At 28.5% G+C, this 72,089-nt stretch overlaps 2 protein-coding genes across 3 annotated transcripts; one reads left to right on the top strand and one right to left on the bottom strand.

The window, feature by feature from the left end:
• Positions 1-35,573: 35,573 nt before the first annotated feature.
• Positions 35,574-60,331, top strand: LOC136985803 (multidrug resistance-associated protein 1-like). The gene is made up of 29 exons (XM_067283162.1): positions 35,574-35,695; positions 39,218-39,355; positions 39,454-39,576; positions 39,724-39,785; positions 41,676-41,807; positions 42,282-42,458; positions 42,542-42,716; positions 43,273-43,527; positions 46,834-46,899; positions 47,021-47,158; positions 48,693-48,839; positions 48,911-48,995; positions 49,059-49,252; positions 52,814-52,990; positions 53,445-53,612; positions 53,819-54,000; positions 54,090-54,255; positions 54,772-54,867; positions 54,938-55,058; positions 55,137-55,281; positions 55,400-55,565; positions 55,927-56,126; positions 56,221-56,347; positions 57,093-57,194; positions 57,557-57,703; positions 57,776-57,934; positions 59,652-59,818; positions 59,887-60,081; positions 60,164-60,331. The coding sequence occupies exons 1-29, from the start codon at positions 35,624-35,626 to the stop codon at positions 60,273-60,275; spliced, it is 4,194 nt and encodes a 1,397-aa protein (XP_067139263.1). The 5' UTR covers positions 35,574-35,623; the 3' UTR covers positions 60,276-60,331.
• A 1,697-nt stretch (positions 60,332-62,028) lies between these two features.
• LOC136985807 (uncharacterized) lies at positions 62,029-70,588 on the bottom strand. 2 transcript variants are annotated; one of them, XM_067283166.1, is made up of 6 exons: positions 70,570-70,588; positions 67,913-67,998; positions 67,531-67,754; positions 66,912-67,077; positions 62,989-63,117; positions 62,029-62,909 (listed from the first exon to the last, which is right to left on the bottom strand). In XM_067283166.1, exons 2-6 carry the CDS (start codon positions 67,983-67,985, stop codon positions 62,776-62,778), a joined length of 726 nt encoding a protein of 241 aa, XP_067139267.1. In that variant the 5' UTR covers positions 67,986-67,998; positions 70,570-70,588; the 3' UTR covers positions 62,029-62,775. The 2 variants fall into 2 exon arrangements, with proteins under 2 accessions (XP_067139267.1, XP_067139266.1); XM_067283165.1 differs by lacking the exon at positions 70,570-70,588 and having other exon boundaries at positions 67,913-68,083.
• Between the last annotated feature and the right edge of the window lie 1,501 nt (positions 70,589-72,089).

Raw genomic sequence — 72,089 nt, 5'->3', positions numbered from 1 at the left:
AATGGAAGATTCGAATTTGAAGTAACAGAGTAACGCGTAACAACTTGGAAAATATTTACCCGGTTTTGGTTAATGTTTATCCGTAACGAATATATTTTATAAAATAAAAGAAAAAAGTATATGTATATATTCTAATTTAAGTGGAATAATAACAATTTCTTGTTAAGAAGGGAGCACTTTTTAAATTTTAAAAGTCGAGCGAAAATTATCGATATCGATAAAATTATAGTAATTTTCGTGCATTGTCATTACGTTTCAAAACGTACGGCGTATTTATTTTTTACTTCAAACTGGTTCGGTTAAGATTAATAGCCAGCAACAGTCGGTGAATGGTGGGAAAAAAGTGTGACCCAACGACGCCCGATCCATGCATCTGTCATTCACTCCATAGCGTCACAGCACGTGATTCATTCGGCGGTATGCCGTTGCTAGGATACGGGACAAGGGGAGAGACATACCAGTCACGCCGCACTTGGCACGAGGTCACAATCCACACGTACGGTTCTCTCTTCTAGTGGCGCCATCTAGTGGTTCGTCGCTTCGACACAATTGATTGTTTCACCGCTCCACAAACAATAAGAACCCGTACACAGCCTCGTGTTTCTTAAGTTTTCAGACAGATGCTTGTTTTCTACTTCTTTTCGGTGTTCTCTTTTTAATTTTAAGGATTAACCGAACACTACTCGAATCCCTAGTACGGCAAGAGCACTCACTCTCTTACAATTCATGTATCCTATTAGAGAAAAACAATAGGGATTCGTTATCGACCCAATGATAACTAATAGTTCTAAATCATCCGTTCGTTATGCCGTAGTGAAATATACTCCAATTCATTGTTGGTTTACTATTCTTCTTCGTTCTATTTTCCCAGTTTCTTTTGTTAACAAATTTTTTATTTTCATGCGTAACTGTTCTTCCTCTAAACTGAATATGTCGTCTTTAAAATAAGAAAATCTTAAAATATTTTGGAGGAAGTACGCAAAATTTAATAAGCGACGTACGGTTCGTGTACTTTTTGAAGTTTTATAGGCCACCGAGTTCAAAAACAGGCATCAAAAACTGATTTGCGGGTCAGGGGATGGGTTTGTATGTCTAAACCGATACTAAAATTCTCATTCCAGTTATTTACAGTTCATTTATTTTATTTTTTATCAATAATTTATGAGAATGGGAGTTCAATCTAATCACTAAATTTTCCATCCGGCAACGTAAATCTATTTTAATTTTAAAAATTGAGAGCTGGTTCTACATATTTTTCGGTTATTCTGATTTCGAGTAGAGATAAAAATCGCGCTTTATATTTAATTTCTCTTAACGTTACGACGCGTAATCTTTTAAAATTAAGTTCCGGATCCGTACGCATTGTCTATAAACTTGTTTCTATACAGAAAAAGCGTATCTTTCGACCAGAATTATTATTCTAGAATATCAAATACAATAGAATAATACACGTCATCATTATATAGTCCAAATAGACCATTAAGTTAATGACTGAAAGGAGTCGAATTGTTATCGTCGGCCGTAAATGGAAGTTTCGAATTCGATACGATTATTGTTTTTGGGTCGCCTACGTCCCAAACTGTACGACATTTAAACGAGTCATTACGTAGAACAATCGTCGCTTATTATTTCTCCAAACGTCATATTTTCCAATGGTTTTTTTTATGCATGATTCTTTGTTCGACGCGATATTCTCTTAGATAAAGACCTCTATTTTTCCGGGCCATTAAAGCTGGTGAAAGCGAGCGCGATAAAAGGTCGTCCATATTTTTCCGTCTATTGCACGCGAAGATGCGACGGGGTCAATATCACGTGCGCTAGATCCACCCGTCCGTTTCTTCCTTCCTCCGAACACGAGGATTAGAACAAAACGCATCATACAAATCGATATAAATATTATAATTAAGCCGTCGGCTGAAGGATAAAACGTCATTCGAGTATCTCCTTAGATCGAATATTCTTCAGAATTCAAGAAAGTTTTGGAGATTAGAAAATTCCAACTTTGGTTTATCTTCTACACAAATTAAATGGCGGATAAACCGAACTTTTAAGAAATATTTGAAAATTAAAGTACGAATGTAATTAATTTTAGCCACGTAAATAGTTGTAATACTTCATAAAATATCCAATCTTAATTACTAAAAGTATAGAGTTATTATCTATTTGTGCAATTTATTGTGAAATGAAAAGTACATATAGGCCTACATAATTTTATTAAAATAGCCGAACACATCTAATCAGTAATATTTAAGATGCAAATTTTTAAACACACAAAAAACTTTTGAACAAAAGAATACAAATCATACATGAAGTTCTATTCAACCCATTAATAGACTGTTACTTCTGTAGTAGTGTGAAAAGGATCGGCCTAAAGAAAAGACCCGAAAATGTTATAATTTTTGTAAATAGTCTTAATTAAACTTCAAAAGAATATACTTAATAAATACATCAAAACAATGATAATTAACAGGCTTGATAATTAATTAAGTAGAATTGATTGAAGCAGGGGAAAAAATCTCTTAATTTGCTTGTGTAGTAGTTGTATTAAAAAGAATCGAGGTTCTTTCGGTATTCCAATTATTTACATTACCTGATAAAAAGTAACTTGTTTTCTTTACGTCAGTATATTTTATTTCTTCAACAAAAATGTTTGTGTTCAACGCACTGTTTATTACTCGTGTATATCAGTTTTTAACTGGATGCAGACTGGACTCAGCCCGTTTTACTTACAAATAAACACAAATGTAAGTTTATGCGAAGACAGATTTGTATGTATAAAAAAGGTATTTAAACGTTATTTTATCAACTAGACTCGAAATTAGAAAGATGTTTTAACATAATCAATAACGTAAATTACGGAAAAACATGAAATTGTTTTGATATTTTATCAAACGAACAGCATAAATGTTGTATGTTATATCTACGTTATATGATTTAAACATTAATAGATTCAAACTTTAAAAAAAGTCCGAAGAATGTGTATACAAATCCTGCCAACTTTTTGTAATCGGATCCACGAAAATCTCCCGTTACCGATTAACGAAATATTTATTGTTTGGGGACTTTGTTCTTGGCAAACATCTTCGTAACTCTATCTGCAAGGATCTCTAATAACAGTGTCATCTCCTATCTAACATATTAGTTGACTTTAAGACTATGTTCTTACCGATTTTGGCCAATTTTAGTTTAATGTAATAAGAGAATCTCTCTTGATTTTCGCGTCTTTTTTAGATGAGAATCTGATTATTTGTATTACACTGTGAATGAGACATTCCGGAAGTGCGTTAACAGGAGAAAAAATGCGATTTTCTTCTTAAATAAAATAAAGAAAAATGAATCCCGTTTTACAAATAAATAAAGCCTAAATTATTAATTTGTTTTATAAAGAAATATTGGAATTGGAATTATTAAGAGTTTTTTTTCAATTCCTACAAATGACAATAATTTGTAAGCACGTAAGACGGAAAACATAAATGTAAGGAATTTTTACTGATTATTTAGTAAAAAAGGTATTATTTTACTAAATAAATATAATCTATAAAAGATTCCATACGTTTTTTTTCCGGGAGATTTCTTCTCTCGAGAAACGAGAAAACATCGCTAAATAGAAACACACACTAAATAAATCGCTTGATTTTGAATATTGCAAGCGTTTACAGGTAAGATTTTTTTTTATATAATAAATATCACAAGTGTCTTGTTTACACGTAAAAATCGTGTAACATGCCCAGTGAGAAATGAAAGTGAGAAATAAAGGTTCAATCTGTTGTGTTAATTATTCCAGAGCGTATTCGTTACTTTTAAAATTATTATTTTAAAAATTATAAATATAAAAACTTAAATTATTTAAATGAAGATGCAATAAAAAGGAAGAGAAAAGAGGAAAAAAAACTTCCTTCGCGACAATATTATCGCGAAGAAAAGGTGTTTGCGATAACTGTCGTGGCCCATCAATTAATGTTCAAAATCCAATTTAAGAAGTGGTAATTCGCTTGCTATTTTTAGGCTATTTCATTTCTTTCGGCATAAAGATTATTTTTATAAATATTTTGATATATTAAACGGAAAGTAAACAGTAAAATAGATTTGTTGACGATATAACCAATATTTGCATTTTCATATTCATCATTAAAAAAAAAATCAAATAAACTATTCAAATACTTATTGTTTTCTAAAATTGAATCGAATATAAAAACGCAAATAATAAAAAGGACAAAAATACGTAGTATTTACAAAAATATGAAAAAATAAAAAATATATCCTTATCAATAAAAAGAAAAGGAATAAAAAAGATATAACAAGGGTTTAATGCCATTAAATCCTTGTTATCTCTTGTTTTCTCCTTTTCCTGTGTATGTTTTAGTATAGGCCTATTTGTTTACATGATATTCGATCATAACTGCATATAAAACAATGGATCTTGTATAAGTTGAAGAAATCAACGTCATATTCCGACAAAAAGGGTACGAGAATCAGATTCATACATTATCTTATATTTTTCCTTTTGATATAGGATTAAAATAAAATAAATTGTTAAAACATTCCGGAAATTAGTCTCGAATTCCTCCGTCAGAATCCGATACATCGCAACCGTAAAAGATGTTTCTCTGTGACAATATAAATAAGTTTATTCCTTATACCAATCGATTAACTCGTATAAAAGTTTGCCAAACAATTTCAAAATTAGTGTTTTGGTGCTTGTTTTGAGATTAGAAGGAATTGGTGCTTGCAATGCTCAATCAACTATCGCAAGTCTTCACATTAAAAAGCTGTTATAATTCGCTAAAATTTCGAGTCCTTCAAAAATTCTCTCTCCTTATAGTCCCAACCAATTCTTATTATACTCTACAAAAAGAGTTATTAAAAAATTCGAGGATAAAATTATCCTCTGGCTAAACTAAAGCTCATTTCTATGAAAAAAAAAAAAAAAAAAAAAAAAAAAAAAGAGAGAGAGAAAAGAAAGAGAAAGTAATAAGTAAAACAAGGAATTTTTAAAAATCTTTCTAACTAAAATTGACCCTCGAAAAAAGAACAAAACTTGACAAATCGAGTTTGTTTTTTTTTTATTGAATTTTATACCCGAAAAAAAGCACTTTTTCAGTCGAAATTGGTTATTTCTTGAGAAAATTTAACTCTGCTACGCGATAATATGTTTTGTTACAGGATTTGGACCGTATAACTGATCCTAACATCGTTTACTGAATACTTCCCCCTATTTACCAACTTTCGCCCATTATTTAGCACCTCAAATTAAAAATATACGATTTAATTTAATGTATAAATTAAAAAATACTCTTTTTAATTTAATTATTAACTACAAAACAATCGATTTTTTGTAGAAAAATCGAAGTAAATTTGTTATTTTTAAAACAGAAAAGTGAGACTTGTAACGTGCATCATTTTTCAGATACATCTATGTGATATATAAGCAAAACAGTCTATTCTCTTGTTGAATTTATAATTGTTAAAGAGTTGTTGAAACAAGATACGATCTGAGACCTTTAACTTAATATCCATTTATTATATCTCTCCGGCTTTTAGTTCCTTTGTCGAGTGCTGTAACAAAACAATTTCTTCGCATAACAGGCGTAAATTTATAATAAAAAATTTAAGTTTAGATTATATAAATTTACATTAACAGCAAACGTTAAATGAAAAAATATTTAAAAATTGTATAATAAAATTACAAAGGAACTGAACTGGTTTTATTATTTCACACAATATTTGAAACATTGATGTTTGTGATGATTTAATTTTATCCTTTAGTCAAATAATTATACAGGCTCTCTGCTAGAAGCATTCTTATTTTAGTATATCCATAGAAACAAATGAGTTTCAAAGAATTCCATGATTAACCACTGATTTATATGTAGAAGGATATGTATTTAGCACATAAGGATTCACTACTACCATTAAAAAAAAAGCAGGTATTGAATCCTTTCTCGTCTCAAAGAACAGAGGCAGTTTAGCAAAAGGTCGTAGTTTTACACCCTATTTTTTTTTAGACTTGATATTTTCCATCGATCTAAAATAGGCTTAATTTAACCATATTCCTAAATTATACTAAAATTATAAAGCGAATTTTAAAGTCAATTAACGAGCTGCAAATCAATTAAATTTTTAAAAATTTGAATAAATATTTAATGAAGTCGTGATTAATCACGACTTTATTAAATATTACACACTAATTATTAAAATATTACACATTAATTATTAAAAACTACGCACATTTTTCGTGAATATTTAAATCTAAATAACGATAGTCCAACATACGCATTGAATAAATATTGCACTTTAACAATAGATGTGCACACCAAAAATCATTTCTAATGGGATTATTTAATCAAAATCGATTTTTCCGTCGTAAATTATTATATAATTTACAAAGTTAAAATTGATTGAAGTTTCGAATCATTTGTTTGTTAATTGCAACATATTTAATAATTATTTAAAACTTTCTAAAACTGAAAATAAATAGAACATACGAAGAATTTAGAATTTAAATAACGATTAAAAAAACTTTATTAGTCATTTAACATTAACTATCATTAACAATTTTAAAATTAAATATAGAATATATTCATGATTAACATCTCATTATAACAGTATACAAAGAGGGCGAAGTTAAACCATACATTTGTATGACTCTTACTATCATGTTGTTAATGATTACAACAATCAATCTAAAACCATCGCATTATAAATGTAAAAATTAGAAAAATAATAGTGTTATTTACTGAAATAATATAATTAGTTAGCTTTGTGATTTGATACGTTTCATTTAAGTTATCCTTCATTTTGCATTTGTTAGTTGTTTTTGAGGGCATCTTAGAGAATTATTACCCTACTCTTAAAATTTTAAAATATTTTCATTAATAGGATACCATACGACAGGAATAAAAAAACTAATTTCATTTGAAGTGTCACATTTTTTTCCCCCCTTTCATGTTCCGCATTCTTGTCTTAAAGGTCACAATTTATCTCCATATATTTCATCCATTTTAATCGTCACACTTCTTTATTTCTTATTGGATAACTTTTAGATATTCTGTAATTTTAATTTATGAATATTTAACTTAAAATATAGGCCTACATAATAAGATGCCCTCGATTAAAGTATAGATATTTATCGCGTAATAAATAATACAACTTGACATAACTGGGCCTAACTTCTTTTTTCTTATATTACCATTTTCTAATCTGTAGATCTACTTATTGAGAAATTTTCTCGAACGATAAAAATTAGAATTTTAACTATTTATTTCTCCGTTTTTATTACTCGAGAAATTTACAGAAAATTATTTTATGTAGGCCTAATTTAGTTTTCCTTTCCTTATGTCTCTGCATTTATATCTCTTCCTGCAATACACGCCTGCGATTGATAGATACGACATTAACGGAATTTTAATAACGCTTTAGAAATTAATTATCTTGAAATAAATTAACTTCAACTTTTTAATATCGCGAGATTATGCAAATTTGAAAATTATTTTATAGTTTGATAGTAGTTCGTTAATTTAAATTTTATAATTAGGGCCTATAAGGAAAGAAATGTTTCATAAATGCGAATAGTTACAATACGTATGCAGTGAAGAAAATTTATTTTTGGAGTTAAATTTTAAATAAAATATTAAAAAGTTATCGAAGTGAAGCGCTGGTTATAATTTGAATCTGGAGAAATTCAATGTTTTTACTTTGACTTCTTGGAAAAAATATTATGCATAGATGAGTTTAAATGCTCTATTGATAATACAGTTGCGTATGTCTTTCCGTACAGCTACAAATTTTAAGTGAAAAATTTGTAAATAAAAAACTTAACATTGCAATGGTGAATATACATCTATCATGTTTTTTGTCTTCCACGTATAAAAGCGTTTTAACCAAAATGGAGAGATGCAACAGTTATATCGCCTCATCTTTTTCTCTGTACGAGCGTACTACTGTGTTTTTTTAAAGTAAAAAGTATAATTTACTTCGTATAAAAATTACATAACGATAAAATAAGTAGTTTTAAACAAACTATTGACGTTTTATTCTATATTTTTAAATTGCTATAAAAAAACTACACTTTTTTTTCAATGAATAGTCAAATTATTTGAATTTAATTATTTCTGTGTAAAAACTCCGGATCCCACCGCTCTGAGGAATTCGGGATCGAATCCGAACAGGTCGAAAATAGCCAGGAATTTTTCGAACCAAGATAGGGCCTAAATGATTTTTTTAAACAGAATATTTCAACGAAATCACTTCTTTATTTATACATGCTTATTATGGAAAATTAAATGCTACGTGAAAAAAAATTAATTATAAATTTTAATAAATTATTATAAAATATTTAATAATAATTCATTTCATTAAGTCTTCTGAACTAAAACTTCTCGTAAAACACCAATTATTTTTGTTATTTCAGATTTAAAAAAAAAGTTTAATTACGTAATTAAAATAAGTCTATGCCTATTTAATCTTTAATGAATAGGATCTTCAGGATAAGATCTTAATAAGATACTTTCTCTTTTTTCCTCCCCACAATGAAAAAAGGTGGTAATTTGTACGTATAAAAAGTCGTCATCATCATTTTACTAGAAGACAAAATTTAAAAAATTAATTGAAATGAGAATATTTTTTTCTTTTTTTAAAGAAAATAACAACTTGGGAGCGTTAATTATTCTACTTAAACAGGTATTACGTCAAAGTGTGATGTCATCTCACATACCACGCATAATTTCTTTGACAAATTTCCAATGATTATTTTGAATTGGGCCACCTAATCCCTCTATTTATAAAACCCGATTAGAATTTACAAAAATCGATAAAATTTGCATTCATTAATATCCCGTAATTTTTGTAGCTTATGGTTTAAATGTTATTCAGTTTCTCTTCTTAATAACCTTCGCCGTTCCTAATGGCGATTACATCATTCCACGAACCGTAATAAATAAAGGCTCATTCGTTTCTGGGGAAACATCTGGCGTAATAAATCTCTATCGTACTTTCACAGATCAAGATAAAAATTTTCTCCGATGATTAAATCTATCGGCTTCATTCTATTCCCTCCACGATACCATTGGCATTAACCTAAACATAAAAACGATGAAGAAAATATGGATACAACTTTATTTTGTTTTATATTCCGACTTGCGACTTAGGCCATTGGATAATTCAACATTATTCAATAGAATTTGCCCTTACCAGTTTACCTTTAACGTGTAAAATAACGAATTAATTTTTAATTCCAATACTCCTGTTTAAAAATAAGCGATAAAGTTTTTTATGTGGAATTCATAAGATACATTTTAAATTAGGATTAAAATTATCCAAGTACAAATTAATTTACTATTTTCTATGTTTCGTGCTAGCACACTTTTCTTATAGACGGACTTATCACTTAATTTACTATATTTGTACGTATACCGACCAGCTAGAATATTATTATTATACACTCAAAAAGCGAAATCTTTATGTTTCGCTGAAATTTATTAGAAAAATGTATGCAAATTAATAAATACCGAATAAGTTATATTTAACCGTGTTTTCGTTAACTATTCTTTTAATTCTTGATGAACAAACAACACCCGAAGCACGAGTCAGGCTGTTTAAACTATTCGTTCATCCAAATGAATGATAATTCGTTGTAAGCTATAGTATTATAAGTTATTTACAGTTTGAATCACAAGAATTTCACGGTGTATAATACTAATTCCAATAATTTTTATCTTTTAAGAAAATAAATATTTTGAATACATTAAATTAATAAAAGTTTAATATGGATAATTCAAAACACTAATTTTTAAGGTAAATACTTTTAGCTTTGCGTGGTTCGTATTTCTGTCTCAAATTATACAAAAATATCATCGTAAATATCCACGTTTACAGAGCAATTGGAACCCGCAATTTGTCTAAAAGGAAACTTCTTAAATTGCTATTCTTTAGGAAACTAGCACAAGTTTTATAGTAGTAATTATGCAAGTTGTATTATAAATAACTCTTTAAACTCTCTCAAACGTACTTAAGCTGTAATAAACTGTTTAATGCAAATAACATAATTTGTAAGAGAGTTTAGATTTATAACTTTTTGCTTAATCTATGCGAAAAATCGGAAAAATCCACTGCATTCGATTATAGAATTGCTCATTAAATGAACTATCTTTACAGAATGATTAAGTAAAATTTATGGAAAAAAATAAACTCTTCTTTCTTTGGTCTCAATTAAAAACAATTTAATATCTAAATAACAATTAATATCTAAAAGATTATTCGTAGTGTCGTACATTTATATGACACTGCTTATCACCTTTCTAACGATGCACTGTACAGTACAGTACTGTAGGCTATACATTGTATAAAGATAGAGTAAAGTATATAAACAAATTGTGTATTTTTAAATAAAAAATATATTCTTAATTTCGGTAATCTTGCACGACGAAGAGTTTACTTTTTTTAAAAAAAAATGATTCCGTATTCTATTCAAAAAATTCGTAAAAGTGCACGAATTTATTAGGAAAGATACATAGGTTACAGACGTCTACACTTCAAAATTCGGCCGTACGACTAGACATTGTACTCTAGAAAAATATGATGATGGATGGAGCAGAATATTGATTATGATAAATAGTCTTTCCACAAAAGAATTGCCGGTTTCATCGCATGATATATCTTTTTCAATCGAAATGTTTCGGTCTAACTCAATGAAAACGGCATTAAAATATACGACGCGAAAAAAGTAGTACTCCTATCGTCTCAAATTTTGTATAATACACGTTAAAAATAAAAAGAAAAATAATTTTAAAACAAAAAAGATCTTATATAGAATGTTCTTTAATCTGATTTTATGTAAAAAAGCTGCATTATAAGTTAATTTATGATATATAATTTTTAGATTTTTATTAAGATAAAATAGAGATGCCAACTGGAAATTTTTCTTCGCATAAAACGTTTTTTCATGCCTTAAGTATAATCTTGTTTTACAATATACACATATAACGTCAAGAAATATAAGTAACAGTTAACATTAATTTATCACGAGGGATTGAGTCACGTTAGGGCCATAATAATGACCCGGGAGTCCAGACCAGACTTGTCATTACAGATGGTTCCAGATGTATCCGGCTCTCGTCTCTTCATCTTTTGATTTATATTTTCTAAACACGAATCTAGACAAATACTTTATTAACCGACGGTCTGGGAATTTTCCTCGTTTCGTATTCCGGTCGTATATTTTAACCATATTTTCAATCGAGATTCGATATTTTTATAATAATAAAATTTTAAATTTTAAAATATTTTTCACGTATTAATTCTTTTACCAGCAGTTTTATTATATGGAATAGAAATTCACCATTTCAACAAAAGTTCTACTTGGAGTGACTTTATAGATCTGTCACGAATTTACGACATGACAAATCTACGAGATTCTCGGTCGAGAAATTAATTCTAGTGGACTTTCATCTTCTACATAATTGATTCGATTACAGGAGACGGCGAAAGGGTCGTCTTTGAGCGATAAATTATAGCGAACTTTTACATCTCCGCAATTAGGCTCAAATTGCTTTGTTGTAAACACAGCATTGGAGGAGATAAACCAGAATTATCGATCGATCGACGAATAACAAGCTTACATTCCGATCGTAAAGCACTAATTTGTTCAAAAATATCTTTTTTAAAAATATATTTTATTTAAATTTATTTTCCTAACAAAATTTATAGGTATTTTTGAAGGAAAAGTATCTTAAATTCGAGAATTTAACGTTATTAAACGCATCCTAACTTAGATATTTGAAATTGTCTTAAATAATAATAAAGGAAATTAAATATTGTTAGGAGACAAAATTTTTAATATTTTCAGACTTCATTTAAATAATTCGATTGCGTAGAGGCTGTGCAATTTACCCAAAGTATTATTCGGGGAGGAGGTGGGAACCGCGCAACTGAAGAGAACAGGAGTGAGGACGGTTCCAGGAGCGGTAAAGTTACCCTTAGGCACGTGACATAACACGGTCACGGCCATTGAAGAGAACCCGCAACGAATGTGAGTTCCCCATTTCTATTTGTCCTTCGACCCCGTCACGATGTTCATTATACCGCTAAATGCCGTCCTTCATTGGAGAATGAAACACGTTGTCGTTCACTTCATACGTGCATCTTTCTTGTCTCTTCTAAAATAAAGCATATTTCTTATTGGTTAAACCTATTTCTATTTAGAAATTATTCGAATTTACGCCATTCTGTACAGTTTACAGAATGTCTATCATCATAAACTTCAGTTTTATCGGAGTCACATTTGAACTGGAATTAGATTAAAGCACGCACTTGAAGCTCAAAAAAACTGATTGTTTTATTAGTTTCATTTAAGTTCGATAAAGCATTTAAGACGTTTCAATGTTGAGATTTGAATTTTAAATACAATATCCTTTAGGATCATTCGTATCTCGAGAATTAGTCAACAGATGATAAGAATTAGGCCTACTTGTTTGACAGAGGTAGTTTTTATATTAATTAGTCACTTACAGATCCGGTACTTATACATTAATTTCCAATCATACGGCCTTCGTTTGTAGGCATAGGGTCTAACAGAATGTTATTATTTTAACGACAGCATTCCCCATCCAATTAACTATATGTTTTTCTCTTTTGCAACGATCTCTTTTGCTTTTGTGGGGCTATATTGATCGATTATAGAGTTATGTAGCCTAAATTAAAATTTTCATTTGTTTGTTTATAACATTTACGATATTTTATAGCTTAAAACCATAGAAAATTTTCGCCGAACGATTCTTAAGATGTTAGTGTCGTTCACGATCTCGTAAAAATTGTTATCGAGACATATACTTAACAAAAAGGCAACGGCGTGGTGTGGAGATCTGCGGTCTTTCACTAAAGTTTTACGTCTTGTTTAAGGGTTTCTGCTAGACTTATTTTGTGCAGATCATTGTCATAGTGATGGCTGAATAATGCCGGTCGATTTTTTGAAGCAGTCTATCGTTGTATTACGGGGCACTTCTCCTCTTCCCTTCCATATCTCCATACAGTTGGATTGACTGCATATATAATCTGAAAAATAAATTGACTGGTTAAAAAATTCTTCGAGGGTCCGTTACACAGATTAGGCTGAATGAGATTCACAAAAGACGGGGTGAAGAATCATTTCCTTCTCTCGAATGTGGTAAAAACTTGAGTTACAGAGATTTGTTCGCTTATCGTTTGATAATTCAAACTATTGTTAAAGCTATACAATGTTGATTCTCTGTTGCATAACTCGACCCAATTAACTTTATTGTATGAAGAGTTAAGCATAATTTATGGGCAAAAGTTGTCATGTTTTTATTATTAATTCTGGATTATCTGTAAAATATGAATATAAAAGAAGCAAGACACGTTTTAAAAGTAATTTTTAACTATTTCTTATTATCTAGCCCTTTCTGTCTGTTTATAGTTACTAAAAACAAATAATAAAACGAGAAACTTAGTTAATAAACAAACAAAACAACTCAGTTTAATAGTAGAAAAATAAATATTCGACTACTCATTATAGGTATGATCGATAGAAGAATTTTAAATTTGTCACAAGAACAATTGGAAAAAATTATTTTAAATTTAATTTTGACTTTTCTGATTATTCATTCACTTGTTGAATATTTTACATTCACGACGATTCATTTATTTTTAACATTTCGCATCATCCATGCTCTGTTATTGTTTCGGTAAGTGCTTTGGGTTCTAGTTACAAAATAATTTAGCTTCGGAGTTCGGCACTTACGGAAGAGATCGTGCCAAGTTTCTAGATAAATTATCATTTGGAATGAAGCCGAATGGAATCTTAAATTCGATAATTTCCACGGAACGAACAACAACAAACGTTAACACGTGCAAGGCAAAGTGATAGGACGAGGACTTGTCCGCGATAAATCTGGCGACATCGTTACAGATAGTCACGATAAAAGTCACACTCCAGACGGCACGCGCTATCTATACATCCTACTGACTGACCCTCGATATTCTCACCCTTCGTAGAAACATTTGTGCTCCTCGCAATAAATATAGGCTTATAACAATCCTAAACTACACATTGTATCACCCGTTTATTGAAATTGTTATCGGGATCTCAAATTCTTATAAAATAATATCCTCGATTTATTTAGATATCAGCTTGAAATCTAACGTCTTCTGTCCTAAATTTAAATTGCCTTACATTTTTATGTAGAGTATTTTTAGGGTTTAAGTGAGAAGAAAGAGTGACTGACATCTTTATTTTTCAATATGATTAAATGTAATTAGAAAGGCTTGGGATAAATATCTTATAGCCTTAATTGTAGACTTATTTTAAAAATTAAGGCTTACTTTTTCTACCTTAAATCTCGATATAAACCTAGGATAAACGTATAAATACAGTCGAGATTATCTATAGAAAATGAACCACTATAAACAATTGGATTTTTTGTCACTCTCAAAGGATTCAAAATTATGACTCAGTTAACCGTAAAGAACTATTTCGAGCGATAAAATGACTGAAATGTAAAATTCATTTGGAAAAAATGAACGTTAGGCATACTTTTATGTACAGGAATAATTTAATTTTCGTTATTATTTTGTAAAATAAAGAAATTTTTGAAAAAATGGTCTAATTAAAGACGTTGATCGACGACAGTTTAGCGAAGTTCCTAATTATAGAAGCGCAGGAAAATAGAAAGTTCAAATATCTTTAAAACCGAAATTATATCGGCAATATCGGGAATTTTTTAAAAATATTCCAGACAATATCTAAATTAAAAAATATATAAACAAACTTCAAACGTAAGTTAAATAGCTAATTAAAGAATAACGACAAAAATGTAGACACTGGAAAGACGAAGAAAATAAGTTTTGAATAAAGGCAGTGACAATGCCGCATCTCACTTGAAAGTGCATCACCTTCGCTATCAAAAGTAAATGGATTCTCTTCCAGAGAATAAAATTAAATTTACTTTTTTCTCATCTCGTGTTACGTTAATTCTTAATGAAAATGTATAAAAACTCATTTTTCATTTATTCGAACGAATGCAAGTTTGGATCTCTCTCTCTCGTAACGAAAATAATATAAAGAGAGATTTTTAAACTCAATTTATTTAATAAAATCGGGGAAAATTATTTTTGTGAATTTTTCATTAAATTTTATCTTTTCCTATTTATAAATTTAAGGATATTTTCGAAATACGAAGGCAATTTGTTCTGATTCTTGTTACATTTAAAATATGACCTTGCAGCGAGGAAAACTGTTATTGTTTCGCATTAGTTACAGGCTAATCTACATCTATGTAAATTATATAAAATTGAATTTTTGCCTGTCTGTCCGTCCGTTTGTTCGAGTATCACATAAGAAAGGCTGAACAGATTTGTACTGTACATATATTCAAGATAGTCCTGGAAAGGATATAGACTACTTTCGAATTCACATCCGTCCGCGTATCACGCGAGAAGGACCGAATTCTTCTCAGGTTATAGAATGTATTTAGAGTAAATTTCGATTCAAAATTGTTTCGGTCAGATTTATTATAAGTACGGTACATATTGTTTGTCCATATTTTTATACGAGTATATTAACTTTACCTAATACAGTGACACTCACGAATAGCGGATGTCTCTACTTAACGGACATTTTTACAATGTTCAGACCCTTCAAACAGGACATCTATTACATTTACCTCTAAATATCGGACAGACTACTCGGTTCCCATGGTGTTCGCTATTTGGAGGTTATATATCATTTTCCCAAGCGAAGACGGGTTCTCGGCTAGTAAATAAATGATTAAGTTTAAAGACTCCTTTAAGAGTTTCAAGATTATTCAAGTTTAGCGATTTACAATAAAATTAAATCTTTCAACTTAGAAAGATTAATAAATAATGTTCGTTTTAAAATCGAAAAAATGTGTTTTAATTTAAAAAATTACAAGAAATCCTTTAAAAAATTTCCATAATAAATTAAAAGAAGAAAACACAAGGATGTTTCATCTTTTATCATCCTTTTCACACCTCAAGAACAGTGTTACGGCGGAATCGACCTTATATTGTAGGCTCTTATCCGCCTCAATATATAAATTATAATTAAATTGTAATTTTTAAAAAATTACATGATTTATCGTCCTGGATATTTACTGGTTTTTAAACTAGTTTTGTTAGCGTTTCAATTATTTAAATAAAAATTTTTAATAAGTCGACTGATGTTATGTAGTGTTTATAAAATTTAAGTCGGTATATAATACTATAAGTGATGATTTTATGTAAAATCTCATGATCTTATTTTCTGAGATTGTTGTTGTTTAAAAATCTCCCTGCAAGTTCTCTCTTCATAGTTTACCTCATTTAAACATTTCGCTGTAACAAAATATAATTTTCTCCCTTATAATTTTATTTAAATACACATAATAAAAATATATAAAATAAGAAACACAAAAAATAAAATCAAATAAAGCTAATATTAATTAACAAAAGGCAGAATTTGCCTTCGAAGATGAATGCATTTCATTATTATGTTAATTATAACAATACAATTTATGCAATTTCGTCCGATTAGAATTTCGATTTGTACGTTTCCGGAAATACACACACTATAAATCTATCGTAACAAATCATTTCCACAATATTACAATTGAACACACAGATATAAGTCTACAGGACTTGCCAGCAAAGTCGTGGCAACTACTCTCTCACCTTCATTTTTTTTTTACTTAAAATTATAAAAAATATATAAATCATTGGATGAAGTAAACAAAATTTCAAAAAATAATTACTAGAGAAGACTTTTTTTATAATTTAAAATGCAAAAACTAAGATTTTACTATTGAATTCTATTATGTATAGAGTGAAAATCATCTCCAAATTTTATTTATCATATTGTAACTTGCAGCTATTTTTTCATTTTTTTTGACTAATTAATTAACATTATCTAAATGAAAACATTAATTTATATAAAGGTGATTAAAATAGATTATTTTTGTTTTCCCAAAATTTATTTTTAATTATAGGCTCGTGTCCTAAAGTATCGATTAAACCTGGACTAAATCTATTCTTAACAATAATCTAGTTTCAATGGCTTATTTCTCATCCTAAAGCGGACTGCTTCGATTTTTTTTAGCACATGGGATGATCGGAAGTGTCATTTCACAGTATGCCTCGGAGCATTCCTACTCATCCGATAGCATCTAATGCATTTTCATTTGCTCCGCCCCAAAATGGTCTCTCTTCTAGCTTGTGATGTTTCTCCTGTCTTTATGTATTGTGTTTTCAATTTTTTACACGCTTCATTTAATATTATAGACTGTCAAAAGATAACGAATCGGCGCAACCTGTTTCTCGAAAAATATCATCCTCATTACGAATACTGCATAAAACTCGCTTGGCTAATTCATTTTACCAACGTATCTTATAAATATACCTGTATAAAGGGAGGGGGCCTCAATTTGGTACACCAAATTTGTCAATTCTTGGGGAAAAAATTGGAATTGGTATAATACTCGGCGGGCCTTACTAGGGCCCCTACCTTATTTAAAATTAAAATCAATCGTTGACATTCGACGAGCTAACGACAGAATCTGCTATTATCCTCTTTACCGGGGGGTAACAAGCTACAGAATGCTCAGGAGCGACCAAACTAAATTGCGTTTAGGCTATTGTGGTGTGTCTGCCACCAGCGGAATGCAATTTGTAACCTCGACAAAGAGATAATTGTTCATTGTAAATTCTCTATTCCGAATCGATGTCGATTATTTATTAAGTTTGACAGTATCTTTCCTTATTTATATCTAATTGTAATTAATTTTAAATTATGCGAGTTTTTCCGAAAATTATAAGAAACGTCTGGAGACATTTAAAATAGTTCGGAAGAGGAAATTAAGAGGCGAGGTAATTAATAGAGAGAATTTTGTAAACGGAATAAGAGTTAAAAATTCAAGTTAGTGACAATAAGAGAGAAATTTTTCGATTTGCGAGTTAATTAATTTTGTTGTTAAATTAGAATTTTACGCGGCTAAACACGCTTCGTCTTGGTCGCAGGACACAAATATCGGATTAATTAAATTATTTGTTCTATAAAAATTCGGAAGAATGCGTTATTCTCTTACGTTTTCAAGATTCTTCTTCATTATGAATTTATATCTTCGTATGTATCGAGCGTAGTTTAAGGAATTGGACTTAAAACATCGCAGACTTTCCGAATTTAAAATTTTCAATTAAATAATCACTGAAATTCCTTTGATGATTATAATAACTGTTAACTTTTTTTTTAATCAACACATGGTCGTGAACTCGAATAATTTCAACGGCCATACGTTTCGGAAGGAGGATGGCGTATTGATTTCTGTACCATAAATTAAAACAACAATGAGTTGCGGAATTAGATGCTATCTATCGCAATTATTACGACATAAAAACTCGCAGCCAGAACGAGGAGGTCTTCGGAGTACAATAGTTCCCGTACAGTGTCACGTGACTCGCCCATTGTGTGATTGATACGGCTGCCAGTCACGTCCTAGATCCCCTCTCGACAATAGCGTCATCCATCAATATCATCTGCAGCAATTCGTTATCGCCATCTATGGGGAAATAATACTACTAAACAGTCATTCGACGACGAATTCCGTTTTAAATTCTCACCTTTATTATATCTACTATATAAAACTGAAAACTAGGCAGACTGTCACGGTATGCCAAAAACCGGCACTAGGGGCGCCCCTAGCTATTATTTAAATTAACAATAAATTCAGTTTTTTGAGTTTTTAATTGCGTTTTAGTAGGGCATGCCATGAGAAATTCAGTATATTATTATTATTATTAGTAATATGAATTTATTATTTATACCACGGAATGACACTGCTGCTGCTAGAACGCCTACTAGGGTGGGGGGGTCCCGGGCTACTAGTTTAAATATATATTCCGAACGAAACATTATTATTTTAACCGAAAGAGGTTTCTGTAGAATCTCAGTTCTAGAATTTGCTAGAAGATTCGTTCTTCTTACATCCGAAGTAGAATATTCCATTCTATTCACCTCGGAGGGTTGGCGGGTGTTCCGAGTTCTCCCAACTTTTCTCGTTGTATAATTTTATCATTTTTAAATATAATTAATGGCAGATAAACGAGTCGACGTTTTTTTTTCAGTCGCGTAACATTCATCTTCGGTTTGAGCCAAAGAAATTTATTTGTATAAATGAATTTCTAAGTTTTACTAGATGAATTCATACGAAGAATGGAAGTCGGCTTTGAATAGTACATCTTCAACTAGACGAGACTTTACAACAACTTCTTCTGGACCACCTGCATCGAATCCATTCATTCATTATCCGGATTGTGCAATTTTGAGTTCTTTTTTTTCCCTAAGATTACGCGCGATTTTTCGTGCTAAAAAGTAGCGAGAAGAAATTTCTATGGAAAGAAATTTAGTTTACGGAATTCTATAAAAAAAGTGTCTCGTTGGACACTAAATGAGTAAATTTTGGGTTAATTACATTATTTGCTGGCGTATAAGACTCACTTTTTTATCCGAAAAATACCGTCTGTGAATGGGGTGAGTCTTATACGCCGACAAATACGATACGTATAGGCTATTATTAAACTATTCAGAAACATTTTAATGGTTAAATTGTAAAATAAAATTTTTATTTTTTATTTATTTAATTTTAGCTAATTACTGCCGTCGAATATATTTTTACCATGGTTTTTATCTAGGCTACTTTGTTTGCAAAGTATTTTCCAGGCATTTTTTAAACATTTTTTTCTAAAATAACGCTGTTCTTTGCGTTATGAAATGATGCAAACGAGTTCGAATTTAGTAAAATAGCCGAATGGCTGATACGTAACCAAATTTAACACAATGACAAGCTAACTTCCGTGGTAGCGTTAAGGGAATCCATTAAGAGGACGTGGTGGAGAGCGTGCATCGATAGTATAGTTAGTGAACATGTCATAAGCATATATTCAACTGGTTTTCTATCATTCGTAATACAGCAATTCATTCGTCTAGCTGTTTGTTTGATTAGAAAACAATCTGCAGCTCACTGCTAACTTTACGCACAACGAAATAGTTAAGTATCATAAGTATTACGGTCTCATAAGGAAATTTGTTTAATGAGAATTTTTTCTAATTATATATTAAAATAATATGTTTTCTATACAAATTACTACTTTATATTTCTTATTCTTGATGATTCGCAAGATTGAAGTAAATATCACTTATATAAATTATGCTTTTAGAAACATCTTTCGTAATGAAAGATACCAAAATTATTTAAGGTTTACGATAATGATAATTGTCTAATTTAAAAAAGTAACAGCTGCAGCGAGAGAGAAAATTTTTTAAATAATGAAAGCAATGTATTTTAATTATTATCGTCAAAACCTTAAGTAGTTACTACAAAACTCAACCTTTTCCTGGGAAGACTCACTTGAACTGTAAAAGACTAGTCTGGGAGGGAATGATAAAAAAACACCTCAATATTTCATTATTTTTTAGATAACAACGAACATAAATCAACGTAGAATTTGCAACGAATTTTTCAAAAGTCAGCCCTCAAAATCGAGGATAAATTTTGTAGATCCAATATTGAGATATCCTTTAGTTAATCGATGCACAGTGATGTTCAGTAATTTGGTTTTATATATTTTATTTTCGAAAAAAGTCTGTTCGCAAAGATACCTAGAAACAAAACTAGAATATACTCCCGATAAAATCTTTTTAAAAATTTTAAAATTCGATACTGGCAGTTTAAATGTTGACGATAAAACATTTGAATGAAAAGAAATTACTGCGGATAAATACTTCGGAGGACCTTAGTAGGAGATCCATGGTCTACTGCGTTACATGTTACGAATGAATAGTAAATATTCGTTGATAATTTCAACAACTAATATACCTAGAACAAAATTTATCAGCAAGTAGCACATTTTTCTATAAGCATTAGGATTATAGTTAAAATTTAAAAAAATATATTTTGATAGCTTAATTTAACTCTTGTAACCTTCTAACTTAATCTCTTACTTAATGAAAAAAAAAATTATCATCAGTGAACGGATCTGCCGTGATAAAACCAGGCATTTTTTCACCAAAAAGATTGTAAAATATATTCTATGATTCTCAAACGCTTCCGTCTGCTGTTCTTTATCCGTGATATAAGAGAGAACAGGCAAGACGTCTTTGTTACTTTGTTCACGAGCACAAGTATCACCCCTGTTTGTCAAATATCCCGCAGTTCTGCCAAGACTTTTGAGAGTTATTTGAGAGAGAGAGGTATCTAGAGTTGAAATATCTAGACACCTTATGATTACAATGTAGAAATATACATTCAAAAGTAGTAACAAATCTCTTAATATAAAAGTAACTCAATTAACTTATATTTTTCGTTATTTAAACGCTTTTATTTAACTAACTTTATATTATGTCTTTAAATCTTGCAACTCAAATTTCATTCACTTTTAATTAAGTTAGAAGGCCGAAACTTTGAGGACGTACCGAAGTCCGATGACAATTCACTTTAACGATGTCTTAAAGGGTGGCCCACCCTCACCATTCTCCTCACCCAGAAGCCCGATAAACAAACGTATAAATTAAATCATAATGTGCTCATTTAAATGCACTACAGTGATGTATAGGGTAGGATTGAGAGCACCTTCACCCCAGTCTCGAAAAATATGACCAGCAAAGGCATTAAAAAATATTCTTTTCTTTTTACTATATTAAAAATTATATCTTTTATAGAATGAGACTGGAATAAACAATTTAATTTCACATTTAATCGTCTTTTAAATTAAGCTAAACTAACTCATTTATACCTAATTAAAACGTAAAAAATTGCAATTACACACGTTCAAATTAAAAAAATGAATAAAATATGAATATTTTAGACAAATATTTTTGAAAACTTTTCGTAATCTCTAAATAAATATTTTACAATTTGGCTTAGAGGATTTCATTATCTAACTGAATTAATAATTAATGCCTTTAATTTATTATTAAAACCATTTTATTTTACAAGAATTAGACAATACGAAATGTATTAAATTAATTAAACCGAAAATAGTTTTAATATTTTAAAACTTCTCATAGGCTAAATTATTTGTTAAAGTTTAATTATAATATTTGGAGAAGAAATGATTTAAAATGGAAATATAAAGAAAAGTGCCAATTATTAAAACAAAAAATTCGATAAATATTCAAAATGTTATTTCTTAATTTCAGAATTTGAAACTATATTTTCAATCAAACATCTTTCAATATTAAATGAAATAGGAAGTTTGTTTTATTAATAGATAAATCATTTCGGCGAATCTGATTGATGCGTAGGAAGATAAATTATGAAAATTTCCTCTTATTTTGTGTTTTGACTCTTTGCATTTGACAAGCAAATGTCGCGGTAATTTAATATTTATTGCATTATCTTTAAAATTGTATTTAGCCACTAAATAAATTAATTAAAATTTGTTATTTAAGCACAATTTTTATGCTAAAAACTTACCTTGACATTATCTAATTAATGACTTTCTGACATTACTTATTTAATTTGGTACTCGTTTAAACTGGTTCTATAATGCTGGTCCTCTAATTTATTATTATTTTTTTCTTAACAAGAAACCTAATTTAAATTAGTTTCGAAAAAATATAAACTTCATCTTTCTTAGAAATCAACGACAGACATACTGGATCAAGAGAAATTTGCATATTAATTACATAAAATTTTATTCTTTATTAAATTAATATTGTATAATTTTTACATTGCTAAATGAATTTAAATATATTAAAATTAAAATATAAATAATTTTTTAAGTAAAATTACTGTGTATGATTTATATTCCGTACGATAATCGAATTTATGAAATATCGTTGGCGAAATCGGTTGCGAATTAATAAAATTATATGAAATATTTTTGAAACAAGTTAAAAATATATTTACTTAAAACGGTGTAAACAACTTATAAATAAATAAATAACTGATTATTATTTTCATTTTTATTTAAGTAAGAACCAAGAAGAATTCTTTGATGTAAAGGAATATCAAATCTTTTTTTTTTTTTTTTTTTATTCGTATTTCTACGAAATATTTTTCAGTTAAATTTTAAAATATGATATATTTTTGTTTTGTGACATGCCATAACACGACATAAAAGAAAAATGCTTACTAATTTAGTCTTTAACGAAACGATTTATAGTCATTACGATGACCAAGTTTAAAATTGCACACGCGGTTACGTAAAACTTTCTTGAAATTAACGTCATTTTTTTATCAACACTTGCAATATCCGTTAAAGATTTTTGTAAAAATAAACGCGAAAAAATGAAAGATGTATAATGTTCCTTTATTAATAATAAATAGAGATTTTATTAATTTTTTTTTATTAATTAAAAAATAACATTAATTTATAGTGAGAGAACCATTTAAGCCCTTAAGTTTTCTTTGAGTTGAGGCCATCGCCAGGATGAGATGGGAAAATTCTCCATCTTCCCATCCTGGCGATGGCCCTGCCTGTATATAAGATATAGGCCTATAATAACTTAACGTTTTTTAAAATACTTTTTCGTCATTCTGAAAAGAAATAAATAAAAAAATTTTTATATTGGTATAATCATTTTATAAGATAGTTTTAGATTAAAAGTCATTCGATTACTTAAATACTTTAGTTATTTTTTAATTTATTAAAATATTGGCTAATTTCTTCTTTTACAATGAGAAAATCTTAATAAAATCATTTCTAATTTTTACAAGTAAATCTTGTCATTTCTTCTACCTCAAGACATCATTTTATTAAAAGCAAACGATGACATTTACGAGTTTAAGAAATGGTTCTCATCAAAATTCATGTAATTCTGTAATTTATTATTCAATTACGGATTTTGTTTTTAATTTTTCTAATTCCAAAGATGATAAAGTTTACATCGCGTAAGATATTGATGTAGTATGGAAGTGATGTAGGCCTATATATATACGAAGTAGGGTTTCTCAAACGGGATCCCGGGATCCCGGTTGCTTTTTTAACCCGGGAAATTTTTCTTATCACGGGAAATCCCTCAAATTTCTTAAAAATTCACTTTTTTTCTTATTTTGTGTTAAGGTTGAGGAAATTTTGCAAATAGAAAGTATATAATTAACTCATAAACTCAGAATAAATCTGTATTTATTAATTTTAAACCTACTTATTAGTTTTTTTTAATTTTTGCTCGTTATGGCACGTCACAAATAATCAATAATCAATACGTAGCTTATTTGTGGCAGGACTCTCAAAATTCTTTACCAGTAATATCTGGAATAAGTGTGCTTACGCTGTCTTAATTTTTAACCATGCCCAGTAGCTTCGATAACTCCGTAACGCCAAGTTGTGCAAATTGGACGAGGATACAAACGAGTACGAAGTCTGCAAGTATGAAGTTTCTCTTCGTAACCTGATTATTAAAGACAAACGACTGCCGAATTATTGAGTTATGGTGTTTCTATTAAAGCAGTCGAGGTAGACAAATTAAGAATACTAGAGGACAAAAGAAGTACTACAATCTCGAAAACGAACTAGAAATCTTTCAGGATACAGATGAAAACACATAATATTTGTCTTCTCTTAAATGCATTAAACACGATTCCAATCACATCAATTGAATCGGAAAAGGCATTCTCGGTAGCAAGACTTTTCATTACTAAAATAAGAATTAGATTGAGTGATCGGAGTGATTGAGTGATTACAATACTTTGTATTATATTTTATTTAAAAAAACAAAAATTACCTTCTAAGTTAGAAGTTTGATCTGTTCCTTTTTTTTTTAATTTTAACTCGATTCAAAGGCATTTTTGTTGTTGTTGTAGCAGTTTCCAGCAAACTTTAATAAATTTTTTCTATTTGTGAAAATTTCTACGTAATTCAAAGATAATTTTTAATAGGTCTATATATCTTACATAGCATTATTAATATGATTTTGGAGATTGCGGAACGTATTAAATTACTTTAAAAAACGAAAAATAATTATATCATTTGATTTCATGATATTTTGTATATCTTAAAAATAATTAATTTTGTCCCGGGATTTCCCGGGATCCCCGGAAACAGTTCACTTTTATCCCGGAATCCCGGGACAAGCAAAAGACCGGGAAATGAGAAAACTTAATACGAAGTATCACTGACAACAGTATGAGATTCTACGTATGTGTTTAATAGAGATAAATGCCCAATAACGCGTTTATTACTCCATTAAAACGAAGATATAAACCCAATGCTTGTAAATTTATAAAAATGTTTCTAGTTTTATGGATCGTAGCATTTAACATTTAGTAACGTCGATATTTTAAAAATATTTTTTATTCTATATTTTTCTTGTGGATTCTTTCGAATTTCTTAACATCAATATTTTAAAAAAACATAATTTTTAAGTTTGATCCGAATAGGTATTTACAAAATATAAAATTAAAAAAAATCCAGTTATGTTTAATGGAAAGATTATTCCTGAAGCAATAATTTTTTTTAACATATAATAAGTTTTTTTTAAAAAAATATTGTTTATTTATTTTAGAGTAAATCAAAAATAAAAATGACATTTTATTCCGCGAATATGTTGACGCTTTGAAGTATTTTAATCTTCATGTTCTTTGTCATAAAGAAAAGCAAAATTACAATAAAAGTTTCGAGATTTTAATATAGATGAAACAAAAATAATCGAATTAATTCGGTTTAATGTCTTCATTTCTATAATTTTATCTATTGACATAATCGAAATATTCGACTTTTATATCTCTTTCAAATCGTATAAAGTACATTGAGATAAATAATTACCATTTCTACTTCTGATGAATGAAAATAATGAAATCTTGTATGCAAACTATAGTTGCTCTTCTGTTGTCTTCACCCGGCTCTCGTTTCTCCTGTATTTATTGATATAAAAACATAGCTTTGAATAATCTAGAACTATTTATCAAATTTAGATGTTTTCACCATCCAAATTTGATAAACGAGCTTATTTTATTGAAAAAGAATAAAATGATTAAGATGCGACATTAACATTGACAGATAAATCATTAAAATAATTATATGAGAACTGGATAGAGATAAAAAATGTCTTAAATATTCTTTATTCAGAATGTATTTTCATTCTTTATAAATTTTAATTAAAGAAATAAACTTTGGATAAACCATTTAATTTAAAGTTGCAGAGATAACTTTAAATTTAATGGTCTAACTGTTTCTTCTACACCAATTAATCAGCCTCGAGTACATCAAATAAGAAAAATAATGATGTATTTATTGTTCTTTCTTACCTAAGAATTAGCTGTACTTTCTGTTCACTCGTTTAAACAAAGAAGAGACTAGAGTTTTATTAAAAATCAAAGAACAATTTTTATTAAAGTATAAAATAATCCGTCATACAGTGACATTCTAATTTCGTTTCTTAGCAACTACAAAGATACTTAATGTGAAACACCGATATTCTATTTTCTTAATCGAGTGACTCTAGGACATTTATTTTTCTAATATTTTTTCATCATTTTTGCTTCTGTTATTTGTCAAAACGTTATTTAAAAATAAAAAATAATTATAATTGAAAATAATATTACAGTAGAGCATCGATTGTCCGACCCCCGATTAACCGACTTATCGGTTAACCGATCGCGTTCTAGTCGGCAAATTCAAATGTCCGCTAGTGATGTGGCGCTACAATATTTGGTTATGTCTTCGCTACTTTAATTATTTTTGTTAAATTTTTGCATGTTTTAGCTGGCAGCACTGGCTCGACCATGAAAGGGAGGCTAGTATTTAACCAGACCTAATACACTGTACTAATAATGTATTTTTTCATACTTTTCGGTTATCCGACTTTTCAGTTATCCGACCAACCCCAGTACCCAATTGTGTCGGATAATCGATGCTCTACTGTATATCAAAATGTGTTTGTAGACATAAATTACCTTATCATAAGTAAGAAATGATAATTGATTATACATGAAAAACTAAGAATGCAAGCAAAGCATTTCGTCCATACATAAAATACGAATTATTACTTTTTTTTATCTAAGAAATTTAAGTGAATTAATATTTATAAATTTTATATAATTGTTTTTAATTTATATTTTAAAACATTTAACTTTCTCAAAACGTTTTCGTACTGTTTTGTGTTGCATAAAAAATTCTTAAATATGTAAGCGTATTTTCATCTATCTTCCTTAATTACGTATTTTCTTGTTGCCATACTCTTCACATTCTTTGGCTTTTGAATTTATGAATTTATTAGATTGTTCTTCGATTTTTATTTTTAAAACATTCGAATTCTTCGCGTTGATCCTGGAAAATTAAGATCCATTTTCTTATTCAAATTTCCGACAGATTGAAAGTTAATATCTTGTCAAAAGTAAACTTATTCAAAAATTTATTAAATATCAATTTACCGTTAATAATCCTTTAAAATATCACAAAATATGTTGTGAAAAATTAACGTAATTTTTAATTTCGTATCCACTTTTTTTCGAGACATCTTACGCTTTCAATTTGTTTATCATTAATACCTGAATTTTAACATGGAGGGAAAATATTTTTTTACGTACTTTTCCAAGATTTTTTGATGTTTATTCCCGACTTCACGGTTTCTTTAAGTTAAAATATAAATAGAAGAACGAATTTTATTCATAAAAGAAGAAAACACGGCCAATGCTCTTGTACATAACTGCTCTTTAACGGGTTCTAAAATGCCTCAGAATTTTTTTTTTAATCTGCCAGATCATATTATTATGGCAATCAATTTAAGTTTTTATTGTATTTATCCGTAAAACTGTCAGATTGTACTTCAAATTTTTTTGGTTATTGTATCTTAGCTCTTCAGCCTACAATTATAAAACCGGTTTTTATATTTTTGATGAAGGATTAAGAAATCCGCTATTAACCTTATTAATGTAGTGGTTAATTATCTTACGCATTAATTAACCGCTAATTTTATTTAATTTTTTCCTAAACATAAATTTTATTAAGATTTTACAATTAAAGGCCAACTTTTTTTTTTTTACTTTGATTGCTTAAATTATATTTGAACAAAGTAAAAACATTCAAAGCACTTATCGCTTTAAATGATATACCTATCTTCATAATAGGATAAATAATTGTTTGCTTGTTTTCTTTTAGGGATTTTAAATTATTTTCGAATAAAAGTTTTGTTTCTAAAAATAAAAATTGTTTGTAAATGTAAATAAGTCATATGCTTATGTAACATTGTTGTTTCTAAATCTCGTTACACGCAATTTATCGCTGTGTAATATAAGAAACAAGAAAGAATCTATTGTGTTAGAAGTATGAATACTTTTAAAAAATTATATTTTTAGAAATATTTTTCATGCAATTTTAGGCATAAAATAAAAGAAATGTAATCAAAACTTATTGCATTCAAAATATTTTAACTAAAAGATCGTATGCAATTGGGTATTGAGACAACAGAAAGTGTAGTCTCGATTCACGCAACACAAACAGGCGGGCCTCGTTCAAGACTATGAACAGGTATCGACTGTACTGTACATACACGTACACTCCTCTTCGAAGACGAGTCTACGTCTACATCCGGAAGTGGAGCCGAATGGACGAATCTGCCTCGCTCTTATCCTTCTCATTTCCTGTTAGCGTGTCGGATAACTTGAGTAAAATTAGAACCGATAACGGCCGCTAGAGTGCGTTTGCCGGTCACGTGGTTAATTGTATAGAAGACCATAATACGAGCAGATCGTTATAAATGAAAGTGGCAGAATTTTGTAGTACCGAGTTCTGGGTGAGTATTTAATCATAAATTACACTAATTTTAATGTAGTGTGTCGTCACGTAGCGTTTCTAGAATAACAATTACGTTACAGCCGATCGTTTCCGAATATATTAAGTCTCGTAGTCGACTCGTCCTCGGTATTATCAATGGATTTATTAGATCGATACTGGCGTCTGGTCGAGGGGTTGACGTTAGAAGCATTCTGAGACGTCGATGGCAGCACTCGCTGGTCGATACCAAAGCCGCAGTCCAGCAAGTCGTAACGCCGAGTGGCTGTTACTCATTGCTGATGCAATCTCTGAAACCTCCGGGCTAAAGAAGGAAGAATCAACTGGATAATGTATAGTTCCTTTCAAATTTATGCACAAACAACAAAACCCATTGCATCTATTTAATACTCGGGACTTAAAATATATATTACGAATTCCCTGTATTCTTTTTTCTAATACAAAACGCGTCGAACCACGTTCGAAGGTTCAAACTCGTTGGAGATCGCTTCTTAGAACAAATAATTGCATGAACTTCTTAAGAATATCTTTTTAAAAAAATTTAAACTAACTGTTGTACTTTTCTAAAAAGAACTGATTATTTTTTTAATGATTAACTGGAAGATTAAGTTAAAGATTTGTGCTTCCGCATCTTCTCATTGGCGTATTTATTCTAAAATATTCGAAATCAGAGTATTTGCTATCAATAATTAATCAATTAAAACAGTAATTTACTTTGTTCTTCGCTAAAATAAATTTTTTTTATACGTGTTATGAGAATATTCTCTCGATAAAAATTTATCACCGTTCGTTTATTTCAAATTGAAAGCGTTCGTGAATAATTTATTAAGGTTTGAAAAGATGTCGAATTTACACATTAATTTTAACAATAATTATTTATTTATTTAAATAAATTATTCTTAAATGTTTTTATGGATTGCTCAATGTTGAGTAAACATAATGAAAAACAAATATCACTATCAATTTCTTTTTATCTTCTGTGACTAATATCTGAAAATGTCGTTATTATATAAGTTTAAATAAATTAAGATTTGTCAATTGAATTGTGAGATAATCGTTAATACATAAAAAACACCGCTATCTACATTTAGTTTATAATTTAATTAAATTTACATTTATTGTAATAGTTCCTTTTTATATTGTAGTATCGTAATTAATTAATTAGAAACGTATTTTTATATATTTAAATAGTATAAGAAAAGGGTTGACAAGGCTATCATCACGTAATTTTCTTTAAAAAAATTGCCGAAAAGAATTGTTGCTATATACTCGTACTTCCTGTATTTACCACACGCCTTAATGTATTTTTTACACATTAACGGATTACAATTATTGTAATTTATTATTGTAGTTTTTTCAGTAAATGATTACTACTCTAAATTACATTTAAGTGTGAAACAATGTCGAAAATTTTGTATACGCTTTGTAAGTTAATGTATACATTAAATATAATTTATTTAAATTATCTTTTATATTTGAAATAAAGTCTTTTTTATTTAAAAAAACCGAGTACGTAAGAAACGTAAATTATTATAAAATAGCTTTAAATTCCTTCAGAAATTCGATTTTCTTGTTATAATTCAAGAATAAATCATTGAAGCATAAAAAACAGGAAAGAAATTTTGGAAAGGTTTTTCCATCCATTCTTATGCTTTATTTCTGTGTTTCACTCAAAAATTTCAATGTCATTCTTAAAGATTAAATGTATAAAACAGTAAATGATAAATTGTGTAGTTAAAAAGTAAGATAAAATCATAAACATTTTGTTTTCAAGTATGCAATTTCTAAATAATAAATCTGTATTAATAATTAAAACAAGAATGGAAATTCTTTTTATTAAAATTAATTTCTTTGTTTTCTTTCTATAGAATTATAATTTTTAAATTAAAATCTACCGTATTTTTAGAATTACGGCATATAAAACATACGTTTAAACTGTATATAGACAAAAGAAATAATTGTTTAAAATTTAATTAGTTTAGTAGTTATATTCGATGACCTAAAACTTTATTAAACCGTTAAGTAAACTTACGATATAGATTATAAAACGTTGCGTTTTACTTTGAATAATAGATCTCGTATTAATCACAATATTTATCTGCATAGCTTTTAATCTTTGTACCAGATTTGACTTAAGGAAGAAAGCTTTTATCTTTTGATATAATATCCCTGAAACTTTAGAACTTTTATAGTTGTTTATCAGTTGTATTCATAGATATAACTTGAAGATAAATGAAAATGAATTGATAGACCTACCCCCGAATCAAGTGTAAATACCCTATGATATTCTTTGTAAATCGTTTAGATAAATATATTTTAAATCTATGATTGTGTTGATTCATTTATTTCAAAATAATATTAGGTAACTTTCTTTTTTTTTAAGTATTTTCTATCACTTGTTTCTTATGGATAGGCCTAAAAATATAAGAAAATCTGTAGATCTAATTAAATTAAATTAAAATTAATCAATGATAATTTATAAAGAAAGGATAAATTATTTTAAAAGAAATAATTTAAATCAATTAAAAATATGAAGAATTTAAATTATTTATTTTAATTATTAGAAAGAAATTGATTTAAAAAAACAGATATTCCGCTCTAATTATGTTTTCATTTATCAAATTATTTTATTATCAATAGAATTTTATAATTGTTTTCATTCATTAGGCTATATTAATTTGTATAGTACGTTAAATAAGTCTTAAATTTGAATTTCATAATTTATAGAAGTAATTTCGACTGTAAAAATATCTAAATCATATCTAAACACAAATGGAAATTATAGGCTATAAAAACACTTGTTTATAAATATTTTAAAAATAATCTTATAATGTATACTGGATGTAACCATAGTATCCAAACATAAATTGTATCTTAACACCTTGTAGTTTGTATTTGCATCTATTACATAAGCTTATTTATTTTTGTAGGATCATAGGTTAACTTATTTTATTTAAATATTGTATTGAATTTTTATCTTTTTGTTACTGTTTCCACAATAGTGAAGCAAAAGTGTTTATTTATTTGTAAAACGTTGGATGTTACCGTTCCTTTTATAGGTTATAAGTTTTTATCTCGTCACGGAAAGCCAGTGGGTAAACATTTCTCGACAAATATTGTATTTTTCATACTGTCTGATTGACCCTATCTGCTCAGTATCCTACCGAGACCTTTTCTTCTTTATCTTATTACTCATCTCTTCACCCGTTCTTTCTTTGGTCTACACCTTTAAGTAGGGTTTATTCCTAATAATAATAATGTAAATTTATTAATAAGTTATATCTTTATCAAAATCTTGTATGCCCAATTTTGTAATTTATTTAATACGCATTTAATACGTTGAAAAAAATAGAATAAAATACGATGTGATGTTAAATAACAAAACATTTAAATGCCAAAAGTTACACGGAAAATTGACATTTATAATTAAAATAACGAGGATGTCGTTACACAACCATGTGTAATAACGTATCCCTCTCTTTCCAATGTTGTTTCACAATAATCGATTTGGTTGGGAAAGGGAAATATCATCACCGTTCCATTGATTTTTTCCCAGATGTTCACGCACTGTTCACGTGCGAAACACGTGTCATTATTATCTGCCTCGATCCGACGAGTCGTATCCCCTCCTCCACCTTTCCGTGCCACGTGATAATTTGTTTTGGTTCCTTTTAACCGTGACTCCACGCACCAAATAGTTGACTTATCTATCAAATGCCACGATTGCTCTTATCCTAAATATTTTTGAATTACTTATACTTTTAATATTTAATATACATATACTTTTTGAATTGTTCAGATGCTAATAAAATAATCGGTTTAACACAATTTATAGTTTAGTGACGGACAATCTAATTGCCGGACAATAGTATACTATTGTAGTTGGCAATTGGATTGCCCTTCACGTTTATTTTCGAATATAGAGAATTTTCAAGGATAAATAAATAATTTTTTTACTATATTTTATATTATTACGAAACATTTAGATAAATTTATTGTTCATGTTAAAATATGTAAATATAACCCAACTACATGTTGTAATGTAAATATGAATAAAATGATCCTTTTTTGTAGAGAGTAAATTCAAATTTTATACAAAGTAAGTTAGGTATTAGTGAGCTCATCTTAAACTTAAATGAAGTCAACGTGACAGAAAAATCGAGAATTACATAAGTTACTTTAAGGTTTTTGAAGTGTAAGAAATATTCTTAACTCCACAGTTTTCTTCACTTCAAGAAGAAGAAAAATAAATAATATATTTTTCATCGTAACAAGAAAAATTTATATAAAAATTAGCTTTTATTTTTTTGCAGAAAAGTTTATAATTAACATAAAGTTTCGCTAACTACAGATGAATTAGATACACTGTTCTGTTTCTATTTTCTAGTTACAACAGCTGTGTTCGTTGAATTTACATCTACTAACACAGATGACAGTTCGTGTGTTAGTAGATACAAATCCTATGAATTCAAATTATCTTATTTAATACAATGAATGAAATGTGCATTTTAAATAATATCTAAGAAAGGACTAATACCTATTTTCGAATCATCAATAACATCTCTAATTAAATTTATACAGAAATTTATCTGACGGATTCTTTCATTTCGTTGTGTGATTCAATTACACCGAACTCTTCATTTTCGACTATCTTTAAATCATTAAATCCTGCCTTTCACTTTAACTATATTCCTTCCACTACAGTCTTTTACACTGATTTCTTTTAACCAGAAAAAATTAATATTAATTCAAGTCGTTAATATTCGAATTTTTTTTTAATTGCATAAATTCGTAATTGAACAAAGGAATTTACACTACTATACGATTACATTATGATTATACACGATGTTCATTTTAATACTTATCCAAGAGCAGAATAGATCTTTCCAGCATGGCATGATAATACATGGTGCATTAGTTTCGCTGCAAAGTTTACAATAAAATAAATAAATTAATTTAAAAAGATACACGTATAAAACGCGCAGAAGTTTCATGGCAATACGTAAATTTTTAAACAAGAACAAAATGAAAATTTAAACTGTGACCTTCACAAATTTTAACGCCAATATCTTTACAAAAGAGCAATATTATGCAACTGCTAATTGGTATAGCACTGCGATAATGTCTTATACTGAAGAACACTACTGCGAAATGTTTATAATTTACGGAGAAACGAAACGAAATGCACGAGAAGCAAGCATCTACATTCCACAAGCGCTTTCCCGCTGCACCAAGGCTAAGATGTTTTGATCATCTACTATAGCAGAATAAAGTTAACTGTTTTTATATTAATTTATGCAACGTTGGTTTTTATCCTTTATAGTCAAACATTTTTGTAAACTACATTACGTTATGCTAAATCTTCTTAAAATGATTCTTTTCATCTTTGCGCTAGGGAGAGACGGAGAAAATTTATATACTGTACTGCTACAGAACCATGCCTTTTAAATGTGTCCCTTTTTTGAATGAATTAATGAATTTTAAACGAATGCCTCATAAGCCATGCATGCGCTCGTGCAATGCTGAAAACATAGCTTCTGAACCTGGATAATTGTTAAAGCCAAACAACCTTCTATACGAATATTATTTGATAAAGATGTTCGTGTATAGTAAAATGCTTGTCCTTCTTCTACTAGTAAGATCATCTGCTTTTTAGGCACATCACTTAATATTTGTCTTTTAAAAAATATATAGTCTATAATTAGTTACCAATCCGTAAGATAAGATAACTAAATGCTAGGTTATTATAACTAGCAAAATTTATCTATTAAATTCCATATTTTGCAATTTAGTCAATTAATTAAATTTATGAAATCAACGACAGGTTTATTATATAACAATTCATGTCATTAAATTGCTTTGAAATTCTTTTAAAAAACAAAAAAAAAAGACTTATTTTAAAATACAAAGCTGATTGACTTACAGGCTATGCCTTATGTTAGGCTTTAAGGCCTACTAAATGAAGGGTTCAGGTTTAAAAGATGGTGAATATAATTTTCATTAGTACGTTATAATGCAAAGTATTTCAATTTAAATATTATATGCACTTTTTAACTATAACATGCATTTTATTCTGATTAAAGATCCCTCAATATTGTAACGGAATGAAAAGTTTCTATCACCGTAAGAAAATGAAAATGTTGTAATATTAATAGAACAAATAAATAAATAATTAATTAAATTACTAAAATTAATTATTTTAAGATACTCCGTGCTCTATTTTAACGTAAAATTAGAAAATATTACGACTCACACGTAACTTGCTATTTGTTATTAAAAATGTGTATCTACCCCGCTCCTTACATTTTAAAACAGAATTATTGTAACAGGTTTACAATAGAATGATTTAAATAAATATTAAATAAGAAACATCTTTAAATTGTATCTGTTAACAGACAATAGATATCAGAGAAGGAATAATTGAGTGATGTCATGTCAGTGACAGATTTTTCCGTTAGTTCTGCCTTAGGGTAAAGTCTGAGAAACAGGATTGAAACCTGTTAGATTAATAGATTGTTTTTTTTTACTTGCACATTAACCTCTATCACATATTAAAATGAATTATTATTCTTAGAATTTGCGTGTCACGTGGTATGCTGATGTTCCAGATTTCACGCCTTGTTTTCAAGCGACGGTATTAATTTGGGTTCCTTGTTCGTTTCTATGGCTGTTTGGACCGATAGAATTATACCTAAACAGAAAAAGGACGAAATATTTTATACCATGGGGGTTCCTAAACATTGTAAAATTGGCAAGTTTCTTATTTCATATTGTATTTTTTATTGAAATATCTTTATTATTGTTTTAAAACAAGATAAACGTTAATATTTTTCAGATTCTCTGCATTTTGTTAGTCTTCATCAGCGTAGCCAACTTATGCCACTACACCATGAATTACTTGAGAGGAGAGCCAGTAGATTTAGCTTTCATTTGTTCTTCATTACTTAAAATAATTACTTTTGTAAGTTTTATCGATTATTTTATTATTTAAACTGTAATATATAATTATTTTAAAGATACATAAATATGATTGTGAGATTTGAATTTAAAATTATGTAAAAAATTATAAGCTGTACTCGAATCTTCATAAAAAAAGAAGAAAAACAAATATAATAATTAAAAATACCTATTAAGATAAAGATTCTATATAAATTATTAAATCTTTCATTTTCTTTGATCCACTTTCCTTTATGCAGTGTGTGAATTGTTATAGATTTCCTGCAACAGAAGAATATAGCCTAATAATAATTACAATAATGTTATTGCTGTTTACACTATGTCTAGTTGTGTCTACTGATTTATTTATTGGTTAATGAGGCACTTATTACTAGACTTGTCAACGGTCGACTCAAAAGACGACAATCTACTCTTCTTTTAATAATAAGGGTCTCAGTAGCCAATAAAGAAATCAGAACAATAATAGTTATTCAGTACAAATTCTTCAATAATACGATATTCTTTGGCTTACAATTAACAAATTACAAGTGAATTCAATTTGATAATTCAGTAGTAATTTGAATATAATAGTTTCCTTTGATCAATAAGATATTTATTTATAGATCTTTCGGAAATCTTGGCTTATCTTACATTCATAAAAATTACTAAAACTGTGTTTAATTGATTCTTTATGCGTTATTAACGCAATTTATTGACAGTTTTCACGAGAAGGTTTAAATTCTACGCAAAGTTTAAAGTTCTAAATAGAATTTAATATCATTATAACTTTAAACTTTGCGTAGAATTTAAACCTCGTGTTACCATTTAAACCTTGAAAATGTCAAAATACATAGGCTATACATTTATTTAATTTTTAAATGTAATTTAAAAAATATATTCGTGTATTTATTTTTATTTCCTACAAGCAATTCGAAAGAAGTAAGCAAAAAGATTTTTTTTATTAGTCATTAGTTTCCATTTATAGTTTAGATCAGGTTACAGTTCTTTAGGGACTAATTTATTTAATGATTGATTGCTGACGTGCTCTCATTTTCTTTTTAAAATACATTTCATTTACTCTTGTGAGTGGCAACTAAAACTTGGCACAATTCAATTTCAGGCTTTACACTTATATAATAATTATGACTATAAACATGAACATAAGAGTAACAAAGAGTAGACGTAACTTACAATTCTTCTCTATAGTTTTTATAAACAAAATAGAAAGAAGTTTGCTACATTTCTTAATAATTTAAAGAGAAATTGTGTGGAAATGAAGATAAGTATGGCAATATAACTATGAAAAAAGTATGGAATTTATTCTGTGTTTTCATAGTTATCTCGAGTGGATTTATAATTATAAAATCCGTAATTCCAATGCGATTTGCTTTCATTTCAAGAGTTTTAGCAATTATTTTTCTCGTGTTTAATTTTATTATATTATAAATATAAGTAAATTATGAAAACTCATAAAGGTTATTCCTTCTTGCGTGACAATAAAAAAAAAAAAAAAAAGAAAGAAAACGCAGTATCTTCCGGATTGATTGATCAAACTGTTAATATGTTTCTTACGTATTTGATACTACTATTTTTAAAATAGAATTTTTTAAATGTTTCATTTCAGCGATCTTTCAGTACATTGAGCTTATAATATTTAAATTTTTCGAAATATTTTTCATTTTAAAAATCTTTAATAAATTACTTTTTTAGTTCTAAAAATAATAAACAAACTTTTCGAAAATAATTGATTTTATTCATCTTTTAAGTTGTATTTTTTTTTCTTCATCAGAAGATCTCGTAAAATAAATTGCATTTTATCGCGATTGCCTCCAAGCAATCGAGATAAAAACATATTTCGAGAATTATAAAGCATCGTTAAAGATTTGACTTCTTCCTTCGAAAGTTCAAGCAAATAAAACTTCGATAGATTTTTAAGTGAAAATTGCTATATCTGATATAAGTGCAACTTATGAAGCATTTAGGCCTAATACTTAGCCCGTCGTCGTCAATATATACTTTTAAAGTAAATAAGTTTCGTAGCAATATTGTGATTTATTGCAAGATTCATCTTCTAATAGAAATTCTTAGAAATTGTTAAGAAATGTTTCCGAAAAGCTTTTTCTTGTTTCGTATTGCTAGAAAGCTTTTGGAGTTTTCTCTACTGGCTTTAAATTCGATGAAGGTGCCAACTAATGGCTATAATCTGTCCTTCGATGTCACTTTTTTTTTTTTTTTTTTTGGCAAAACACTGATGAGATTTCAGAATGTGTGACTAAATTGACAATTTTTAAATCTCTAGCAATTTACTCGCAAAGATTTTCATTTTCATCTAACGTACTGATAGATGATGATTATTAATTTTATCGTTCAGTTTAAACACTGTTCTATTAATATTTTTGTATTATTTAGTATTATATATAGTGATCGGGAAAAGATGCCTAACATTTTGCTTATGAAGGAAATTATAGCGATAATTTGGATTTTGGGGCCTCTAACGAAAATATCATATTCTTGAGTACGTTTTCAAATAAAACTTTGGAGTATATCAAAAATAATTATGTATTCTATTTGCAATGACGACTTTTCTACTCACTAGCATTTTAGGCATCTTACCCCGAGTATCCGGGGGGATGCCTAAAGGATTGGGGTAAGATAACAAATATTCAAAAATTAATTTTATGCAATTATATCTTATCCAAATTTAATTTATTGCATATGTAGTACAAAGTACTTTATAGTAAGAGTAACAACACAGTATAAGTATTGTTAAGTTCACCCCGCCCGTTCTAACTAGCTCCATAGCTAGCTGAAAGCTTTCTTCAGTCCAGGAACCTTTTTGAGAAGTCCTTATATAATTTCTATGTATATCCTGCAATAAAACGAGAAAACAAAAAATTCATTAAAAATAGGTATGTTATCCCAAGAAAAATGTGGCATCTTTCCCATTTATCGGGGTAAGATGCCTAGTGGAGTCACGTGTTCTAGGATGTCCGATCGGGATCGGTGGTAGCTGACAATGGAAACTTTAGAACCTTAACTACATCACACATTAATTGTTTTTCGCAATTTTTAATAAATTCCATTTTAACTTTTAGTTTTAAAATTACTCTAATAACATTTCATAACAGGAAACTTCGTTCTATCTTGCTTTTATTCTTCTCAGATGTAGAAAATGTGGTAACGGTAGTCAACTACAGCTTTCCGCACTCAATATTGGCCCAACGATCCATCATACAAACACATGACAATATCTGACGTCATCGTTTGAAAATAACAAAAATTAGGTATATTTCCCCGATCCACTCTATATAATACAACAAAGTCTTTACAAGATGTAAGTCATTAGTCCATAAAGTGTGGCAAAACAAACATTCAAACATAATAATAAAACTGCTTTTTAAAATCAGTTTTATTATTATTATTATTATTATTAATTATTTCAAAGAGAAAAATGAATTATAAAAATACTTTGCCCATTTCGCTATAACAATTTATGTTCACGGCATTAAATATTTTATTATATTTTAATAAGAATTTTATTTTTTAGAGTTTTGCATTAATATTATTAGAAAGCTACAGGCGATTGGGAAAACGTTCGTCGGCCATTCTCTTCCTGTTTTGGGGTCTTCTAACCATCGCGAATTTCTTCTCTTACAGATCTTTGCTTCTCCGGGTATTTTTCTACGTAAGTCACGAATAGAACTTTTTAAAATGAAATAAAAAATCTGATTTCTGTACGAAATTTAAATTTAATTTTTTCTGAAATAATATTTTCTTTTTTAGGATTCCGAACTTGTAAATATTTTCTATTTTATAACGGAAATGATTTATTTTCCGTTAGTCGTGTGCCAGTTGTTCCTATCGAGCTTCAGAGATAATTATCCTTACAAGTACGATACAAATAAGGTATTTACAGTCTGAATAGATAAGCATAGATCTAGGTTAATTTAACATCTATGTAATAACGTGCTGAACATTAGTATAGCTCTAACAATTTTATTTTGTTATAAAACAATTGAAATTTAATTTATAAAATTAATAAATTTTGAACAGAACGTTTGTCCGTTGGATGAAGAATCTTTCCTCTCTAGATTACTATTTTCTTGGTGTACCGAGTAAGTCTTTTACTTTCTCTTTTAATTATATTTTCGAAATAATTTTTGACCAGACTTGATAATTCACATACGAATATAAAATTTTGCTGTAAACCTTGGGCTTATATAAAATATAAAAACTTATATTATATAGTTTAGTGTACCGAATAATTCAACCAATAACGTGTTCATTGTCGTATGGAATATTTAGTATAAAAAATTGAATACGAAATCATAAGAACATTTTAAGTATGTTCAAGATTTAAATTTTATTACTATTAATTCTTTCGTAAACGTTTATTTCGGAGAAGTAATTTTTAGAGTAAAGAGTAATAATGAAACTTTTAGTAATTTATTAGATACCATTAAAAGTGTTCTGATGATATCAACAATAAACCTAAGTTTATTGTTTATTGGGACACTGGTAGGCTCAATACTTAAACAACTACTAACTACCAATGTTCAGTGGATAACATGGTGTGGTTGGTACTGGGTCCTTACCTGACAGCGGGCTGTCTCCATGGAAGTTTCCTGGATTTTCTATACGTGTCTAACGTCTAAATAGGGACCAATTTCTCATAGAGTTTCTCCCATGAGGCACCGCTCTTTAGAAGTTCGCTCATGTGTCGCGTTGCCTTACTCCATCAATCCATTTATCCATTGTCTAATAATTGCTAGGTTTATATAATTACAATAGCTATAAAAAGTATAGAAAACATAAAAATGTAGAATATAATTATACAGTGAATTTATTTTTGCTCGTTGCAACACTTACAAAATATTGTCAACTGATAACATAACATCTCTTCGACCCTGATAAATACAGTACAAAGAGATATTTATCAGCCGATCGGATTAGAACTATCTTTTTATAATGAATATATTGTATGTCAAAAGAATTAATTATTTGTTTTAATAAGTTTTAATTCGTAATTTCGTGTTTAATTAATTAAGAGTAACCAACTTAACGCTTTCAAATAAAGAGTCACTCGTGTGTTATTAAGAAAACATCATTAAATAAAATATGTTTGAACTGAAATATCATTCTGATTCAAAAATTTGCAATAAGTTCATCAAATATGAACGAATAAAACAGGCAAAATGTTTCTTTCATAACAAAAATGTGTTTACATTTATCCGAATTATGATTCAACTAGCTTCAAATTGATTGTAAAAGTAACAAATTCATTTCAATCATAGTCTTATTTGGAACTAATCCAGAAAATGTCAAAGGTCCATTCAATGGAATGAAATCTTATAATTTTGTAACAGTTTCAAGGTTAAACATTATATTAATATAATCATGGTTAAAAATAATAATTTAACATTTCTATCTTTAGTAAAAAACTTAGAATTGGATAGTCTCAAAAAAGAAAAATGAGTTTTTCGTAACTCTTCTATTGATAATCTATAGCCAGTGACACAACTAAAAATTTCAATCCCTCAAGCAAAATAGCAAAGGGCTATATTTTGGCTTAGCGGGCTATGATTAGGATCTAGCCCTCCACATTCATGATCGTATAGGAATTTAAACATTTATAAACCGCAATTTTAGAATTTTAAATTGTTAGAAAATATTAGAGGTTAGCTAAAAACTATTAATATAAGAATACAGTATTTATAATTTTCTTACATAATTAAAAAGTTCTTATGTAGTTTTCCGTAGAAACAGTGACCAAGGTCTTTATGTAATTTTTTAAGCGTCGTTTAACTGCGCTTAATAATAGTTACGCTATTGTCTACAGCTAAAATATATTTCTTTGATCAAGCCCTAAATACTTTAATAAACTAATGACAATTAATGGTAGTTAATTATATAAACATATTAATATTGTATCGAATAAAATAATAATTAAACTAGTTTGATGTTTTTATGTGATAATGACAATGCATTTGTATTATATTTTTAAGACTTCTGTGTAGGGGACTGCGAAATCTTATAGACTTTAATGATCTTTCGCCAATACACGAGACTTTTACCGCTAATTACTGTTTTAGAAAATTTCAAAAGCGACATGAGAAGGAAGCACCAAAAATAACTGCGTAAGTTCTTTTTATTATATATAATTTTTATTATATTCTTACCGTCAGGTATTGTTTAAACATTAACTGATCCTAACACAATAAGTTCTGTTGTGGATTTGCAAAACGGTTTCCTCTATATCCTAATAAATTATAATTTATAGTCGTGTGTTTACAAAATATTTATAATATTGCATAAATGAAATTATCGTTAATTTCTCGTCTGAAATGTTTGTCGTACGGAGTGGTGATTACGTGATCTAACGTTCTCTTGGGATTTGGACCGTTCCATTTTGTTATAACGTGAGTCGAACACAAATCTAAGATGGCAACACGAAGTGAAAAATTCTAAATACATATTAATTAATGTTACGTGAAATGTGTAATTAGGCCTATATATGTCCGAATATCATTATTTTATTAAAAATATTTTTGACGTTTATAAATAAAGAAATATAATTTCTAGTTTATTTAATCTCTTAAATTTTATTTCAGTGAAGAAAATCACTACAAATCATCATCGTCATCATTAAAAGAAACGTCAAAATCTGATAATAAGCAACCTTCTATCGTCAGAGCATTATTTCGAGGATTTTGGTTCGCTTTACTTTTAGGAACAATTTTAGAATTTCTATATTCCCTTGTTAGATTCATCCCTCCTCTATTGATCAAGTAAGTGTACGAACGGAATTTAACAGAATGCATGATATAAATTGTCGAATTGTTTTCAATATGTGAAATTTGTTTCTTTACAGCAATATGATTGATTTTGTTGTCAATGATGACCCGACATGGAAAGGATACTTTTACACGTTTCTTTTATTTCTTTCGAGTTTACTTTCTAACTTCACTATCAATCATTTAGTATATTACATGGTTGTCACCGCTATTCAAGTTAAATCAGCATTAATCTCTGCCGTTTATAGAAAAGTTAGCCTTTATTTTCAATAATAATAAGATTAAAAATTATAATTAAATTAAGATTTTTCAATGAATGGGTATTAATCGTAAAAAAAACACAAATTGAACTTCATCCCTATTGTCATTGACTCAAGAATAATTATATGACTAACGAATTTCGGTAACCTTCTCGTATCTAACGCATCTCGATGGCAAATTGCTATTAGACCCCTATCTCTCCCGTGCATTAAGGCATATTACGTCCTGCACGAAATACTTATGTCACGTGAGACGATGATGTATATCTCTGGGAGGAACTATCCCTTTATAAACGATTTCGTGCCTGGATATTCGATAAACAGCTTAGCAACTGTCTAACATAAATATGAAATTCTAATTGAGTTTAATTAACGATTACGAGATATATAAAACGTTAATTATTGCCACAAACATGCGAGCTTATCTTAAAGTATTAAGAGATGTGATAATTATAATTTTTTTCTTTGAAATATTTAACGTAATATAGAATAATGCCATCACTTAATAACTAAATGATGTATTCCGATCTTTAACTGTCGTTATGCAGTCATTGAAAATATCCAGCTCGACTAGACGAAAATATACTGTCGGAGAGCTAGTTAATTTGATGGCCGTCGATGCAGAACGACTCTTCCAACTGTCCATGTTCTTCAGCCTTATCTGGGGTGCACCTTTGCGTGTGTTTCTCACCATTGTGTTCCTGTGGCAGTACCTCGGCCCTTCGTGCCTGGCGGGTGTAGCGGTAATGGGATTAATGCTGCCTATCACTGCCATTATAGCGAATAAAAATCGTATCGTTCAGGTATGGATTTTTTCATAGAGGTAAGGGTTCATATATGGCCGAGTAATGAAAATAAAGTTTTTATTTATTTGTATAAATGTGAAATGTTTTTACAAATATACTAACTTATAATTTATTTTATGCTTCACTTTCTTTGATCTACCAGTAAATCTTGTTGGAACGTAGCATTAATGATGATATTCTAAACAAATTTAAAACAATTTAAAAATCAATTTTTAAAGTACGCCTATTGTAAAAAATGTTTACGATGACCTTACCTTATTTAGAGACTTGTAACAACAAGTAGAAGGAGCACACAAAAAGTAGAGGACAACAATCTTCTTTAGACATTTATTGGAACACAAGTCCTCGATGTAGCAAGTACAGTAGGCTACCTGTATTTAAATAACATAAGGTTGTCGTGAACATTTTTAAAAATATTTATACAATAAGAACAAGAAGCAGTTTAAAATAATAATAATAACATTAATAAACTGTGGAAACGGAAAATATTCACGAACGACGACGCTTCGATCTGCATAAAAGTTGTTGACGACTATCATGTATTTATTAATTATTTCTAGATAAAGGATCAAAAATATTTTTAGATTTTAATCTGCTAATAATTTAAATTTTTTTTCTAAACTCGCGACCTTTCTTTTCTTTATAACTGTCGAATATCCTTTCACATTCATGCTTTTTAACAAACAAAATAAGTTATGGGATCTTTCCTATGGCAACGTCAAGTTCCTTTCGATTTATTAGATCCTCATACATAATGAATGTCTCTCTAATAAAAATTTATTATCAATATTAATCTGACAGGATTGAATTTATCAATCCTATTACATTAATATCGGTTTTCTTTCTTATCATGCCTCGTATTTAGAACATTGAATTCTGTATTAATTATTAAATATTTCAGGAATATATTGACGACATTAAGGTAATTCGGGTAAAAGAATCGTTTTCAGAATTATTCACTAACAAAATTAAGTCATCGAGTATTAGAGCCGTATCCGATACTAACCGAATTCATCGAATTAATTACTTGAATATGCATAAAAATCCCACTTTTCTAATACGCATCATTCATCAAGCCACTCGTCTGTTTAAAAAGTAGTTTCTTCGAACAATTTGATTATTAGGGCGTTGCACGAAACTGAGTTAAAGGAGCTTAAACTCTGTATTAGGGCTTCTACATTGTAAGATGTACGTGTTTTGAATAGTATTTTGTAATTTATAAAAAGAACAAAAATCACAGTGAAGAGAATGAAAGAATATCTGATAACACTACTTAAGGAACTTTATATAAGTTACCTATTTATTTTATCTAATAAAAGAACAACGTGACAATTCAATAATAAAAAAGAGGATTCTAACGTTGCATTTGCAGAAATTTTAAGGATTTGTTGTAAAAACGGCACTTTAGACAGGTAAAGATGCTTATAAAAATATAAGGAGAATTTTGAAAGGATATTCCAAATAACAAGTGTAAAAGAAATGCGATATTCATTCAAAAATGATTAAGAAATCGTGTGATCATTGAAAAAACAAAGAAATATTTTTCTGTTTCTAACATATTTTATGATTTTATACTACATGTTTTCTCTATATTAGGTTCTTCTAATGAACACCAAGCAATTTTTCTTAGCATATGTTAATTAATGAATATCGGCTCCATTATTATTCTGATAAAGACTATAGATTAGAAATTCTTAAGTACTTTCAATTATTTAGAAACGTTTTATAAACAAACCTGAAATTATTTGCAATTTCGTTCATTAAGTATCAAATACAAGCGACATCTCCAAGTTTATGTGAAAAAATCTTTTACTTCAAATGAATGTTCATGTAGTCCCTTAGCTATAACTTTCGTGCATGCTTCCGTAAGAAATAGTGTGCAAAAGTTCTCCGGAGACAATTGATAGCAAAAGTACTCTTTGCTATCAGTTATCTCCGAGACAGACTATATAATAATTAACCGATGTTAGCATTTTTATATTTTTATTAGGACATCTGCTGTTGCTCCTACAATGAGTCAGGTAAGGCGGAGAGATACCTTTGAAGCGTACAATGATGAGTTTGCCGCTTTGCCTCTTCGTTTCATGAACGAAATTACAGCGAAAGGATGTGCTTCAATGTTTTCAAGAGAATTTCTTAAGTAATATGCCGAAAACACGACGTTAATGGACGTGAAACGTTTTCAAATTTGCAAACTCATACATCATCCGCTTTATTTCATTTGATTCATAGGTTTTATTATTTTTCATGCTTTGTAAACTATTAATGTTTATATTTTAAAAAAATATTTACATTAATTCATCACACGCATTTACGTTATTTATTGATAAAAACCTTTTCCAAGTCTCTGAAAATATATTGTTTACGAACAAAGTAGGCCTATTTGTATTCTCGAATATACGTGACATTTAAAGAAACACAAATGCGATTCTATCTTTATTAGAATGTAAAATGATTAAGTTATGACAAAGTCTTCTAGACAAAATATTTGGAAAATTAACGATGAGAGTAAAGAAAGTAAACTGTTAGAGAAATTACTCATGAACCGTTCATTCGCGTGTCTTATTCCCATTCAGATACAGTAGACGTCGGGTAAAAACATACTACTACGTTGCACGTATAGACTTACAGATCACTTCAAAAAGATTTCTGACTTATCTAAATGTAATTACTTAGAAATATTTAGTGGAATTACGAAAAAAGGATATAAGAAATTGTCTATTATCGAGGAAAATTCATTTATCAGACGAATATAATAGACCAAAACTAGGCACAAGTCTTTGCTTTCTATTAAAAATAGAGAAAAACAACTTTTAATTGAAAATCTAATAAGTTTAAATAAATATCATCGAAAGAATTTCTAAAATATTTATCAGTTCTTTTTATAAGAGGAAAACTCTTTCGACAGAAAATGTAAAGTTGTGTGTATCGAATTAACTCTGTAATACCATTAGTAAGCAATATTTAACTGTTAAAAATAGAATTTATTATAGCATTTCAAATTTTTTATTTTAAATTCGGTATACTTATGTTGTTTTTTTAAAATTTTGTTTTAAACTACTTACTTATCTGCTAAAAATATAAATTATTGTGACATTTTATGCGTTTTTAATCCTTGATTTTAGTGTGATGAAAATCTAAACTTATTTTCTGTACGAAAAAAAATTCATTTATGATGAACGGCGTGTGTGTGAATGTTTTTCATATAAATTTGACTATTTCAATATACAAGGCCATATATGGATCCCTATTTTATATACTAGTTTTATTATAATTGTTTTTAATAATTTATTCCAATTTTAGGAAAAACAAATGATTGCAAAAGACGATCGCTTGAAATTTATGAACGAAATTTTAAGCGGAATAAAGGTTCGTATTTCACTCTAAATAGAGGCCTGTTTGTTAAACAAATCAGATTAATCTCAGTATATTGATTATATTTTAGTCACTTGTTACAAAATTAAATTGATTAAATTCACTTGTAAATCAGGTACTAAAATTGTATGCCTGGGAAGAACCTTTTATGGACCGAATAACCGATATCAGAAATAAAGAAGTTAGTTTGTTAAAGAAATTTTCTTATTTTAACGCTTCCGTTTCTTTCGTTTGGGGATGTTCGCCATTTTTGGTAAGTTAAAGTTAATTATTGATAAATTTTAGAAATTTTCTGTTAAGCTAGTTTATTTTTATTAGTTTAGCTTGTAACTGCGCTGTTATTTCTATTATTTGTGAATTGGGTGCGACTATTATTCGATTATTATTTGTATAGCAATGCAGCACTCAAAACACATACTTGATTTCAGCATACGGTAAGAATGGCAACGCTGAATATTAAACTATGCAATTTTTCAGTTTAAAATAAGCCTTATCTTCCTCCAATAGGTAGCGCATTTACTGTTACAAGGCTCTGTCTATAACCTTTTTCATCATAATTAAATTTCTAAAATCATAATTACAAAATATAGATTAAAAATATATTACGAATTATTAATTCTAATGAGGTTTCTGATCGTTTTATTGTCTGATTGTACAGTTTTTCTGTATTAGTAAAAATGTGTGGCTAATCCAAGGAAGGATTCTCACAGATAAGTCGAGTTGGCTTCCCAAATTTATACAGAACTCAGTCACAAGTGTGTTTGGATGTCGCCTATAAGCTTTATTTTATTATTTTGAAGCTCGTTCCTACTTTAAACACATCATTCGATAACTCTGTTTATTATTCAGAAGTGATGAAATGAAATATTAACTTCTGTTTTATAGAAACAAATTATTTTAATAAATTATAACCTGAAAAGAGGGAATCAAACAGGGGACAATATTATCGATAGTAGTAAAATAAACTACTAATGATTAATTTCATTTATTATTTGAGGTATAAATATTAAGAAGATCCACTCAAATACATCTATTAAAGCAATTGACTTCTTTGAGAGTGCAATGAATATCGTTCATTAAAATGGCTTAACACGTTCTCCGTTAAGTGTCACATTTTAATGCGACTCCTCAGAGAATAAGCTACGTGATTGAAACCTGGTTGATTTATTATTTCGATTCTACGCACAATATTTGATCTCTTAGTTACTTCACGTATGATTTACAATATTTTTTTTTATTTAAAATAAAAATATAATAAAAGTTTCTTTCGAGACTTTACAATCCAGATTTATTTTATTACTGAAATCTATCTTTATCAATTATGGAAAAGAGCTCGTTTAACATCCCCGTTAAAATGTTTATTCTTAATATTTTATGTAGGATACTGAAGAAAACTAATTTGTTGCTTTATATTAATGTTTCTTGACCTTTTTAGTGATCGGAACCCCCTTGAAAATGCTTTCAATTTTCTTTTTTTTTTGTTCGTTATGAAATCCAAATGAATCTAAGATGGCAGAGAGGGTAGTGGGTGAGGATCCGGGACGTCCAGTTTATTGCGGGCTGTAAAAGTACATAGTACGCTTGATTCGAATTTATATAGTATAATATAGCTTTAAGTTTTATATTGCACTAAAGGTTAAAAACGTATCGTTACCATCTGCACCCTCGATTAAGAAACATTGCTTTATATGATTACTTCTGATAGTCTAATGACAAAATGTAAATAGATATACTACATTTTAAATTAATAATTGTTAAAAATAAATTATTTTTCCGTCTATGTTTAGATTGCAGTCTCCAGTTTTGTGACTTTCGTTATGGTAGACGATAAAAACATTTTAGACCCTGCAACTGCATTCGTGTCGCTTACGCTTTTCAATATGTTACGGTTTTCTCTAGTCATGATACCGGATTTGATATCAAATTTAATTCAGGTATAATAATTTTATACTTTTAAATTGATATTACTTTGATGGATAATTTTATACTGGAAAATTCTTCATAGACACGCGTGTCTTTGAGAAGATTACACGAATTTTTGATTTCCGAAGAACTCGATCCCGACTGTGTTGGAAAATATCCGGATTTAGGCAAGTATTTTGATAAATAGCATTTAACTTTTTAAATATTTATGCGTAAGTATGCTGTTGCAGACGATACAATTACGGTGAGAGAAGCCAATTTTACGTGGTCGAAGGATGAACAACCGGTGTTAAAAGATATTAATCTTAAGGTCAAAACGGGTCAATTACTAGCTGTGGTAGGACAGGTGGGATCTGGAAAGTCTTCTCTACTTTCTGCAATATTAGGCGAAATGTATAACATCAAAGGAAAGGTAGATTTAGTGGTAAGTTATATTCTTACAGTATACTATTATACATTTTTTTAAATTTTAATTTTAATATTATGATGAGTATTTAATAGTAAAAAATCTGCAATCGAATTTTAACAGAAACTGATCGTTTATATAGCATTATTTATGTTAATTACAAAATAATTACTTTTTTCAAAGATTATAAATAGGTTCAATGATTATAAAGGTCAATATATTTATACTAAAACGATCAAAATATCTTCTTTTTATTTGAATTTCTTATGAAATATTTTATTTGCCCCAGAAACTTTAATTTTTAAATATTTTATTTTATATTCGTTGTCTTCAAGCTGAAAAACTCTATTATTAATAGATAATAAGACTTTCTGTCGATTGATACTTATACATTAGTAGAAATCTTACTTTATCAGATAAAAATTTAGATAATAGAATCCCTACGGATGATTAATTGATTAGTGAAGGGGAGGCACCGACATATTTAAACAATATTACCGATAATTGTTTGTTAATTTATATAAGTCATCATATTTTCTATACGCTTTAATTGAATTTCTTTTAACAATAGTAATTATTTGGTAATATTTAAAATATTTAGAAATTAATTAATTATTTTAAATTGATATTAATAAAATTTTACAAACAGTCGCCAATTTAAAAATTTGGAATATAATACTGTAGACAAAATTATTCCATTGTTTCTTATAGTAAAAAGTTGCGTATTATAAATCTATAGTTTTATTTTTTTTTTAAATATGTCTTTGATTATCGTTATTATTTTGAATGCGACGTAGAATACATTTAATTTTCCTCTGTCATTGGAATTAATTAATTTTATTCCTTAATAAAATATATTCAGTAGTTAAGTATTATATAAAATTTTTAAGTTATAATTTTCTTCTATTGTTTCATTGTCTACGTATATAGTAAAATATGCTTAGTAATGTATATATTAAAATGATTTTTATCTAATTATTTTATTATGCCGTTTTATAAAATTTTATATTGTCAAACCTCTTAACACTGATGGGAGCATTAAAAAAAATACGTTGTTGGGGTGGTCATTGTTTGGAGGTGGCCTTTATTGAAGTATTACGTAATATCGCTACGTCATAAATATGTTCGTAATGATTTTGTTTTAAGCAATAGTCCCTTGAACAAGACTTACTTAGATAAAGCCATGCAATTAAAAACTGGAACTTTTAATTTTGAATCACTGTACTATTATTATCGTATTGTCTATGTTGTATACAAAAATATATGAATTTAATATAATCGGTTTTTCTTGTAGATGGTTTTAATTTTATAATTTAACATGATCTTTATTGTATAAATTATCACCGTAGATTAATTCTCACACGACTTCCAATTTGTTAAGTAAGTTTATTTCAAACTGTCTAAATAATTGGATGAAAAAAATTGACCTAATACATAACTTAATTAGGCCTATCATAAATAGATGAAAACAAATTTTTATATGCACTAAGTTTATAATAGTGAAATATTAATTCGACAAATTATACGTTTCTGAACATTTATGTTTTATATCGTGTTAACTAAATGAGAAGCAAGAAGAGTTTAATGAATTCTACATCGTAAATTTTCTGAATTTTTAACAGAAAAAATTTAATTTTTTAATATTTTATTATTTAAAAGATTGATGGTTTTATAAAATATTGATAAAATGAGGTCAAGAACGTATTTGAAATTTAAAGGACTTTCTGTCAAATTTACTGATACCTTTAGAATTTATTAGGTACTCTACCGTACCTTTCGTTAATATCCTATAGGCTACATGTACAGTACATGTACTATACATAAGATTGTTGTGACTAAAAGAATCGATTCCATAATAGAAACAAATTTGAAAAGAAAGAAATCGATTTCAGGGAGAGAAGGAAAGAATCGATTCTATTTAGATTTTTCTTTTTTCTTTCTTTTATTGTTATTATTATTATTTTTTATTTAGTTTTTTATTTTTTAAAAGAAAACTAGAAATCATAAACACGAATTTTATAAATCTTGCAATAATAATTAAAGAATACAAATTGGAATAATACTAAAATTTAAAGCCAGTTTTCGGCATTATAACTGAGAAAAGCAGCTTTTCAAATCGCTTCCCTAATAGCCTATTTCTGCCTTTATCTAAGACATTACATGCATTTGAAAATAGTTTTTCCATAGGTATAGAGGTTACCATTATAGCTAAATATTTTTGCGCATCCTTGTTCTATTAATTAAGAGATTTTATCTGAGATTTTTACTTTTATCATGAGCTAGTTCCTTATGATAACTGTAGCTCCAAAAATCTAAACAGCTATCTCGTTTCAGGCCTATAAACTCATTTGAATGATTGTATTAGGTGTCAATCTGTAAGTTCCTTCTTTGGCTCGAGTTAGCTTGACCAAATCTTTTATAAATAATTATCTTAAAGCTTGACGTATACGGTTTGAATACTCAAATCAAAAGGCATTTACTACAATAAGAATCAGTAGAATCTCAACAACACTAAATATACAGTATATATTTTGGTGAATACGTCATATTGCTTTGAGATCACTTACTAATTTCCAGCACTCAAACACATCACTAGTATTTCTTTTGAAACATTATAATGGATAAAGAAAATAATCTGGAATCAATTTATGTTAATTAATTTTAAAGACAATTGCAGAATCAAACAAATTTCGATTACTTATAAAGTAAATACTGTAAACCAGTGGTCCCCAACCCTATGCCCGCGGGCACCATAGCGCCCGCCGATCGTTTCACGTGTGCCCGCCGCTGTGCGACCACGATAAAAATAAAAATATTTCGGTTTTCAATAAAATGCTATGTAAAAGTTTTTTCGTTTTTAATGATTAACCACTCAAAGTAGAAATGGCGTCCAACACAGATAAAAGCACAAAGCGAAATGCGACCGATCTCTTTTTCTCCTCCGCCAAATCTTCACCAACCAAATTTCCCATACCTGAAATGAAATAAACCGGTCCGTTCTGAATATCATAAAATCAAAGTACAGATCACGACTTACAGATGAACACCTTGACGATTGCTTACGAGCAGGAATATCATCATACTCTCCTAATTACGAAGCAATGGCCAATGAAATGCAATGCCAAAAATCACATTTACTTTCAGATTTATATTTTTTATAAAGAATTTTTATACTCTGTAGATTTTGTATGCATTGTTTAGTAATTACTTGTTTTGTAAAAATTATTGTTAATAGTCTTGTGTATGTTTTATTACATTTTTGGAATTAAATGTTTTCTGTACATTATGTGTATGTATTATTAACTATGTCCAAGTATAAATTCACCTTGAAAAAATAAATGGTGCCCACCGTCCGGCCGGTATTCTAGAATGTGCTCTTAGGTACAAAAAGGTTGGGGACCCCTGCTGTAAACGAATAAAAGTTATTTATGTATTACTATTATTAATTCGATTCAATGTGTAACCATTAATCTTAATAATCATGAAATTTTTAAACTGCTTAAAGTTACATATCAAGTGTCAGGTATTAATTAACCTACAGAAAATAAATTTGATAAGACTTTTTAAATATTTTTACAGGGCGAAACTGCTTACGTGCCTCAACAGGCTTGGATTCAAAACGCCACTTTGCAACAAAATATTCTTTTTATGAGAAGATATGATTCTGCTCTTTATGATGAAATATTGGATAATTGTTCTCTAAGACCCGATTTAGAAATTTTATCCGGAGGTGATCAAATAGAAATTGGAGAAAAGGTAATTCAACTTCTGTAAGAAATACTTCGACTACATCAAATAGGACTTAAATGAAGTTAAATATAAAAATAAAAAGCTTGTGTGTACGTATATTTACATAAATTTTTGAGTGACGAGAGTGAAACTTGGGTACAAACGTAGACCAATTTGGACTGGAAATTATCATTAAAATTTACGTTCGACGTTTATGTAAATTATATTACTACAAATGATCCTTTATATGCAACAGAAGTATTATTCTCGTAACTTAGTTGCTTACAAACAAAACCTAAGTTCTCGTATATTTATTTTTTGTATCAATTATTTAAATAAGATTGTTTTTACTTATATTTTAAATTTATTTCATAATGAATCAAAGTCTATCACTAATTATATAAGCAATCTTTGAGCAGAAATGTAACCGAAATGAATGTAATTAAACAGATCCTGAACAAAGCTTTCTGTTCGTTTATAGGGTGTCAATCTAAGTGGAGGGCAGAAGCAACGTGTTAGTTTGGCCAGAGCCGTGTATCAGAATGCAGATATCTATCTATTGGACGATCCTTTGAGTGCCGTCGATTCTCACGTGGGAAAACACATCTTTCAGCACGTGATTGGCCCCAAAGGGATGCTTAAATCCAAGGTACTGTACACAATATTTAGAATGATTAAGTTAAATACAGGTATTAAAAAATCCTTAATTACATTTTGAAATTTTGTAATTATTCTTTATTTTTTGCTTTAAAATAAATAAGTAAATCTTTGATGAAGTTAATATGTTTTTATATTGTAACCATTTCAAAATGATTTCAGTTTTCAACTGGGAGCAATTAATTTTTTTATCTTTAGACTAGAGTTTTAGTCACCCACGCGGTGTCTGTTTTACCGGAAGTTGATATGATTGTGGTGTTGAAAGATGGAAAAATACAAGAAATGGGAACTTATAAAGAACTTTTAGAGAAAGGAGGATCGTTTGCAGAATTTCTGCAGGAACATTTACGAACCGAAAACGTAGTCACAGATAAAGAAAAGTTTGAATCTTTTATATTGCTTTAAATCGAAAATATTTTAAAAATTATTCCAAACTTACGAAATAATTTTAATTATTAAATGCTTTCAGCGAAGAAACAGATCCTAAGATTCCCATTTCCCGCACAACTTCTCTAGAAAGAAGCATTAGTCGCCAATTTTCAACTCTGAGTCAAAGATCAGAATCCAAAGAATTGACTGTTGTTAATCCAATTTCTGGACAGTTAATTGAAGAAGAGAAAATGGAGATCGGAAAGGCAAGTCTTAAAACTTTTATATAATTAAACGACTCAAGGTTCTAAACGAACTACGGATTTTAGCTTTTTCTTGGATATTGAAGACGAAAAATATCAAGAAGCTAACACTTATCACCATTTCTCTACCTGAAATCCAATGATCCATTATGTACCATAGTTTTATTTTTCCGAGATATAATAATATGATTTATATCATAAAATGTTATCAGATTTCTTATGTTCTATCATTTGAGTTTCATAAATGTCGATTTTATTTGACATTTGGAACAATTTTAAATCTCAGAGAATCTTTTGTTTAAAATATTTTTATTGTTTACATTTATTTTAATTTATATTACTCGATAATCAAGTCTTTAACGTTAAATTAATAATTTAATTTCGTAATTAAGAACATGCAAATGAACTTTTAGGAAGTAAGTTGATTGGTTTGTCATGAAAATAAAATTCAAAATTCAAATGCTTTAATTTTGCTTATTTAATTCAATTAATTATTTATTTCCATTCGAATATTTATAGGTAAAGACGGCCATCTATTTAAAATATTTAAAACACATTGGATTACAGTTTACAATACCAATCGTTGTATCCTATATCTTGTATCAAGGCTTCGAAGTGAGTAAAATCGATTATTCAGATTTGAAATGAACTCCCACAATTTATCAATTTGAAAATTTGTTTTCAGATAGGTTCTAACTTGTGGCTAAGCGTATGGAGCGAAGACGAACCGCTTCCAAACGGACTTCAGAACATACCGCTTCGAAACACACGAATTATAATTTATGCAATTTTTGGTGTAGTCGAAGGTAAGTTCTTAATTTTTATGGTTAAATAAATTATGTAATTTTAAAGAGAATATTTAAAAATAATTCCATATTTTTCAGGTATTGCCATGCTAGTAGGCGCCATGTTACTAGCAGCTGGAACTATGAGAGCATCCGGAATATTACATCGCCGCATGTTGGATTACGTCATGAGAGCGCCGATGTACTTCTTTGACACGACACCGTTGGGAAGGATTCTGAACAGGTTTGGATATATACTAAATTATTCGTTCAAATTTCAGTAAACTATTTCGGATATCTTAAATCTAATGCATTTGCCAATTTTGATGTTTTTATTACCTCTTCCAATGTTTTTTTTAAAGGTTTGGAAAGGATATAGACGTTGTAGATACGCAGATTCCTCTCTGCTTCGATTCGTGGATTTACTGCTTCTTGTCAGTACTAGGAACTTTGATTATTATTTCTATCAATAGTCCATTGTTTGTGGTCTCCGTTATACCCATTATCATCTTTTATTATTTTCTGCAGGTGGGTAACAAACCATAAAATTATTTCGTATAGAATAAAAGTATATGGCATCACGAAGAAGAGATTCTTTTTTGTTATAGCCTATCAATAATGCAGTTTAAATTAGCTGATCCAATAAAGATATTTTACTCTGATATTGAATTTATTATGAAGTATTTTTCTTTGGAATTAAGAACAAAAGAGTGCTTAACTCCAAACTTTTTGTTTAATTCCAAAGAACAAAAGAGAGAAGAGGAGACAATCGAGTATTATGAAATATGAGTTTTTCTCACAAAAAAACTGATCGGAAATTGAATTATTCAAATATAAACATAGGAAATATGAAAATTAGAGAAGTAATATTTCCTGTTTTTTTGTTTAGATGATGTATTTGGCCACGTCTCGCCAATTGAAACGAATGGAGTCGGTCACTAGGTCACCCATCTACAACAACTTCTCCGAAACAATTAACGGAGTGAGCAGCATCCGTGCCTACAGGGTGCAAAAACACTTTACGAACAGAGCAGACGAAAGGGTCGACGTTAACCAAACTTGTTATTTCCATTCGTTGGCTGTAAATAGGTATCGAATTAACTAATAATTACACCCGCTTATCAATTTTTAACTGTGAATCTAATTTATTAATAATGTAGTAAATTGTTTCCATTTGTAATAGGTGGCTTGGCATCCGACTGGAGTTTCTTGGCAGCTTTATTCTTTTGGCAACGGCCTTATTAGTCGTGTGGGCCAGAGATGACATGGATTCTGGAATCGTCGGATTGAATTTATCTTACGCTTTAGGGGTGTGTTATATATATTAAAAATAATCCCGACTTAACCCATTCATTTTATAAATAATAACTGTAATTAAGCACTAATTCTATTGTTGGTTGCTTATTTAAATTTCAGAATATACGTAGTATTGTTTTATTATTTTAGATACGTAATTAATAGAGATGTTATTCGGTTTTAATTTTTTATTACCTTATATAAATGAAGTTGAGTACTGTATTTTTAAAAATTATATTGGTCTGTGCATCAATTTTTGTTAATTTATGTGTGGACACAATCGATTCTGAGTCACAACGATTAGGATACAAACAGCTGTCGCGGTTCACTTATGCTTGGGTGAAAAAATGACTGTAAAAACTGTAAAAAAAAAGTAACTCCTTTTATAAATCTCCAATCTTGTAAAGTGAGTTAAATTTTTAAAAATCTACCGGAATTTTGATTTACAAAGTTTATTTTAATGAACACGAGTCCCTTCTTTTATCTGAGAAGCCGTTGAACATGTTAATTTCTTAAAAATTATAAAATAATTCAACAAGTATGATTTATATTTTTGCTTGGCAAATCTTTGTTATTAATACGCCTATTAAAATAATATAGACTTATAGTCCCTTACCTATAAAAATGACTTAATCGTTAAGCAATTCTGTACTATTTCTTGCATGGAACCGAATTATTAGTTAATTTTAAGTTAAGTAATTTTATTATTTTACATTTATTCCACAATTTATGACAATCGTTTTGTAAAACTATTTTCAGGTGACCGAGTCGTTTACCTGGCTGGTGAGAATGAGCGCAGAATTAGAAACAAAAATTGTTTCTGTGGAGAGAATCGACGAATATTCGCAACTCGAATCCGAGGTATAAATTATGTATTTTAGTAAGAAAAAACCCAATACTTCTCCAGTTATCGTCGACATATATTGCAGCGCTTACGACATCGAATTCAGTAAATTTCAATTTGCGATCTCTCCAAACTTCATATTTTAATATTAATGGAAAAAAAAAGATTAAACTTTTATTCCTTAAAATATCTCCTCACCACCGCGAAATACTTTATGATATAAAATATATTATCGAACACTTCGTCGTCATAAGAACTATAAAATATGAAACCTGTACAATAGGTGAAAACTATAAACGTTATAAGTAGATAATTTAAGTAACATAACTCGTTTTAAGTAGTTTGATTTATTTCTTAGATCATTATTTTTATACAACAGGCACCATGGTATTTACCAAGCAATAAACCGGATAAAATATGGCCGCCTACCGGAAAAATATCGTTTCTCAATTATAGCACAAGATATCGGAAGGGTCTCGATCTGGTTTTAAAGAGGATTAATCTAAATGTCGAACCGCAAGAAAAGGTAGGACCTTTGTTAAAATTTTATGTGAAATGCCGTCGATTAACGTGTCGAATTGCTTTTGGGATCGTTCAGGTAGGTGTTGTGGGAAGAACTGGTGCAGGCAAATCCTCTCTGACACTGGCCTTGTTCCGTATAATAGAAGCATCGGGAGGAGCGATTGTCATCGATGGAATAGATATAAGCGGCATTGGACTTCACGATCTCCGCTCAAAGCTGACTATTATTCCCCAAGTAAGGCATTTCCCTCTTTTCCTCTTGCATAAATTTAAATTTGGAATTTTATAATATATATTTTTTTTTCCTCGTGTTTTTCATGAATTCTTTCTTCTATTTTTAAGACTTACGCTTTTATAAATTACAGCATAGCATTTTTAATGTTTATTAATTAAAATAATTGGATTTTAATGTTTAACATATTTTCGAATCGATAATCTGTTATGACGGAAGATAGAATATGGGTCCGCAGAGGGAAGCAAATAGGACAGTTGCGGGTTCGAGTAAAAAAATTCCACAGATTATCATATTTATAAAATTCCATGATATTCCATATTCCATAAATTATAAGTGATTGAGGTATGTTACCTTACACCTCGACCATGAAACAGTTTGTCTGTCCTTTTGTATTGAAGCAATGTATTCTATAATATACTTGTGAGAAAAACCCCCAAAAATTAAATAATTAAATAAAATTTATTGATTTAATTATTTATCTCCAAGCTTTGCCTCCCTGAAAAGTTTTCTCATAAAACACGAGAAAATATTGAGTAAAGTTTAAACTGGCATTGTTTAGAGATACAAAATCGTTTTGGTGTTTCACTTTTTATTTATGAATTAAAGTTATTTTATTTTTACGAAAATATTTTTAAGAAGATAGGAAAGAAAACAAGACGAAAATTTCAATGTTTAAAGTTGATTTATTATTTATCATTTTAAATTTGTTTTCTAGGATATTTACTGTTTATCTATTCTACTGACCTTATTTTGTAAAAATTTTAATGTTTTAATACAAAATTTAAACGAATAAGAAAGTTATTAAGTTTAAATTAAATTAATTGAAGAATGTCGAAATGTTAAAATGCTTTGATTTATTCATTAAAGGAAAATTAAAAGCAAGATCAACCCTTTCTGCCCTGTGTACACAAAGAGGGTTATTTCATTATTAACTTAATGACGGTTACCATTATGAATGCCTTCATTCAAAAACATTAATTTTAAATCAGGAATCAGGAAATTGCAGACATATTTCTGTATAATTTTTGTAATTACTCGTATAAAAATTCACTTTTAATTAAGGTTATACAAATGATTACGCTTATTTTTAAGATAAAATTATAGGTCATCTCATCTACCCCTTAATGTCAAAGTGTCTATCTTGACGACAAAACATTTATTTTACTAGGAGAATAACTTATTTTAATATTTATTTATAGATAATGTAATGCTGTGTGTTGATAATTAATGAAAATTAAAAACAAAGATGATCTCTTCGAAAATATGCACGATCGAACACTAAGCAAATGATGCACTCCTCATATGATACTACGTATAATCTTCATTAAAAAAAATGTATTTTTAATTATTGGCTTATCTCTAGTGAATATTTTAAACTGTTTTGCATATTTGAGCAGAGATAGAGCCTCTAATAAAAGATCGTCTCTGTAAAGAAAGTCTGTTTGTCCTGATGGTTAGACATAACGGAGATATGAAGACGTATTTAGTTTCTTCCACGTATTTTTAATGTATAGAATACCGTCATCCATTTTAATTAATTTGATATAATCTTTATTTATTGTTACTAAATGTAAATTCCTTATGATAAATTCTATTACTTTTTTATTGTTTCGTTTTATTTTCTCTTGATAAAGTCACGAATATCAATATAAATTGAAGTTTATACAGAAAAAGAAGTTTCATCAAACGTAAATTATTTACGAAATATTTTTTTTAGGATCCTGTGCTTTATACCGGAAGTTTGCGCATGAATTTAGACCCTTTACAAGAATTCACGGATGATGATATTTGGACAGCTTTAGAACACGCGCATTTAAAATCATACGTTGTAACTTTATCCGAAGGTTTAGATCATACAGTGAGCGAAGGAGGAGAAAATTTAAGGTAAAAAAAGGATTAATGGTTGTAATATAATCTATGATATATATATAATATTTATATATTTTACATAGTGTCGGTCAGAGACAATTGGCGTGTTTAGCGCGTGCCCTTTTAAGAAAAACCAACATTTTAGTACTGGACGAAGCCACGGCTGCTATAGATTTAGAAACCGATAAACTGATCCAGAATACTATTAGAAAAGAGTTTTCTCATTGCACCGTCATCACCATCGCTCACAGATTGCATACAATCATGGACAGCGATAGGTAAGTGAAGTTTATGAAAAAGAAGCTACCATAATTAGATTTTTCTGCAAGAGATAACATAATTTCCATCTATTCGTTTTAGAGTTATCGTTTTAGAAAATGGAAGAATCGTAGAAAATGGAAATCCCGACGTTCTTTTACAGAATTCTCAAACTATGTTTCATTCCATGGCAAAAGATGCTGGGATAATATAATAATCATCAACAAAATTAATTTTATAAAATAAATAAAAACAATTTTTCCATAAATACTTAATTATCAAGATATGAATTCGTTTTTAAAAAATTCGAAAAATTTAATATGTTTTATAAAATATAAATACGAGAAACTCTCACAAATAAGTATTTCGCGAATAATTTAAAATGATTTAAATGGTTATTTACTCGTAGAAATTTATATTTTTATAGCGAAAAATTCGTTGATAAACTTACAAGTTAGAAGAAGGATAATTCTGAAATCAAATAAAATATAATAATATAATCATAAAATTAAAACTATTAGTGGAGACCAGGGCTAAATGCAAAAGAGGTAGGTTGCAACGTTGTAATTTAAAAACTGGTGTTCGCGAATAGGTGGTACCGCGCAATGGCAAATTTACGATTTCTACAATACTTCTTATTCTAGAAGTTTCGGGGTCTGAAATAAACAAGATATTTTTTTTATAAGGGGAAAGGCTATTGTTCCGACTCTAAAGTAAATCTCTGAGCTTCACAACTACTTATTTTGAAGAAATGGTAATGTATCTAGTATTAATGCATGTTGTAGTTAGTAGCTTGACGATGTGATGATAATACTACTGTGGTGTTTTAAAAAATCAGCATGACATGTAGTGTTTGTTATGTGGGGAAAGTTGTCTGATACAAAATTGCATCGTTCTTATAAACCTCATTCTTTCCGTTGATATTGTAATGTTTGCTGTAGTAAAGAAACTGAGTTAGGTGAAAGCTTTACGATGATGAAAAGAACTTTTCCTTTGCAGAACAACGTTAAAAATTACACATGCAAAATAGAAAGGGGAAAGACTCAAACTGATATTAATGATTAAAGCAGCTGAAGAAGTGCTAGAAGCAGAAGACTCATAGTATACCAGTATATATAGCCTATACATATATATTTTTTGCAAAATAGTTGTAGAAAAATACAATATCCATTACTGCACATTACCAACGTTTATAATAAAATTACAGAAGAGAAAAGGATCAAGAGATAACAACCATTGAATACTGGTTATAAATCGCCTAGCCAAGTAGGCTATTTAATGATGAAGAAAAGCAGCGAAAAGTATACCTGAAACGTTTCAGTGATGTCATGTTTAGAAATAAATCTATATATAGTAAAAATTGCGTTACAACTTGCCCCAGTGATAGATTTGGATTATAAATAACCTACTTCAAAACCAAAACCAACCAACGCTTCTTTTCTAATAAACCACACTGAATCGGTAGCCTTATTTGCCCTTCTATTTTCCAAATGAATTAAAATGCTAAATGAAAACAAATACCACGTCGTAGAAATTTGTATATCTCGTTTAGAATAAAAAAATATAATAAATATACATATAATTAAGCTTTATTGCAGATAAAAAAGAATTGAGTATTCGTTTATGTCAGCAAAGGGCAACTTCATTAGAATAATTCAAGAAATGGGAAAAAAGATCGGCATTTTGATTATCAGTACCAGTTTACTTGTGCCAACTTAGCTGTTTATTATCGTTAATTATGTTGAGGTAAACGATAAGTAACTACCACGCGGGATTTACAAAGCTTTTACTTTAGTTTTTTACTTTTTAATTCTTACAGTTTACTTGATTTTATGAAATACTAAAGCATATTTTATACGTAAAAATAGATTTTCAAACACATAAATATAAGTTTATTTTTTACTGAAATATTTATTATTACTTTATTACGTATGATTTCAAAATTAACCACTATCTGTATCGAAAACTTTAGTGAGGAATATAAATATTATTTTAAACTTTTAGAAATTAATATTTAATTTTTTAAATTTATTACTTTTATTTATAAAAACGTATATAGATTTAAATTTGCTCGGGTATAAAAATAATGATACAGACAACATGAGTTTTATTATTTATTTACATTTAAATTATAAATATTGTTTTAAATTTTTAAGTCTGAGATTGCTTGTATTTCGAATATTTTATTTTTGTTTCAATGCCTCGAGTTTTTACATTCCAATTAAATATTAAAGAACCGATCTGTTGCAAGTACAAATAAATTAAAAATAATAGAAATTTCAAAATTGTTTTTGATAAAAAAAATTACTTTCTTGACGTTATTATTTTTTACGTAATTATTAAATATCCTTTTATTGCTTCGTTTCGGGATATTTTAAAGATTATACTCATTGTTATTACCTTCCCGGATCTGTTAAATACTGTATAATAGAAAGTCGATGGATCAAAAAATGACCCTCCCCCCAAGATTTTTACATTTTTGGACTTTTGAAACGCTCGAGAAATGCAAAAACTTCTGTCTTTTACATATTTAATCTTTGTCTTTACACCAAATACTGATCTGTGAGGCATCAGTCAATCGAAAAAACGCTATTGTTACAGAGTACTGTATAGTACAGTACATATACATTATACAGTGTTTTAGATTTATTTTCAATAATCTATTTAAACTATTCAGAAATAAAGGTGAATCTTTTACAAATATTGTATATAATCTAATAGTTATAACCTCGACTGACGTACGTTCTCACCACAGTTTTTCTGCTGCAACACCATATTATACCCGAAATTAGAGCGATGAGTAACAAACATCCAATAACTATGCCCGATATAACTCCCGGAGTAAGTACTGCAAGACAGGAAAATTATGAATTTTGTTAAAAATTTTAAAATTTTTAAACTTTTATTTTCGTGTTATTAATATTTACCGCATTTGGACGAACCCTTGCTCGATTCGTCACTTCGATCTCCACAATTGTTATGACCATCGCAGGTTAACGAATGAGAAATATAGTTTCCATTGTCGCATTTAAAATTAAAATTTGATGTATAAGTATCTATAATTAAAACAGATTTATATAAATGAACTAATTAAAATCAAACTAGTTTAGTATGAAAGTAAAAGTAATAAAAATATTAATGTAAATCAATATACAGGCTTACACTAATAGCCTATAGGTCTAGTATTATATATAACTACGTAACAAATGGTATTTCAAACAAATGGAATGAAAAAATAATTAGCTGCGAAAATAATTCTTTTTTTCATTTCTTATAATAAACTAGTGAAAGGTAATTTTCTTTTAGTAGTTTATTACAAGGAATTACAAGTGAAGCTGCAGTGACAGGTAATAACAGCTAGGTCTACGCTTTCGTATTTAATAGAATCAAATTTAAGTAATAATTAAAATATATTTTAATAAGTAATAAATATATTAAAAAAAAGTATGTATCAGTTGATAATCTGGCAGAATATACATGGGATCATTAGCGGTTTTTGCATAATTACGGCATTAATAATTTAATATTTACTTAATAAAATTAATAGCGAAATTAATTTTATTATTAGCTAACAAAATAGAAACAAAATCCTTTTAAGAAAAGTTCGAGATTTTGTTAAAAGAGAAGTAAAATTAAAAATAATCGGTTCGCAGGTTGAATGCCTTACAGAAGTATAGGTGCTTAATAAGTTGGAAAAAATGACCATCGTGAATATTAATATGCTATTCTCGACAGTTATTTTTCTCACTTTTAATTCTTAAAAGGTTTGTAGACTAATTTGTAGACTAATGTAGAGATATTAGGCTATTATTTTAATTTAAAAAATCGAAATACGTGAACATAATGCATTAATTATCAGATAAAATCCTTTTATAAATCTCTAAATCAATAGATAGGCCTATATCTGCGAATTTAGGGTGTGAGTGTGATAATTTTAATGATTTAAGTAAGGAAAACTAAAATTCATAGAACTATGAATCATTCGATATTGTCTTTTAAAAATATTACGTCAGAATTATCTATTTCAACACATATTTTATAAATCAATCTTTAATTTTTTTTAATATTTAATTCGTTAAATAACCAAATAGGGCCTAGTTTAATTATTTCTTAAGTGATACGGTCTTATGACTATCCTATCTGTATCACAGGCCATATACAATCGGTGACGTGAGACATGACGTCATAGTCGTTAAATGTCTTAGAAATAATCTATAAAGAAATATGTGAATGGCCGCATAGACTACAGTTTTCTGTAAATATACGCACTCTTTAGAATGCATAAACTATTAAATAGTGGGGATAACTATCTTAAAGCTGAATTCACATTTTATCTATTGGTTTATGTATATATATAGTATATAAATATTATGAAGATTTATTTCTGTGAGAATGAGAAATCTGATTTGGTAGATGGCAATAAAAAATCAATTTTAACAAATAAAAAAATATTTAATTAGTATTTCCTTTTCTTTCCTTCTTACTAAAGATAATAAAGAAAGAATATAACTTATACAAAATTATACAGGTCTTAACATTGTTTATTTCGTTAACTTAATGAGAAAAATCGTCTTGTAGGCAGTGCGTAATTATTGTTCAGCTCGGTTAAGCAACGTTTAATGGTTCATGACACGGGGGACAAGACCAGATACAGGACACTGTTTCTACGGAACAATATATGATAATATTTTAATAATATAAGAAAACTATTATAGATCGATCATCATTAATCCAGTATCATTGGGATAAGTGATTTTGCTGGACTGCTGATGCTACTTAACCCAACAGCTAACCATCTCAACCTACCTTTAAAGTAACCTGTAAATCGATACCAGTTGATTAATTAGAAAACAGACAAACATTAAATGAAATTCTTGTCTAATTAACATACATCTGGCAACGTTGAGCACTCCCAAACAGTAGCCGCGGATTGGTGCGGTGACAGATGAAATTTGAAAATATGCTAGCCGAAATTAGTGCCGGATTACTGATAGCCGGATTAGTAATTGTAGACTCGGGATGGAAACCTTTTTGAGTCCGCGTGCCATAACATAAAGTAAGCGTAGTTATCTTTTAAAACGTTTATGTGTGCCAAAGTTTTAGACTTCAAATAACTATATTTAAATAAATGAAACGAATATGCTTTAATTAGAGTAAATGTAAAGACGCTAATTGGAGAAAAGGATCATTGAAAAAGACAGATGATAAACCGAAATCGTATAATACGTTAGATGCCAGATGATTTCTCTGACGTGCCACTCTGGACAAGCATGCCACAGGTTCACCACCCGTGTGGTAGACTAATATTTTTTGTGTTTGTTCTGTCTGACTAGAAACGATTAATTTTAAATAATAGTGTTCTATATATTTTAGACAGTTCTTACAATTTTATTGTTCCATTTGTCACTTTGCACCAGTGTTAATATATTTATATTTCCAACAAATAAGGATCAATATTTATATTTTTTATCCATTAATCTAATTACTTAACCAAAATACTGGCTGAAGATTATTTTTATGATTTGTAATTCTTTTTATATTTGTTACTTTTTCTTACAACTAATAGTTTTTATTTTTGTAGATTACTTTTGAAATGTTTTCTCCCTGTTTGTTCTATATTAAACTTGCTTACAATTTGGTAATTTCCATGTTAGAACATCGCAAGATGAATATAACAATTCTCACACAGTGAAATATTAATTGTTATGGCAAACATTTTGTTCCTAGTCTGTATATTTCTTTCGAGCATCACTGACAACCTACAGAAGAAATTGGTTTTGCTGTTCATCCTGAGTGTCCAATCGATTGTAAACCTCAATCAGGGAAACTCTACGTTCTACCGTAGTGTTAATGTAATTGATGGACCTGATGCACTTTTCCGTTAGTAATGTAGTTCACATCAGGAGGTCAGAGTTCGAGATTCAATTCTGTGAATTACAAGTCAAGTTCGAGTATATCGAAAAATCTCGGTGTCGAGTGGCACAAAAGAATCCAAACTTTTTGTCGAAGATGCTATCCTAATCGACCGTCACTCGCTTTGTGATGTTCTCGTTATCTTCATTTTGCAGAATTCGAATCGTTTTCGTTTTTGTATCTATTGGTAATCTTTTATCAAATAAATGAAAGGCAAACAACTCTTCGCTGAGGTACAGTACTACAGATGACCAGCAAACTTCTTCAAAGCAGCGTTGGCAATTGTGGAGTTTGCAGTCTTGTACTATTGGAAATTCTTCAAAACTGCATGTCATTTAAAGGCGCGGCATTTGAAAACGAGCTTAAAACTGCAACTTCAAATAGAATGTTTCAGTAGGTTGTAAAATTTTCTGAAAGGTTCTATAATGTTTCAGAAGTTTTAGAACTTTCTGAAAGATTTTTATAATGTTCTGGAAAGTTGTAGAACACTCTGGAAGGTTGTAGATTGTTCTAGAAGACCCGATATTCTATTGTATAACATGAGGTAAAAGCATCGTGCTCCTACTGCTGCTACCTAATTAATCGTTTCTATTTAAAAATCCTTTCTATTTCAACAGTAAGTGGTCCAATACTTAGCATTGTATCGATAGCATATTATGATTTTTAAGATCTTGGTAGCAACTTCTAAATATTATTCAAAATTAACCAAATTTTACCAAAATTATTATTATTATGGAACAGATTCTAAATGTTTCCCGTCCAACTTTCCAAAACTTACTCTAGTAGAGGGGCTAGGGCGCTAGGCCGTAAGCATTAAAGGACCCTTTATCATATTTTGCTGAAGCAGTGTATGTAAGATTAATTTTGATTACTATGAATAAGTTTTAATTATCTTTATAAATTATTTAAATGAATATTAATATGCAATAGAACTTACCCGAATAAGACGTTATAATAAGTTCCAGTTTCACATCAGAAGAAGGTTTAAGCATTGTGAATTCGAAACGAATTGACGAACTCTTCGTAATTATACTTTGACGTTCGTCATTATCATTTACGCTATTACATAACTTTTGCACAAATTGTTTTCCTCCTTCATATACCTAAAAGTAAATTACATTAATTAACATTCCTTTATTTACATAGGAAATTTAAATGATCTTATATGCATTAAATCAACCAGTTGTATTCAATTATAACACGCATATTTTAAAATCACAATTAGATAAAAGAATAGATTGATCTAATACGGAAACAAAATTGTTTTATTAGATTTTCAGAACTTTCCAGTTTATTTTTTAACCATCTGGTTAAAAAATAATTGCACACAATAATGTTATTACGATGGAATAAATGTATTTATAAATATTACATATGATTTATACATCATTCTTAATCACAAAAAAAGTAATAAAATTACCATTTTATCCAGATTATCGTAAAAATGTAACCTACTAATTTCAAATTTTAAGAATCTATAAATTCTTAAAAGTATTTATCAATTTCGTTTAATTTAGAAAAATAATCCAATTAAAAATAATAAGTGTAAAGCTTACGATTACGAAATACTTGTCACAGCTTCCAGGAAAATTTACTTTTCTAATGGCAACTAGAAGTTTCTGCTGAGGAATGGAAGCGTTAAGCGTCATGTTACAACTATACAATTCCTTTTTCTTCGACGATTTACCCGCTTCCAATGTTACTGCAGTATTGTCTCCGTAACTTCCTAACTGATATCCTGCTGTTGCTCCGGATGAAGTACAAACATCGTATGCATTATCTGTTTTAAAAAATATTAAAAAATTACATTTTAAATATTAATTAAAATTAATTAGAATATAAACTGATTATAATGACTAATTATTTTAATGAGAAAGTTAATAAGTCTATTTTATATTAGTCATTATTAATTTCAAAATGTATTTAAAAAATACTTACAAGTTTTATAGCTTCCAAGAGTAGTATATGATGAAGCAAATAAGATGAACAGGACAAGTAAAACTGCTTTCATTGTTTATTAATGTCTGGAATATTTGAACAGAGTGGCAATTAATTCGTGTAAGACACCTTAAATAAAGGGTGTTTAAAAGTATTTCTATCTGTGGACTTTAATACAAACTTATCTGAAGAATAACGATAAATATTGCATTATAAAAAATACTACCCCACCTCTATAATTTATTATTATTGACACCAATGTAGTTGTACTTATTTGTACAATTTTAATATAAACAATTAAAATTAATTTGTATAAAATTTGTATATATAAATAGACTACAAATTAATAAAAAATTTTATATTTTAAATGTATTTACTCTATTTATCGTTTCTTTTGAGCGACAATACTCTGGCAAATATGTGATAAATTTAATCAAAGTCAGTTATCAGCTTTCAAATATCGAAGATAAATTTTGTAACAGGAAAAATTATAAATATTCTCTCAGTTATTATAATAGCAAATGAGTGAATATAAATAATACAAATAAAAAATGTACAGTACTTACTGTTTGTAGGCCTAATTTAATGTATTTGTTTAATGGAGCAATGCAAAAATGAGAATACTAAAAGCTGACTCTTAATACACTGAACTGAGTATACGTATGGGCTTATATTATTTATTACACAATGCTTAGTTTTCATTGTATAAACACATACCAAATTAATATATTAATTGAAAATAATTGTAATTAAATATCGACAAGTGGATACATTTTTTAGATATAAATGCTGTATATTTATTTCGAAATATTGCAGTAGTTCTATATGAGTTAATTAAAAATCGTAGGCAGAGTACAGTACAGGTTATTTTTAAGATTTTAATGTAAACAGTCAAACCTGTTAACAACGACCATTGACGGGAACATAAAAATGGACGTCGTTTGGAGGTTATTTTGTATGCATTCGAAAAAATTCCTGAAAAAAATGGCCGCCATTTAGAGGTGAGCGCTATTAGAGAATAAAGAAAGTTTAATAAATGTGCAATTTCTATTTCCTAATATATTAAACATTTATTCATACTATTTATTATTCGTTAATATAAATATTAAGATTTTTAATTTATTAAATAAATAACGAAAACGTCGTCTTTAAAAAATTAAAATGTGATATATAATGACTTTTTATTTAAGTTATTTTCTTATAACCAAATAGAATTAAATTTAAATAATAAGTATTAGACTATATTTAATAATATTTATCAAAATTTAAATTTTTTGCTGATTCTTAGAACTACTTCATCAAAAAACAGTTTACGTCATTTTTTATTTTTCAATATTTTTGTGCAGTTTCGTAACATTAAAATTTGATATTTTAAATCTTAATTTTTATTCATTCCATTCTGTAACAATAAAACTACAGTCGAACATCTAATAACTGTTACCTCTAAGTCGCGGCCATATTTACAGGAACATTTCATACGAAATAATTTCCAAACAACGGCCATTTTTTTAATGCTTGCATTAGTGGACGTTGTTCAGGGATTTGACTATTTACAAAATTTCTAACGAGCATAAAGAATTCATTTTATTATTACTTATTTTTAAATTTTATTGCTTTTTTTATAAACATTATTATCGTATTATATTTATTACACAGCGACAATGCAAATACTATGAATGTAACTTTTAAGTAAAGTTACTTAAATTAAATCGGTGCAGAAATCTTATACATTAAACATGCAAATAAAGCGTAAGATCTGGGCAACAAATCTCGTAATACAAATAAATACAAATAACTAAGATTTCTATATAATAATTAATGTAGGCCTGTCCATTATATGGAAAACGAAATCTTTCAATGCAAAAATACAAAATTCTCAGTTGAGGCAATATACAGGCGTATTTAATTTAACCTAAAAATAGCCAATTGGGACTATTATTTACTTAATTATGTCGATAAATATTACTTTTGTATAAATGATAATTATTAAGATATTTAATAATAAAAAATGATTCGGCATTATAAAGCAATATTTTGAATGGCGAACAATAAAGGAGGATGTTTAATAGCCATTAACTTGGTTTAAACAAGTTTCCAAAGAATATGGCATTTATGAAAAAGATAATAAAATAACGAAAGGCCAGTTGAAGAACTGAGGAAGAAACCACTAATAAATTGTTTTAAAAATAATATTCATATGCAGTGATATAAAAAAACACACCGAGAGGATGACGTGGAAAGAGGAAAATTTTGAAAACATTCTTAGCTTAATTTATGAATAATAAGACATAAGAACAATTCACTGTTAATAACTCATTCTCGAATTTCCCCCTTAAAAATCAAATTGCCCTAATGTGGGGCGCGTGCCCAACGTCGAGAACCATGGGTCTAATCAATAAACTATACAATTCTGAAATAAACAATATATTAGAAAAATGTAATTAATTATTTTAAAGTGCTAGTTTATAATTTTTACGTAATTATTTAAAAAGTATAGGCTATTAAAAATATGGGATTTTATTTTTATTATATCTAGCGCGTTAAAAATTTACCAATGTTATTTTTTAAATTTTAAACTAAAACTCACTTGTTTAAAAATTCTAGAAAATCAGAAAAAAAATTATTTAGAATTTTAAGTTTGTATTTTAAAAAATTACCTGTATGACACGAGCGTAGTTCGGCTTTTGAGATCTCTAAAAAAAAGTTTCACAATACAAATACTATGCAATGATCTTCCTATTGGTCTGCGAAATTATTACTCATTGCCACTAAACATTATTACTCAGTGTTATTTGAAAATCTATTTTTGAAAATCACTCTTTACGATTGCTTAAGTCAAAATAGAATCTATAAAATTGAGAAAAAATTTAAAAAACCCGTAAAAATATCAGACATTTAAGATGTAAATGCATAGAGTAAATTATTGGCATAGCTTTTTATTTGAAGTTTACTTAGTAACTATTATTGTCCAATTACAGATCCTGTTATTTGAGTAAAATACGTGAATAAAAATTTTAAAAATAGCTTATTCAAGTGTTCGCTTTAATATTGATTTTAAAGAAACAAAAATTTATATACTGTAATTTCTAAATAGCTTTAAACTATGTTACACGCTCAATTGTAATTTTAAATGTAATTAACCATAAAATACGACAATATATAATGTAACGATACGGCGGTTTCCTAGAAATTAAGATCATATCATGAAAATCATAATACATTTAGATATGTAAGAGATGCTTAACAATAGTCTTCTATTTGGATTAAGTGCGTATTTGGGTCATATAAATGCGATTTAATAATTAAAGATTCAACATATTATTGTTTATAATAAAATCTCGGATCGTCGATGACGCACGAAACTAACATTGTAAGTGCAGAAAAAATATTACGCGTAGTCAAATATAATTTTGTTTTTAAATATAAGAAATAATCCAGATTATATTCATTAAAAAAAATTTAAATGGGTGTAAGATATTTGATGAGATATTTGCAAGTAATTCGCATCGAAAACAAGTGATGTGAATTTGATTCGGGTAGAGATAATCAGTCAACATAGTTATTATTAAAGGGGGTTTCGAAATAATATTGAATATAAATTAATATATTAGCATTTTATTATTTATACCTAATAGATTTTCTTCGTATACCCAGTGTTATTTAGATTTAATCACGCTTAATTTCTCGAAGAAAAATAGTTTCTAGAGACGTTACACGACAATAAGATACGATTGAGAATATTTAATCTAATGAATTTATAATTCCTTTACTTTTATTTTTATTTTCATCCTAACTCAATAAACTTCTTAAAATGTGAGCTGTTTCTTAGTCTGTTACTAATAATTAATAATTATATTACAATATATATCCTAATAGATTAAATATCTGATGGTCGGATAGGGAATGAATTTTGATTCTTCGACTACCAAAGCTAATTCAATATCTGCGTATTATTGATCGCGAAATTTTTTTTATAACGCTTAAGTCCGTTGGTTATTAAAAGTTATACACAACTTTTAAATATTGAAAATCGCGTGACGTGATCGTGACCAGCTGTATTTAATCATATACGTGTATTTCACTGAACAGTTTTAATAAACATTTTTATAATTAATTTAATTAAGTCGCAAGTGTCGTAAGTATTTAAAGATTAGATTTCTATAAATAAATAACGACT

This window comes from Centruroides vittatus, unplaced genomic scaffold, assembly GCF_030686945.1.
Source record: "Centruroides vittatus isolate TY-2023 unplaced genomic scaffold, ASM3068694v2 contig_979, whole genome shotgun sequence".
In the NCBI taxonomy this organism is placed as follows: domain Eukaryota; kingdom Metazoa; phylum Arthropoda; class Arachnida; order Scorpiones; family Buthidae; genus Centruroides; species Centruroides vittatus.
This window is presented reverse-complemented; position numbering and strand designations above follow the sequence as displayed.

Excerpts from the sequence above, each read along its gene's own strand:
- LOC136985803 (XM_067283162.1), top strand. The coding sequence starts at position 35,624 with ATGAATTACTTGAGAGGAGAGCCAGTAGATTTAGCTTTCATTTGTTCT. Across the intron at positions 54,001-54,089 it reads GTAGTCACAGATAAAGAAAA|CGAAGAAACAGATCCTAAGA; the intron begins GTTTGAATCTTT and ends AAATGCTTTCAG. Across the intron at positions 56,127-56,220 it reads CATTCGTTGGCTGTAAATAG|GTGGCTTGGCATCCGACTGG; the intron begins GTATCGAATTAA and ends CATTTGTAATAG.
- LOC136985807 (XM_067283166.1), bottom strand. The coding sequence starts at position 67,985 with ATGAAAGCAGTTTTACTTGTCCTGTTCATCTTATTTGCTTCATCATAT. Across the intron at positions 67,078-67,530 it reads GTGACAAGTATTTCGTAATC|GTATATGAAGGAGGAAAACA; the intron begins GTAAGCTTTACA and ends ATTTACTTTTAG. Across the intron at positions 63,118-66,911 it reads TATTATAACGTCTTATTCGG|ATACTTATACATCAAATTTT; the intron begins GTAAGTTCTATT and ends TTTTAATTATAG.